This window comes from Mytilus californianus, unplaced genomic scaffold, assembly GCF_021869535.1.
Source record: "Mytilus californianus isolate M0D057914Y unplaced genomic scaffold, xbMytCali1.0.p SCAF_7, whole genome shotgun sequence".
NCBI lineage: Eukaryota > Metazoa > Mollusca > Bivalvia > Mytilida > Mytilidae > Mytilus > Mytilus californianus.
In genome coordinates this window covers 90,838,443-90,890,857 of record NW_026262723.1, presented here as the reverse complement: position 1 = coordinate 90,890,857, position 52,415 = coordinate 90,838,443, and the positions used below count along the sequence as shown (strand labels likewise).

General features: G+C 32.6%; 1 protein-coding gene across 1 annotated transcript; it reads right to left on the bottom strand.

The window, feature by feature from the left end:
* Window positions 1–373: 373 nt before the first annotated feature.
* On the bottom strand, window positions 374–37,837 carry LOC127708689 (5-phosphohydroxy-L-lysine phospho-lyase-like). The gene is made up of 12 exons (XM_052213804.1): window positions 37,656–37,837; window positions 33,431–33,549; window positions 30,924–31,083; window positions 29,473–29,547; window positions 28,705–28,795; window positions 23,710–23,826; window positions 22,104–22,186; window positions 18,733–18,827; window positions 16,077–16,189; window positions 15,273–15,427; window positions 14,240–14,329; window positions 374–6,479 (listed from the first exon to the last, which is right to left on the bottom strand). The coding sequence occupies exons 1-12, from the start codon at window positions 37,709–37,711 to the stop codon at window positions 6,173–6,175; spliced, it is 1,461 nt and encodes a 486-aa protein (XP_052069764.1). The 5' UTR covers window positions 37,712–37,837; the 3' UTR covers window positions 374–6,172.
* Window positions 37,838–52,415: the final 14,578 nt, after the last annotated feature.

Sequence of the window (52,415 nt, the reverse complement as noted above, 5' to 3'; positions counted from 1 at the left end):
GGCAAATAATTTCCATGTAAATGAGATGTGTCAATGCTTATACAACTGCAGACTAAATATCATTAACCTTCTACTAGTGATTCCCCTCAAACTGACCTAATCACAAACTAATAAATTTAAACTAGGCAAAAGTTTCAAAGTCACAAGACCATGACTGAGAGGGTAGAGCCAAATAGTATCCATGGAAATGAGATGTGTCAATGCTTATACAACTGCATACCAAATATCAATGACTTACCACTATTGGTTCTCCTTTAAGTGTCTTATCACAAACTAATACATTGTTGACACCCATGCTGCTGCCACTGCCAGAAACAGCCCACCAAAGTCACGCTTTCAACTTCATTGAGGCAAGACAATAATCAGTCAGAAGTAAATAATGATATAAACAATTTTATTTCAACAACAATTTGGTCTTTCTGTGGTGAGATATGTAACAATATGGAATTTAACAGACAACAACCATAGTACAGAGTGATATATAGATTTCTTTTTGTGGCAATTTTCATGGCTAGTGATGTAGAAATTACACAGTGATAAACATTCTTCCAGTAACTTTGATAGAAGCAAGCGAGTCAACCATGAAAGGTGTTAAACAATACTAAAGCATCTAACCATACAAATATGATTACCACAAAATCAAATGAATCCACTTTTTACAGTTCATTATATGTTTAAAAGATAGATCCTTGTATCATAGCGACTGGTGGTATAATTGCAAATGACATGACTATCAAGAAATGATCAAAGGATACCAAAATTTTTTATAACATTTCCACTGAAACTTATATTTTGCTTCTTAAGGTGTAAGTTCTGGCATGAAAGCTTGATATAAAAAAAGATGGTTTGTTGTATGAAGAATACTTCTTTGGCTATTGAATCCAAAATTCCTCATTTAAATATGATCATTCTGAAAAAAAAAATTAAAACTGTGCCAAAATTGGCCTTATCTCATCTTGCTTTTCATCTGTACCATCTTTCAATCTCTGGTTTTCATCAGATTCTCTAATTATTCTCAAATATCAAGTTCTTATAATACCGTTTAGATGTTTAACAGAACAGGAAGAAATAACAAAACAAATGACTTGATTTAAATTGCAAATTAGATTACTTAGGCTAATTCCAGTTAAAATATTCAAATGGTAAGCATAGTAATATATTTCCAATTTTTCATTCTCAAATAAATGCAATATAGAATAACTGCTAGTTGATGGATATAAACAAAACGCTGTTTTTTTCATAGAACAGTGATCTCTTTGAGGTAATAGTTGTATATAATGAAAATTACAAATATAAATACTATATTTAGACATAAAACATTTTACAACTCATTTTTACAAATTAAATGTACAACAAAAAATAAGAATATTACATGTATCTTGAAATTTGAAGTTAAAAGCATAAACCTGGCTTATTTGTTGTCTGTAAACCATGTAGACAATGTTCAAAAGAAGTTTTATTGAATTCTGATGGTCCTATAGTGAAAAACCAAAAAAATTCCCTGGAAATTTGTTTCTAAACAAATAATAAAACTGATCAACAATAAAAAGGAAATATCTGTAAGTATTATAAATATTTTATTTTCTGAAAAAAATTAATTGATTGATTGATTGGTTGGTGTTTTGGCTATTTCTTGGCGATCAGTTTTTATTGGTGGAGAAAGCTGAGAGAACCACCGACCTTCTACAGGATGACTGACAATCCTAGTCAATTAAGATTTGAGTCTGGGTTCAAACTCACAACCTCAGTGTTGACAGGCTAGTGATACAGTAGTTGAACTACTTAGACCACCAAGCCACCAAGGCCCCTGAAAGAATTTAAGGAAAATACTCTAAATAAAATGCTCCGCAGGGCGCAGCTTGATACGACCGCAGAGGTCGAACCCTGAATAGTTGGGGCAAGTATGGACACAACATTCAAGCTTGATACAGCTCTGAATTTGGATTGTGATTAAATATTTGACACAGCATAGGTTTCTGACACAGAATGAATCAATGTGGTCTAAGAACTTAAAAATTTTAAATTGGACATTCACCTATTATGGTCCAATATCCAAAATCTAAATACATGGTTAGATTCAGCATATCAAAGAACCCCAAGAATTCAATTTTTGATGAAATCAAACAAAGTTTAATTTTGGACTCTTTAGACCTCAATGTGGACAAAGTTGATAACGGGGCCCAAAAATCAAAAATCTAAATACATGGTTAGATTCAGCATATCAAAGAACCCCATATATTCAATTTTTGTTGAAATCAAACAAAGTTTAATTTTGGACCCCGATTTGGACCAACTTGAAAACTGGGCCCATAATCAAAAATCTAAATACATGTTTAGATTCAGCATATCAAAGAACCCTAAGATTTCAATTTTTGTTAAAATCAAACTTAGTTTAATTTTGGACCCTTTGGACCTTAATGTAGACCAATTTGAAAACAGAACCAAAAATTAAGAATCTAAATACACGGTTAGATTCGGCATATCAAAGAACCCCAATAATTCATTTTTTGATGAAATCAAACAAAGTTTAATTTTGGACCCTTTGGACCTCAATGTGGACCAATTTAAAAATGGGGCCCAAAATCCAAAAACTTAATACACGGTTAGATTCAGCATATTAAAGAACCCCAAGAATTCAAGAATAAAACCCCATTGAAATTGGCCAAGAAATAAGCAATTTATACGAAGTATCTTCTTTTGCACAATACTGTGCAATTGAATATTTCTTGCTATTGCGCAATACTGCACAATTGACAATTTCTTGCTATTGCGCAATATTGTGCTATTGGATATTTCTTGCTATTGCGCAATACTGTGCAATTGAAGATTTCTTGCTATTGCGCAATACTGTGCAATTGAAGATTTCTTTCTATTGTGCAATACTGTGCAATTGAAAATTTCTTGCTATTGCACAATACTTATTATATAATAATTTTCACATCCTGTTTGGTGTGTATCTCCTACCATATCATTATTCTTTGCTTTTAAATATAAATCAGAAATAACCAACTTAAAATGGAAAATTTTAAAAGAAAAAAAGAAAAAAAGGAAAAAAAAAAAAATCCCCCCCCAAATTTTTTGAACCCCCTTATGATTCATCACCCCCAAACTCAATCCCAGCCTTCCCTTTGTGGTATGGTACCTTGCAGTACAATTTCAGAGAGATCCATACACTTGAACACAAGTTATTGTCTGGAAACTAGAAAAATGCTTATTTTTGGCCCCTTTTTGGCCCCCAATTCCTAAACGTTTCGGGCAATTACCCCCAAACTCAATTCCAGCTTTCCCTTTGTGATATGGAACCTTGTAGTACAATTTCAGAAATATTCAAACACTTACACACAAGTTATTGTCATGAAACTAGAAAAATCCTTGTTTTTTGCCCCTAATTCCTAATATTTTGAGGCAATTACCCCCAAAATCAATCCCAGCATTCCCTTTGTGATATGGAACCTTGTGGTACAATGTCAGAGAGATCCATACACTAACACACAAGTTATGTCTGGAAGTTACAAAAATGCTTATTTTTGGCCCCTTTTTGGCCCCAAATTCCTTAACTGTTGGTACCATAACCCCCAAAATCAATCCCAACCATCCTTTTGTGGTATTGAACCTTATGGTAAAATTTCATAGAGATCCATTCACTTAAACTAAAGTTAGAGTGCGAAAACCAATGTGTCTTCGGACGACGCAGGACGACAACGCCAACGTCATACCAATATACGACCGCAAAAATTTTTGCGGTCGTATAAAAATTACTTGTTCTTATATTATAATCTAAAACTGTATTACCTTTAAGTTACAAATAAGTGTTTACAATATTTGATTGAAAGGGGATTGAAAATATAACACATTAACATTTTTAAAAAAGATACTGAAATGTCAAAAGGAAAGTATAATAAATTGTTGACACAGAGATCTGTCTGGCCTTTTGGCAGAAAATTTGATAAAAGACAATCTGATGGACAGCAACATTGCTAAGTCCCTGGACCATGACCTAGGATGCAGGGCCTCAAAATAGTTGTAAAACTGATATGTACTGATAGTAATGCAACTTTATAGAAAATATCATTGATCTATCACCAGAAGTTCCTATCAAACTGACAACCAGAAAACTTAACATTGAAAATTGCTTATTAATTCAAAGTCACTGGACCATGATCTAGGGGCAGGGCCTCAAAATAGTCGTCAAACTGATGTGTACTGATAGTTATGCAACTTTATTCAGAATATCATTGATCTATACACAAGCAGTTCCTATCAAACTAATTTAGCAGAAAACTTAACATTGAAAATTGCTAATTAATTCAAAGTCACTGGACCATGATCTAGGAGCAAGGCCTCGAAATAGTCGTCCAACTGATATGTACTGATAGTAATGCAACTTTACACAAAATATCATTGATCTATCGCAATATGTTCCTATCAAACTAACTTAAAACAATGATATAAAGGAACTTCAACTAAGCTTCAGAAAGTCTTACAAGACAAGATAACATACACATACAACAGCATTTATTAAAACACATGTGTGATGCATTGCACTAAGTAAATAATCATTTAAACAACTTCCTGAATATTCAGTATATAAACATTAAAACAGATTCTAAAATATAAAATGAGCTGAATCTGTGATTGTCAAATAAAACAGTTACTTTATCTAATAAACAATATAATAAAATCCATCTTAATGGAATGTTCTATTATATTAAAACTGTACTATCTTCTTACATGTAAAATAATATGAGTCAGGTGTTAATAAATGTGAAAGAGGACAAAATCCTTATAAATAACTATTTAAATACAGATTTTTGCAAAATTAAAATTACAGTAAAATGTACTAAAGCCATCAATTAATTTACATTTTACAAACTATGACATTAAAAAAATATGAAAAATCACTATTATTTAAAAACAATTGGTAACTTTTGAGATACCCTAATCATTGTCTCCACGAGTGAAAAATCAACAATAAATTATAACTCTTTACCAAATTGTATAAAAAAATGAATTCCCAGCATAATTACTGTTGAAACGGTAACTGATCTACGAAAAGGTATCCAATGTTGGTCCTGTTGTTAGGAATTTAATGTATGATCTCATTTTCATTGTAAACAAAGAAGCTTTTTCTTCAGGTTACGTTATTTTAATACTAAAGTATTTTATTTAATTAAAAATATAACAATTAATTCCTTAAATCAAGTCAATTTACTATTTATCTTTGTGTATCCATTAGGCAAAAATTTGTCTGAATGACAGTAAATTTCCAGAGATTATAACTCATTTTGTTTGCTATAAACTGTATGTTGAATAAGTACTAGGCTCATTTTATTTTATACCAGTCTGTAAAACTCATCTCATTATAAAAGTACAGTTGGACTCACAAACAGAATTCTCTAAGTATCAAATGATCCTACTTGTGGTTTTTTCTTGTTTACTTTTAACACAAAAATGTTTCTTGAATAAAACTTGATACAAAAACTTGTTTGCTTTATTGCACTAGATGCATGGAATATTACTTTAGACAGGTATTATAATTCCTCTTTTTAATGCAGTTTCAGTTTTATAAAGTGATATTTGAGATTTTTAATTTCAATAAATTATTTTCATAACTGTTAACCATAGCTGGAAAATACTATTATAAATTGAAGAGGCCGATAGGTGAATAACAAACTAATACTATAACCCAATGATTCTATTCAAATGCTTTTTAAAAATGAATTACAGGCATATCCCAAATGCAGCAACTTTTTTCACATGCAAAAACAGGTACCTTATCTTGCAAAAACACAATGTGTCTTCTGTCGAAATAATAATGTAACAAGCTGATCTGATGACAGTTTTCATGTTTTTGATACAGGCCCTGTTTCCTATAGAATACAAGCCCTGTTGCCCAGATGATTTCTTTAAAAATTTGTAAAAGTCAATGGTAAAAAATATCCTAAACATTTTGATGAATGTCATCTATTAGAATAGTAACTATTTCATGATCATCATTCAATAGTCAACAATACATAATATCAAAACAATATCATAAAATACATGTACTACAAGAGCATGAACACAATAATATACACTATAAATCACTGGGAAACGATAGACAATAAGGAATCACAGCTTTTAGATTTCTTGCTCTTTCAATGCCCATTTCTTTTCCATGAGACGCATATAATCAGTCCACTTCCTCATATCTTGCTCTCTTACTTGGGTGTTCAGAGTCAGAGTCTGACTCCTCTGAAGAGTATCCTGATGTTGATGGCATTGACAGTATATTTAACGGAATATCCATCCTATTCTCTCCCAAACTAGATTGATTTAATCCAGCCTCTGAGGCACCTTTCTCTATTTCTGCCAATGCTGAGTCAATTGCCTGTACGACATGTCTGGCATTATCACATGTAAAACACAGCGGTGGTGTAATCAACATCACATTCTTGTCCTGTCCTTCATTAGCAATAATTATCTTGTTCTCTTTTAACCTGAAAATAAAATGGTTTATAAAGCTTGTTAACTTGTTTGTTTGGTACCCATATCCACTTCTATGACCCTGTATTATTAATGGTTGAAACAACAGTGTCTTTTGGAGAAAGAACTGAAAAGCTTCTTTTTTTTTTATCCAAAAAGGAAACCATATATTGTTACAAATATTAAATCCAGAGAACTTTAAACAAAGTATTGAAGAGTATGTTTTTTTTTCAATTAAACATACAGCTGTATAGCACATCAATGTGTGCATGTAAATATCAAATACACTTGGATTCCAAGATACCTGCCAACTTAAAACCATTTAGATGTAAACTACGTGCATTTCAGTTCTGTGCTAAATACATGACGGGAATTGTGGACATAGCCCTAATACAAGGTTTAAAAAAACTAGAGGCTCTAAAGAGCCTGTGTCGCTCACCTTGGTCTATGTGCATATTAAACAAAGGACACAGATGGACTCATGACAAAATTGTGTTTTGGTGATGTTGATGTGTTTGTAGATCTTACTTTACTGAACATTCTTGCTGCTAACAATTATCTCTATCTAAAATGAACTTGGCCCAGTAGTTACAGTGGAAAATATTTTGTAAAAATTTACAAAAATTTACAAAATTTATGAAAATTATAAACTAGAGGCTCTCAAGAGCCTGTGTCGCTCACCTGTATTTACTGATGCTTTGGAAATCATGTAAAATAAGGTTAAAATCATAATTAATAGTATTAGATATTAGATATTATAATGATATCTAAGATAATAACAAAAAACTGCAAAATTTTGTAAAATTACTAACTCAGGGGCAGCAACCCAACAACGGGTTGTCGGATTTGTCTGAAAATTTCAGGGCAGATAAATCTAAATCTGATGAACATTATTGCCACCTGTCAGATTTGCTCTAAATGCTATAGTTTCAGAGATATAAGCCAAAAACTGCATTTTACCCCTATGTTCTATTTTTAACCAAGTCGGCCATGATGGTTGGAAGGCGGGGTCATCGGACAAATTTTTTAAACTAGATACCCTAATAATGATTATGGTCAAGTATGGTTAAATTTGTCTCAGTAGTTTCAGAGAAGAAGATTTTTGTAAAAGATAACAAAAATTTACAAAAAATTGTTAAAAATTGACTATTAAGGGCAATAACTCCTAAAGGGGTCGACTTACAATTTTGGTCATGACAACTTATTTGTAGATCTTACTTTGCTGAACATTATTGCTGTTTACAGTTTATCTCTATCTTTAATAATATTCAAGATAATAACCAATAAAATGCTCTGCAGGGCGCAGCTTGATACGACCGCAGAGGTCGAACCCTGAACAGTTGGGGCAAGTATGGACACAACATTCAAGCTTGATACAGCTCTGAATTTGGATTGTGATTAAATATTTGACACAGCATAGGTTTCTGACACAGAATGAATGTGGTCTAAGAACTTAAAAATTTTAAATTGGACATTCACCTATTATGGTCCAATATCCAAAATCTAAATACATGGTTAGATTCAGCATATCAAAGAACCCCAAGAATTCAATTTTTGATGAAATCAAACAAAGTTTAATTTTGGACCCTTTTGACCTCAATGTGGACAAAGTTGTTAACGGGGCCCAAAAATCAAAAATCTAAATACATGGTTAGATTCAGCATATCAAGAACCCCAAGAATTCAATTTTTGATGAAATCAAACAAAGTTTAATTTTGGACCCTTTTGACCTCAATGTGGACAAAGTCGATAACGGGGCCCAAAAATCAAAAATCTAAATACATGGTTAGATTCAGCATATCAAAGAACCCCATATATTCAATTTTTGTTGAAATCAAACAAAGTTTAATTTTGGACCCCGATTTGGACCAACTTGAAAACTGGGCCCATAATCAAAAATCTAAATACATGTTTAGATTCAGCATATCAAAGAACCCTAAAAATTCAATTTTTGTTAAAATCAAACTAAGTTTAATTTTGGACCCTTTAGACCTTAATGTAGACCAATTTGAAAACGGAACCAAAAATTAAGAATCTAAATACACGGTTAGATTCGGCATATCAAAGAACCCCAATAATTCAATTTTTGATGAAATCAAACACAGTTTAATTTTGGACCCTTTGGACCTCAATGTGGACCAATTTAAAAACGGGGCCCAAAATCCAAAAACTTAATACACGGTTAGATTCAGCATATTAAAGACCCCCAAGAATTCAAGAATAAAACCCCATTGAAATTGATCAAGAAATAAGCAATTTATACGAAGTATCTTCTTTTGCACAATACTGTGCAATTGAATATTTCTTGCTATTGCGCAATGCTGTACAATTGACAATTTCTTGCTATTGTGCAATATTGTGCTATTGGATATTTCTTGCTATTGCGCAATACTGTGCAATTGAAGATTTCTTGCTATTGCGCAATACTGTGCAATTGAAGATTTCTTGCTATTGTGCAATACTGTGCAATTGAAAATTTCTTGCTATTGCACAATACTTATTATATAATAATTTACACATCCTGTTTGGTGTGTATCTCCTACCATATCATTATTATTTGCTTTTAAATATTAATCAGAAATAACCAACTTAAAATGGAAAATTTTAAAAGAAAAAAAGAAAAAAAGGAAAAAAAAAAAAATCCCCCCCCAAATTTTTTGAACCCCCTTATGATTCATCACCCCCAAACTCAATCCCAGCCTTCCCTTTGTGGTATGGTACCTTGCAGTACAATTTCAGAGAGATCCATACACTTGAACACAAGTTATTGTCTGGAAACTAGAAAAATGCTTATTTTTGGCCCCTTTTTGGCCCCCAATTCCTAAACGTTTCGGGCAATTACCCCCAAACTCAATTCCAGCTTTCCCTTTGTGATATGGAACCTTGTAGTACAATTTCAGAAATATCCAAACACTTACACACAAGTTATTGTCATTAAACTAGAAAAATGCTTGTTTTTTGCCCCTTTTTTGGCCCCTAATTCCTAAAAATTTTGAGGCAATTACCCCCAAAATCAATTACAGCCTTCCCTTTGTGATATGGAACCTTGTGGTACAATGTCAGAGAGATCCATACACTTACACACAAGTTATTGTCTGGAAGTTACAAAAATGCTTATTTTTGACCCCTTTTTGGCCCCTTATTCCTTAACTGTTGGTACCATAACCCCCAAAATCAATCCCAACCTTCCTTTCGTGGTATTGAACCTTATGGTAAAATTTCATGGAGATCCATTCACTTAAACTAAAGTTAGAGTGCGAAAACCAATGTGTCTTCGGACGACGCTGGATGACGACGACGACGACGACGACGCCGCCAACGTCATACCAATATACGACCAAAAATTTTTTAATTTTTGAGGTCGTATAAAAACTGCAAAATTTTCTTAAAATTACCAATTCAGGGGCAGCAAGCCAACAACAGGTTGTCAGATTTGTCTGATAATTTCAGGGCAGATAGATCTTGACCTGATAATCAGTTTTACCCGATGTCAGATTTACCCTAAATGCTTTAGTTTCAGAGATATAAGCCAACATCTACATTTTACCCCAATGTTCTATTTTTAGCCATGGCAGCCATCTTGGTTGGTTGGCGGGGTCATCGGACACATTTTTTAAACTAGATACCCTAATGATGATTGTGGCCAAGTTTGGTTAAATTTGGCCCAGTGGTTTCAGAGGAGAAGATTTTTGTAAAAAGCTAACGACGAGGGACGACGACAGATGCCGGACGCCAAAAGATGAGAAAAGCTCACTTTGCCCTTCGGGCCAGGTGACTTCAAAATTGACTATAAAGGGCAATAACTCCTTAAGGGGTCAATTGACAATTTTGGTCATGTTGACTTATTTGTAGATCTTACTTTGCTGTGCATTATTGCTGTTTACAGTTTATCTCTATCTATAATAATATTCAAGATAATAACCAAAAGCTGCAAAATTTTCTTAAAATTAAAGAACCTTAGTGAGCGCGCTCACATACCCCACGTCCCCACATTGTCATTGGAGAAATAAAATAAGTGTAAGAAAAAAAAGTTGTATCAGAAAAAAAAATTGAATCATAATTTCCTGTCAATATGCACATCTACATAGTATGTCCTTATTATCTACACAGTTTCATGAAATTCTGTTGTGTGGTTTGAGAGGAGTTGCGATGACAAAAAGGTTGCAGTAGTATATTGGGCAAATAAGTTCAAAGTGGCGTAACTCCTGAAAAAAAAATTGAATCGTAATTTCCTGTCGATATGCACATCTACGTAGTATGTACTTATTATCTGAAAAGGTTTCATGAAATTCTGTTGTGTGGTTTGAGAGGAGTTGCGATGACAAAAGGTTGCAGTAGTATATTGGGCAAATAAGTTCAAAGGGGCATAACTCCTGGAAAAAAATTGAATCGTAATTTCCTGTCGATATGCACATCTACGTAGTATGTCCTTATCTGAAAAGGTTTCATGAAATTCTGTTGTGTGGTTTGAGAGGAGTTGCGATGACAAAAGGTTGCAGAAGTATATTGGGCAAATAAGTTCAAAGGGGCGTAACTCCTGGAAAAAAAATTGAATCGTAATTTCCTGTCGATATGCACATCTACGTAGTATGTCCTTATTATCTGAAAAGGTTTCATGAAATTCTGTTGTGTGGTTTGAGAGGAGTTGCGATGACAAACTGTTGCAGTAGTACATTAAAGTAAATAAGTTCAAAGGGGTGTAACTCCTAGAAAAAAGAATTGAATCGTAATTTCCTGTCGATATGCACATCTACGTAGTATGTACTTATTATCTGAAAAGGTGTCATGAAATTCTGTTGTGTGGTTTGAGAGGAGTTGCGATGACAAAAGGTTGCAGTAGTATATTGGGCAAATAAGTTCAAAGGGGCGTAACTCCTGGAAAAAAAATTGAATCGTAATTTCCTGTCAATATGCACATCTACGTAGTATGTCCTTATTATCTGAAAAGGTTTCATGAAATTCTGTTGTGTGGTTTGAGAGGAGTTGCGATGACAAAAGGTTGCAGTAGTATATTGGGCAAATAAGTTCAAAGTGGCATAACTCCTGGAAAAAAAATTGAATCGTAATTTCCTGTCGATATGCACATCTACGTAGTATGTCCTTACTATCTGAAAAGGTTTCATGAAATTCTGTTGTGTGGTTTGAGAGGAGTTGTGATGACAAAAGGTTGCAGTAGTATATTGGGCAAATAAGTTCAAAGGGGCGTAACTCCTGGAAAAAAAATTGAATCGTAATTTCCTGTCGATATGCACATCTACGTAGTATGTCCTTATTATCTGAAAAGGTTTCATGTAATTCTGTTGTGTGGTTTGAGAGGAGTTACGATGACAAACTGTTGCAGTAGTACATTAAAGTAAATAAGTTCAAAGGGGCGTAACTCCTAGAAAAAGAATTGAATCGTAATTTCCTGTCGATATGCACAACTACATAGTATGTCCTTATTATCTTAAAAGGTTTCGTGAAATTCTGTTGTGTGGTTTGAGAGGAGTTGCGATGACAAGAAACAGGACTGATGGACTGACGGATTGACGGACTGACCGACGGACGGATGGACGGATGGGTCAAAAACATTATACCCTCCGCAACTCGTTGCGTGGGGTATAATTATCAATTCAGGGGCAGCAACCCAACAACATGTTGCCTGATTGTTCTGAAAATTTCAGGGCAGATAGATCTTGACCTAATGAACAATTTTATCCTTGTCAGATTTGCTCTAAATGCTTCGGTTTCAGAGATATGAGCCAAAAACTGGATTTTACCCTATGTACTATTTTTAGCCATGTCGGCCATCTTGGTTCGCGGGCTGGGTCATCGGACACATTTTTTAAACTAGATACCCTAATGATGATTGTGGACAAGTTTGGTTAAATTTGTCTTAGTAGTTTCAGAGGAGAAGATTTTTGTAAAAGATTACAAAAATTTACGAAAAATGGTTAAAAATTGACTTTAAAAGGCAATAACTCCTTAAGGGGTCAACTGACCATTTTAGTCATGTTGACTTATTTGTAGATCTTACTTTGCTAAACATTATTGCTGTTTACAGTTTATCTCTATCTATAATAATATTAAAGATAATAACCAAAAACGGCAAAATTTCCTTAAAATTACCAATTCAGGGGCAGCAACCCAAAAACGGGTTGTCAGATTCATCTGAAATTTCAGGGCAGATAGATCTTGACCTGATAAACAATTTTATCCCATGTCAGATTTGCTCTAAATGCTTTGGTTTCAGAGATATAAGCCAAAATCTACATTTTACCCCTATGTTCTATTTTTAGTCATGCCGCCCATCTTGGTTGGTTGACCGGGTCACCGGACACATTTTTTAAACTATATACCCCAATGATGATTGTGGCCAAGTTTGGTCAAATTTGGCCCAGTAGTTTCAGAGGAGAAGATTTTTGTAAAAGTTTACGGACGACGGATGCAGGACGCAGGACGACGGACGCTAAGTGATGAGAAAAGCTCACTTGGCCCTTTGGGCCAGGTGAGCTAAAAAGGAAGTTTAACCCTGCCTTTTCTGAAAGTGCCTTTCCCAAGTTAGGAGCCTGTAATTAAGTAGTTGTCATTGGTTGATTAAGAAATAATTCATGGCAGCCGTAGATTTGTTTTCATTTAACCATGGGTTGGGCATTTATATTCGATTATTTTACCCTGAGCGTTAACGAGGGGTAAAATACGAATATAAATGCCAAACCCATGGTTAAATGAAAACAAATCTACGGCTGCCATGAATTATTTTGATTCTAATAGGACAAATTCAGTAATTTTGTTAACCCTGAAAGCCCTATACATACGATACTGTTTTGGCTGTTCCGTTTTACCCAATTTTGATAATATTAGTAATATTATATAATTCAATGATTATTTTTTTTTTAATCATATTTTTCACTTATAAATTTTCTTTCAATGTAATTTTATGCGTTCTGAGGCGTACAAGAAGCTTTAAAACGCCCGGTATTAACATTTAATTTTTTGTTTACGGAAACATATTTGTGACATCACCTTGTTTCATTGCCATGTCAAGACAATAACATCATTTCGCGGAATTTTCGTTTTATGAAATTTTACCATGAAAAATAAATTGAAATAGACTGATTTGTTTATTTTGCTGTAGAATAGATATAAATATATTGTATCTGAAGCTTGGCCTTCGTAAACTGGGGATTTTGATGTCGAAAATTGAGAATATCTGGCAGTATCAATAAGTTGGTCGTAATGCGGAACAGCTGTTTATGTGTATTACTGCGTTTGCGCTAAAGGTAGATATATTGTGATTATACTGGTTGACGATAATAGGTCGTCATATTAGAATGTCTGTTATATCTGCTTTTCATTTATTGTTTTGTCATAAATCAGGCCGGTAGTTTTTTTCATTCAAATTATTTCTCGTTTTGTCATGTCAGGGCCTTTTATAAGTGACTTTACAGTACAAGTTTTGCTCATTATTGAAGGCCATACAGTGACCTGTAATTGCTTTAATCCACCTCCTTTGGACTCTGTTGGATAGTTGTCTCATTGGCAATCTGACCATATCCCCTTTATTTATTTTTATTATATCTAAGTGTAACCCAAGGGAAAATTCTAACAGATCAATAGTATTTGTAAAAAAAAATATCATTACAGAGTTATTCTAATAATATCAATAGGTGTTCTATAGAAACAATTAAAATATTGTTAATATCGATATTGTGTAAATCCTGTCTTCATTAGAAAATTTACTGATTATTTTCCACGCATATCCACCTAAAATATTTATACAATATATACTTACTTATGAGCCAGTAAATCTGCAGCTTCTGGTGAAGGTTTTCTACTCTCCTTGTCTGTAACTATTTCTATGCCTACTATCATCCCTCGGCCTCTGTAAAATATATATACATACATACAGAAACAAATATGGCTGTGTGAAGCCTTTCTTTCTGTTGACCTCTATTTAATAATATGGTAAGAAATTATAGATCAGAAACATCTAAACAATTTACGTTATATTTTTCAAATTAACAAGCAAACTGTATTTGTAATAAGACATGTGAAGATCCAGGATTTAAGCTTAGTGAGGGCACAACCATATCAATCAATTTTGCTGAGTGGAGCTCTTTTATTACAATAAATATATTTTTCCCCGATATAAGAGGGCTGTGCAACAGGTGCACTCCTGCCTGAATCCACCCGTGGAATAATTGCTCTATTTACTTACACTTGTAAAAATTCACCATTTGCAAGAAGCATTTCTAAAAGATATAATTTCTGAACAAGTTTACTAAATCAGCCACTGCAAAATATAATAAACTTTAAAAGATTGAAAATACATAATGTTTTAATTGCAAAGACCTTGTGATGAAATATATTATTACAGTCCTCAAATTAAACTGATTGTTTAAATTGACTAACACTAATTCTTGACATTAAAACAACACTTGGTTAGAAATGTAAAGCTATCGCAGCACAAATATATCTAGAATACTTGGAACAGATACATTTATTTCTTAGGCAATATCTCAGGTTTACAATCAAGCTTTTGAAAAATGATAGAAATCTCGAAAAAAAAATCAGGAATTTTTCATACCTGTTCTTATATTTTTCACAACAGTAAACAACCATGTATAATTGCATCACCAACCACAATATTAAATGGTTAACACCTGCATTGACTTTAAACAACTCTAAAAACCTAGTATTAACAATAATGATATTACATTTTTTCACACCATAAATTACCATTAAAATTTCCATACTTTAATCACATCACCAATCAATCAAAAAACTATTCACATCCATATTTAAGCATGCACAACTCTACATACCTAACATCACCAATCATTGGATGATTAGGTGCAATAGCTTTAAGTCCATCTTTGAAACATTTGCCTACAGATTTTGCACTTGATTGTAACTTCTCATTCTGTATAACATCTAAAACTGCTAAACCAATGGAACAGGCAACTGGGTTTCCACCAAACTGAAAGTCAAATAAATTTTTTATAAATTCACCATTTTCTCCAAACTAAAAGAATGTAGTTTCATTATCATGTTAAGAACAACTTTCACTGGACCATTAAATTTACATTTAAGAATATTGCAATTATAGGCACATGATTAACATGTCCCAAAATGTTTAAAGCATGGTGGTAAGTGTGACATTCAACTGATTCTCCTTTTGTAACAGGTCATCATGTTATCTAAAGTTAAGTATTCTTAAGATATATACAAAATAATTTTACTGGCGTAATGATAACTTGTAATGACTTGTTATGAAACCCTAAACGTGGTTTGATGGCCACCTTGTATAGTATACAGGCACAATAGAAGTAACAGTTGGCACTGCCATCAATCCATTCATTTGTTATCAAAATTTGAAATGATAACAGAATGTCATACATTCTTGTAGACCTTTGGACAAGATGAGCTTAAAAGGTGTGAAAAAAAAATTAATTTTAAAATATACATTAGAGAAAATTTTACTGAAGAAGAATTTTAAGGGATTTTCTTTCCCATTTATCTATGACACTTTCTTACTCACAGTATTAGTATAATCACTGAGATTATCAGCTATTTCTTACTCACAGTATTAGTGTAATCACTGAGATTATCAGCTATTTCATACTCACAGTATTAGTGTATTCACTGAGATTATCAGCTATTTCTTTGGAAGTGATAACCATAGCCATTGGAAAACCATTGCCTAGAGGCTTCCCTACCACTAAAATGTCTGGAACTACATCTATAAATAGAAAAGAATAAAATTTCAATTAAAAATAACTGTGTCTGCAAGAGTCTAAATTCCACTTTAATTGAAAAATAAGCCAAAAACTAAATAAAAGAGTTGATATCAAACAAATATACAATTCTCACTTGTTATGTAACTATAATTACAAAACTCAGTTACTGTAATAAAAACCTGAGATATGTTATCATGTAAAACTTAACGTGAATCATTGAACCATGAAAAGTTAAGCCAAGGTGACCAATTTCAGAAGTCCATTAAAACTTAAGTTAAGATCAAATGAGACAAAACCCTGTGATCTATTGTTTGAAGAACTTAATTAATGAAAAAGAAAAATGATGCCAAGAAGGTCATATAAACCTACAACACTTCTATATATCAAATACAGTTGACCCTTTATTTTTGGCAACTTAGATACTCACCTCAATACCAACCCTTAATAGGAATCAATGAAACACCAAAAGGAGGTCTAGGTTAGATAAACCCTTCTAGATAGACAGACCTCACTATCTATCAAGAAAACTAAAACCTGTAATAGTTGAAAAATTTATCTGATCACAAAAAATTAAATGTGAACCACTGAACCATGAAATTTGGGTCCATATCAGGAACTCCTGTCTGACTGATATATTTACTGCATACTTAATTTAAAGACCTAATATAAATGACTTATAACCTATAATAACTGATTTTTATTGTATCTTATTAAAACTCAATGTGATTCATTGAACCATTAAAATGAAGTCAAGATTGGGCATCAATGCACTATTAGATAGGATTATATCACATAAAACAAAACTACAGACAAATGTAGTTGATTCATAACTTATACATGAGAAAATTACCTACCGGTAATCATGCAAACCTGTAAAGAATTTTGTCAAGAAAATATGTTGGCACTAGACAGAGTATGTATGATATGAAGCTAAAGTTTTGAATTAGCTAACTTCTTCCTTCTGACATGTCTGATGTATGAAACTTAATGCAACTTCTGAACTCCATCTTCCAAAAACTAGAATATATATCTCACCATCAGTTATAGTTGTTGCAGGAAAGAGAAACTAAAGGCTCTCAAGAGCCTGTGTCGCTCACCTGATTCTACTTTGTTTTTGGAAATCATGTAATAATAGATTAAAATCATAACAGATACAATGTACCCTAATAATGAGTGAGACCAAATTTGGTTTAATATTGGCCCTGTAATTTAATAAAAAATCCTGGTGGCCATCTTGAACAGTAAATAGGCAACAAAGTAGCAACACTTCATCAGCACCTCATAAGAAACATTTATGCCATGTTTGATTTCATTCCATTCAGTGCACCTCTAGAAGAAGCATTTGTATGTATTTCCCACAGGGTCTTATGCTAAAGGAAGTCCCCCGGCTGGTGGCCATCGTGGATGAAGGATAAGCTTTAAAGTAACAACACTTAGTCAGCACCTCATATGGAACATTCATGCCATGTTTGGTGTCAATCCATTCAGTGGTTCTCTAAAAGAAGACATTTGTATGTATTGTCCATAGGGTCCATTGTTAAACATTGTCCCCAGCTGGCGGCCATCTTGGATGATGGATCGGCTTCAAAGTAACAACACTTGGTCAACACTTTATAAGGAACATTCACGCCATGTTTGGTTTCATTCCATACAGTGGTTCTCTAAAAGAAGACATTTGTATGTATTTCCCATAGCGTCCTATGTTAAACTAAGTCCCCCGCTGGCGGCCATCTTGGATAATGGATCAGCTTCAAAGTAACAACACTTGGTCAGCACCTCAAAAGGAACATTCATGCCATGTTAGGTTTCATTCCATTCAGTGGTTCTTTAAAAGAAGACATTTGTATGTATTTCCCATAGGGTCCTATGTTAAACTAAGTCCCCTGTTGGCGGCCAACTTGGATTATGGATTGGCTTCAAAGTAACAACACTTGGTCAGCACCTCATAAGGAACATTCATGCCATGTTTGGTTTCATTCTATTCAGTGGTTCTCTAAAAGAAGACATTTGTAAATATTTCCAATAGGGTCCTATGTTAAACTAAGTCCCCTGCTGGTGGCCATCTTGGATGATGGATCGGCTTCAAAGTAACAACACTTGGTCAGCACTTCATAAGAAACATTCATGCCATGTTTGGTTTCATTCCATTCAGTGATTCTCTAGAAGAAGTTCAAAATGTAAAAAGTTAACGACGACAATGACGACGACGGACGCCAAGTGATGAGAAAAGATCACTTGGCCCTTCGGGCCAGGTGAGCTAAAAAGGTCAGAGTATATTAAACTGTTAAATCTGGTATGTGGTACCTGTTGTGATTGATTCATCAAAGATTCATGACATGGAGATTTTCTACATCAAATTAAAATGACAAACATGATATTGTACAAAGCAATTTTCAAGGGGGTTTTAAAAATAGTGACAAACAATATTCTTATAGATTTTTCTTACTGAAAATTTATTACTAGAATACATTTCATCTGTACAGAAGTTCAAAAGCTTTAACCATGATCTTATAATACATTTCACAAATCAAACTGTAATTTTTACCTTGAGATTGGAAAGCCCAGAAATGATCTCCAGTTCTTCCTAATCCTGTGTTAACCTCATCTATTATGCATAGTCCTCCTGCTTCATGTACAGCTCTGCAAATACATCAAAATAAATATTTTTTACCATTTTTATTACAGTATATAATGATAGATATCTTTCTTTATTTAATGATAGAATTTTTTTTTATTTACTAATGATAGGATATTTTTAGTTTATCTAATTTTGGAAAATAAGATTCATACCCATTTATAAAGCATATAATATATACAAAGTCAAAAAACAATAAAATGTCAAGTTGCATGCGGTATTGTAGTGATATTTAATATGAAAATAAACCAAATTACTGAGATTTCTATAAAAAAAGTAAAGCATCACTTTTAATTTAGTGTATACAAAGGACGAGGTGTGCCACTTGGCCTAGAAAACTGAAGTATCACACAAAGTTATTTTGGTGCAAAGATAATTGATAGGTATGTGCAAAGTTTAAACTGTAGGATCTTTGGAATATTACAAACATTCACAGAGATTTTGCATTCGAAAAAATACAGAATTTCAATTTTTCTACAAAAATTGAAAAACATCTGCATATTTTCACACATATTTTTAAGTATTTGCATGAAAGGTGTTGTTCATATAGAAAATCATTGTGTTAAATGATTTATTTGGTTCTTGCATATGATCTTTATTTGCGGCTCCAAAGACTATCTAATAATTGAACAAAATCTATGTATTTTTCACAAAAACGGGTAGAAGGGCCTGTTGTGACATTATTGATGGCAAGCTACCATTTTTTATTTTATATATTCCCTCAACTTTAAACAGACATAAATGATAAATAAAGAAAATGCTCCGCAGGGCGCAGCTTGATACGACCGCAGAGGTCGAACCCTGAACAGTTGGGGCAAGTATGGACACAACATTCAAGCTTGATACAGCTTTGCATTTGGATTGTGATTAAATATTTGACACAGCATAGGTTTCTGACACAGAATGAATGTGGTCTAAGAACTTAAAAATTTTAAATTGGACATTCACCTATTATGGTCCAATATCCAAAATCTAAATACATGGTTAGATTCAGCATATCAAAGAACCCCAAGAATTCAATTTTTGATGAAATCAAACAAAGTTTAATTTTGGACCCTTTTGACCTCAATGTGGACAAAGTTGATAACGGGGCCCAAAAATCTAAATACATGGTTAGATTCAGCATATCAAAGAACCCCATATATTCAATTTTTGTTGAAATCAAACAAAGTTTAATTTTGGACCCCGATTTGGACCAACTTGAAAACTGGGCCCATAATCAAAAATCTAAATACATGTTTAGATTCAGCATATCAAAGAACCCTAAGAATTCAATTTTTGTTAAAATCAAACTAAGTTTAATTTTGGACCCTTTGGACCTTAATGTAGACCAATTTGAAAACGGAACCAAAAATTAAGAATCTAAATACATGGTTAGATTCGGCATATCAAAGACCTCAATGTCGACCAATTTAAAAACGGGGCCCAAAATCCAAAAACTAAATACACGGTTAGATTCAGCATATTAAAGAACCCCAAGAATTCAAGAATAAAACCCCATTGAAATTGGTCAAGAAATAAGCAATTTATACGAAGTATCTTCTTTTGCACAATACTGTGCAATTAAATATTCTTGCTATTGCGCAATACTGTACAATTGACAAATTCTTGCTATTGCGCAATATTGTACTATTGGATATTTCTTGCTATTGCGCAATACTGTGCAACTGAAGATTTCTTGCTATTGCGCAATACTGTGCAATTGAAGATTCCTTGCTATTGTGCAATACTGTGCAATTGAAAATTTCTTGCTATTGCACAATACTTATTATATAATAATTTACACATCCTGTTTGGTGAGTATCTCCTACCATATCATTATTATTTGCTTTTAAATATAAATCAGAAATAACCAACTTAAAATGGAAAATTTTAAAAGAAAAAAAAAAGAAAAAAAAGAAAAAAAAGGAAAATAAAAAAAATCCCCCCCCCAAATTTTTTGAACCCCCTTATGATTCATCACCCCCAAACTCAATCCCAGCCTTCTCTTTGTGGTATGGTACCTTGCAGTACAATTTCAGAGAGATCCATACACTTGAACACAAGTTATTGTCTGGAAACTAGAAAAATGTGTTTTTTGGCCCCTTTTTGGCCCCAAATCCCTAAACGTTTACGGCAATTACCCCCAAACTCAAACCCAGCTTTCCCTTTGTGATATGGAACCTTGTAGTACAATTTCAGAAAGATCCATACACTTACACACAAGTTATTGTCCTGAAACTAGAAAAATGCTTGTTTTTTGCCCCTTTTTGGCCCCTAATTCCTAAAATATTGAGGCAATTACCCCCATCATCAATCCCAGCCTTCCCTTTGTGGAATGGTACCTTGCAGCACAATTACAGAGAGATCCATACACTTGAACACAAGTTATTGTCTGGAAACTAGAAAAATGCTTATTTTTGGCCCCTTTTTGGCCCCAAATTCCCAAACGTTTCGGCAATTACCCCCAAACTCAATTCCAGCTTTCCCTTTGTGATATGGAACCTTGTAGTACAATTTCAGAAAGATCCATACACTTACACACAAGTTATTGTCCTGAAACTAGAAAAATGCTTGTTTTTTGCCCCTTTTTGGCCCCTAATTCCTAAAATATTGAGGCAATTACCCCCATCATCAATCCCAGCCTTCCCTTTGTGGAATGGTACCTTGCAGCACAATTACAGAGAGATCCATACACTTGAACACAAGTTATTGTCTGGAAACTAGAAAAATGCTTATTTTTGGCCCCTTTTTGGCCCCAAATTCCCAAACGTTTCGGCAATTACCCCCAAACTCAATTCCAGCTTTCCCTTTGTGATATGGAACCTTGTAGTACAATTTCAGAAAGATCCATACACTTACACACAAGTTATTGTCATGAAACTAGAAAAATGCTTGTTTTTTGCCCCTTTTTTGGCCCCTAATTCCTAAAATTGTAAGGCAATTACCCCCAAAATCAATCCCAGCATTCCTTTTATGATATGGAACCTTGTGGTACAATGTCAGAGAGATCCATACACTAACACACAAGTTATGTCTGGAAGTTACAAAAATGCTTATTTTTGGCCCCTAATTCCTTTACTGTAAGTACCATAACCCCCAAAATCAATCCCAACCTTCCTTTTGTGGTATTGAACCTTGTGGTAAAATTTCATAGAGATCCATTCACTTAAACTAAAGTTAGAGTGCGAAAACCAATGTGTCTTCGGACGACGACGACGACGACTACGACGACGACGACACCAACGTCATACCAATATACGACCACAAAAATTTTTTTGCGGTCGTATAAAAACACTTACCTGAAAGTTTGACTTAGAAAGTGAGGAGGATATTCAACAACTCCAGCTGTTACCATCATAGGTTCACACAAAAAAGCGGCTATCTATGAATAAGAAAAGGAATAAGACAATGATGAATTGGTGTGCAAACATTACATGCATATCAGGTCAAAACATATTAATATTACATTGCTTTGTACTAAACCGACACACTGAGATGGATTTTTAACATGCTTGATTACAAGGAACCAGTCAACAGAAAGACATGTCAACCTTAAGAGAGAAGTAGGAAATACCAATTTTCAAGTCAAGGACCAGAACTCCGGAATACAAAATGAAAATGGTCAACATTGAACTTGACATTCATGCATTCAGCCATGAGAAAGAACATATAAAAATTTGAAAAGGATCAGTTGAAAGGTTTTCAATTGCATCCAATAGCTTAGAGCTGCACTCCAGCCAATCAGCCATACTCCCCCAAATTGATAACCATTTTTTTCCATCAGAGAACCTAGTTAAAATGCTTTTGTATCAAGTGAATTGTCTTTAAATTTAAAATGGGTGTTGTTTTGATAGATACATAAATTTCTGTATTTTTCATTTAAACCTTACATAAAAAAGAAAAATAAACTGTTAACACAGAGATATGTCTCGCCTATTTATTATTTTGATAATGCAAATGTTGAAAATAAAATAGCAATACTTTAACATGTAAGTTATGCAAATATTCAAAGTCAATGAACCATGACTGAAGGTACAGGGCTAAACAATCTCCATGGAAATGAGATGTGCCAATGCTAATACAACTGCAAACCAAATACCATTGACTTTTCATAAGTCATTCCCTTTAAACAAACCTAAACACAAACATTAACTTGTAAACTATGTAAAAGTTTCAAAGTCAATGAACCATAATTAGGGGGTGGGGTTATATAATCTCCATGGAAATGAAACTTGCAAATGCCAATACATTTGCATACCGAATATCATTGACTTTACATTATTGGTTCATCTTAAAATGACCTAATAACAAACTGATACATGTGAACTTAGCAAAAGTTTCAAAGTCAATAGACCATGACTGAGGGGGCGAGGCCAAATATTCTCCATGGAAATGAGATGTGCTAATGCTTATACAACTACATACCAATTATCATAGACCTACCACTAATGGTTCCCCTTAAACTGACCTAATCACAAACTAATACATGAAAACTAAGCAAAAGTTTCAAAGTCAATAGACCATGAATGAGGGGGAGAGGCCAAATAATCTCCATGGTTATGAGATGTGCCAATGCTATTACAACTGCATACCAAATATCATTGACCTACCACTAGTGGTTCACCATGAACTAGACCTAATCACAAACGAATACATAGTTCACGCCACCGCAGCCGCCGCTGGAAACAGCATACCTATGTCTCGCTTTTTGACTCCGTCGAGGCGAGACAAAAATTAAGCAGATAACTGTTGCTTATACAGATAGTAAGTTGAGTGACTGATCCTATTTTGATATCTATGTTTTTAGTACTTGATCCAAAACAAGTACACAAAGTACTATTAGATTTGATATCAAATAATATAAAATTTGTTTATTTGATTTACTCAAACATTTATTATGCTTACTTTTCTTTTTTTTTCATGTGCAGATTGTATGATATTTCTGGCTTCATTAGCATACAACAAACCAGGATTGATGGAGTCCTCTCTGTATTTACCTCTGTATGTATCAGGAAATGGTACCTGTCAAAATATATATTCAAATAACACATTTACGCAAGATTTTTGTACCATAAAACACACAAAGACTGAAAAAATAGAGACTAGAAGTCTGAATTTCAAACTTGGATTTAAATTGCCTACAGTGACCAAATGCCTTATTGCAATCATAAATAGCTAAATTATGTCATTAGTAGCTAGATAGGTCTTAAAGAAGATACTACATTCATAACTGCTCTCAAGTTTGGATTTCATCAAACAATTTTCCCATAGCTTTATTATTAAATTGTTGGTATAATTTGTGTACTTATAGTAGAGAAGTGGCTACATATTGTTTTAAAAAGCAGTCATGTTGGTCAATTGTAAGCAAATCTGACATAATTTTCAACATCAATACATGTACCTTCAGGATGAATGTGGCAGGGTTTAGAAATGCTATATTATTCTCCAAATTTCTGGTGGCCAAATTGGGGACATGTTACAGGGGTCAATAGTTATATTTCTGATAGTGCACTATTTGAAGTGAATTTAACCCAAAACTTTTTGTAAGCCCATAAAAAAATATATGTCTGTTTAAAGTTACATCATAAAAAAAAATAGGGTAGGTAGGTCTGTCTTGTCTTGACTTGGTCCAAGTTGTCCCATGGCCAATTTTCCAGTATTTTTAATGATTAGATAATTTCCCTTGGTTATTGGTTGGAAACAAAATGGAAGCAAAGTTTTCAATTTATCTCATGTGTCACAAGTTTCCTTAAAACAGCTATTATATTCACGATTCAGAACATTGGAATGTATCAGGCAATTGATTAAATTTATTTGCAACTCTAACTTCGCTTTTAACTCGAGTTCAGTTAATTTTTCACTATACGAAAAAAATAAAATGGCTTAGGGGCATACGATACAGTAGCAGGGGCAGATAATAACGTTTTCAAAACTTTTCGATTTGTTTTCGCGACGTTGTTAATCAGAACGTTGTTATTTCGCGATGTTTCTAATAAGAACGATTACATTTCGCGACGTCGGAAATCCACTGACGTCATAATCCCAATTGCGCGAATTTGAAAAAAGTACCTGCAATGAAAATCGGCCAAATCACAAGAATTGTTATATTTATTCATAATAAGGAAGTCAACAATATTAACTTCGAATGGGAAAAAAATCAAATCCACATTCTTAATTTTGTATGTCTGTTATTTCATATAGGAAATGAATAAGAGATATGAAAAACATAAGACGTCGATGAGAGAGAAACCCAACTACACAAAAAAAAAAAACCAAAACAATAAGTAATTTATATAATAACTTCACCATTTGGCTCACAAAAAAAACGTAATAAATAATGACAGCGCATCTTTCTGTTCCTGACTTTGAAAAGGTACAATAAAGAGTTTAACGACATTTTTAGAATTTAACCCGTGGAATATATATGTGTATGAAGAAGAACTCTCAGTTAAAATGACACAGTTATAAGCCCCGTATTATAGCCCAAAAACAAAAACACACCCGTTGATGTGCTAAGCATATCCTCTATGTACATATTGAGAGAGAAAAATCGGCACACAGGAATTAGTTATTTGATAGACCAGAGTTGCAACTCATTGATGTTAAGTTACTGAACAATACGAAGTCTTTTTGTAAAGAAGTTTCTCAGATAAGAAACAAAATATTTGTTGGACCGGACAAATAATGTGGTTGCACTCACTCCTAGATTGAAGGTATAATACAGACAAGTAATACAATGATTATATGTACCGTAATAAAAAAAAAAATACCCTGAAGACAAGCTTAGGTAACTTATCTATTGGTACGTATACAGAATCATTAAATTTCATGCTCTTATATCGACTGCTGTATGAAATGTTATACTACACTGTAATGGACTAAGCTGACCCGATTTAATGTGGGTATGATTTTGTGTTCATGTAATGCCTATAGAGTAGGTCGTTAGTTTTCTTGTTTGAATTATTTCACATTTTCATGTCGGGGCTTTTTAAAGCTGACTATACGGTGTGGCTTTTTTTTTCTTTTTTTTTTTGTGTTGAAGGCCGTAGGGTTACCTTTAATAGCGTTTATCTTCGTCATTTGAACTATGGTTGATAGTTGTCTCTTTTGCAATCATACCAAATGTCCTTATTTTTATATCATCCCCCTTATTTTATAACTGTTGCACATTTTGTCATGTCGGGGCCTTTTGAATAATTAAAACTATGTGCAAGCTGTGTTGTCTACATGAATTGTATGACTAATGTCGGACATGCAGAGATGCAAATTAATTTTTTTATTATATATATCTGTTTTGTTTCCGAACATTTCTTTTCTAAAAGTAATTTACTAGAATACTTTTTCTATCCAAGTTTCGTAACAATTCATAAAGGTTTGGCAAATATGATGCTATTTACGAGGAGCAAGCTTTATTAATTTTCATGATTAATATCATTGGTTTAGAAAAAAACACCTTGGCTCTACCACTGAAATTGACAACGTAGTAGTGAACGGCGGGAAAGATTTCACGACGTTGTTGCGAACAAAAAACTTATTCCAACGTAGTTTGGCGCCTTATTGGCAAACGTCCCGTTTGCCAATAAAAATTAAGGTTTATTGCTTTTATTGAAAAAACAAGCACATGGACCCCCAGTTTTTTCTTTTGCAATCAATCAAGTTCTGTTTCAAGAACGCTCCGCCAAAAATTTTAAGAAAAAATCAACGATAGAATTTTTTCTTCACTTCTGTGTAGACGCAAAAATATTTTCAACTTCTTTATTTCACTTGTATTAAAAGAATTTAGGATATAATTATTTATTTCAACCGTTAACTTGTTACAACATGCTGATGCCATGGATCAAGGGAACATTTTACAAAAAACCTGGTTAAATTATGACTGTTGGTTCAAAAGTATTGGTACTTTCCTAAAAAGTCCTTATTTATGAAATTTCAGGGTTTTTCCTTCAAATATGCAAATTTCGAACCAAATTATCCAAAAAAGTAAGTCATGAAGGTATATTTTACTTTGCATATTTCAAAAGTACACATCGAAATTGACCTTCTATCAAAATTTCAAGAAAAAATCAACGAGGGATCTCTACTGTATCGTATGCCCTTAGGGTCAACGCTCAAATTAGGGTCTGTCAGATATTTTTTTGGCATAATTGGATCAGTTTTTTTAAAAGAGCTTTTCACAGAATTTTCAATTTTTCAAATTGCACTTCTTCAAAACTGTTTCATCAACATGTCATTCATTTAAATTGCATGACTTCATACTAACTGATGCCAATGACCCCTTACTTATACTTATAGAATCCATCCATTAATGAATGAACAAGCTTAAACAACATGTTAGGTAGTTTTGGCACCCTTTATTGGGTAAATAAACAATGTTTTAAAAGGCAATAAGTCTACTTTTACAGCACAAAAAAAAAGACTGCTTATAGTGCAACCATATTAAAAGTTGGAGATTTTTTTTATCCTAAGTGGGAGATTTGACCTTCCTGTCCCAAGACTGGTCCTCAGAGGAAGATTTCCATTTATTGAAATATTTGGATCTAGTTCATACCTATGATCCTATGTAGTCTTGATCTAGTTGTATAGTAAGATCTTTTTACTTCATCACTGAAGATCTTTCTGTTAAGATGAAGATTATTTTATATATATAACATATATGTATCTCTTTTGGGCTGTTTATTAAAGTACCTCTGCAGAATGTAAGAAATGGGAATCTTATTGTTTCACAGAATTTGAGGCAGGTGTTGCATGTGAAAGAGGATGATTCTGTAAAAGTATTTAAAATAGTAATTTTAAATTTAAAAGGATTTTAATTTCTTGCTTGACAAATGTTTGATCAGTATGCAAGATTATATTTCCTCAAATTATTGGAATTCCCATGGGTACTATCTACACATAGTAACAGATACTAAACTATAGACTTTTGTAAAATTTAATTGTTATCAGCATCTTATCAAATTTCTAGTAAAAAAGATTTTGTAGTGTTTCTCATCCTACCTTTTATTGTTATGTTGTAGACAGAACTAAAACATTGATAAATTATATAATTAAACTTTGGAAATTTTTTTCATCTTTCAACACCAAGGGCTTCAGGTCCGATATCCTAATTCAATATATTAAAATCTTCTGGCGGTCTGATGTTTTAAAAAATTTACTGGCCTCTCATAAATACTGATGATTTAAATAAAATTTTATGATGAGACTTATTGAATCATGTACAGAGTGTTGTTTCTCATTTCTTTGTATTTTTAGTGTCAGTTTTCAACCAAAAGCTGTGGCTGGATTAGCTGGCTACCTGTAGTAGCAAGCACGTTTTGACCCTGCCTTCCAAATTATGTGCCGTCTTTATTTCCTTATTCAATTTAGTGGTTACCCTGTTGGTAGCTGCACTCTGCAAGTTTTCTATTGTGTGCTTTACTTTTACAACATACTGGCTGGATAGGCAAAGAAACAGGTTTGTTTGCACATTAAACTGGGGTAACCCCACCACATTTTGTGTCTGTACCAAGTCAGACTATCTAGACCATAAGTTGTTCATTTTTATTGTATGTCTATTTTTTCGGAGGAATCAGGTGTTAGTACTAGTGGTTGTTCTGTCTAATTCTTTAAGTAATTCCTGTTATCCTTTTTATTTTCTACTTAATTTTTCAAATAAAAATAAAATATGTTTGAACCTTATAACTAAATATTTTTACATGCTGTAATGACATTACTAAATAGATCATTTAAAAATAATAGGTTATATCGAAAGGATTAAAAACTCATTCTAAGCAACTTGTGTGATTTAAAGGTGATGCAATCCTTAAAAATCTGCCAAGGCACGAGGGACAATCTCTAAAGTAGACAGAAAATAACTTTGAGTGATTTAATATTTAGCATTTTATGTTAAGTCTTTATACATACCACATGTACCCAATCTTTCTTCTCCATCCCTAATTTCTGCCATTTAAATGGACTGAGATCAGCAATCACAGAGACATTACCATGGAAGGCACTAAAAAATAATTCTTATTGTGAACATACTTTGTAACATGAATTTTCCGGTCATTATAGTCATTCTACTCCATTAAGCAATAGAGGCCATTATAAGTTATATGGATAATGGCTTGCAGTAGCATAATGTATAGCGAAGATATAGCACATGGGACTTTTACTGTCAAGTTTTGAATAATTATTATATCATATTAAACAATGAAACAATTTAACAATAATAGTAGACGTGACGTCCTGATAACCCTATGAAATCTTCTGACCCACATCTCATCCATAGGGGTCACGGCTTTAAACCAATCACATTGTCAATAATTTACCCGAGGTGCGATAATGACTGATAGACAGAGTAAATTGAAATTCAATTTATATACTTAGTAATTGTCTCATTGAAGTTTACTCCATCACCTTATATTCATACATATGCTTCGGATGCAAAAAAAATATGAAGTTTTATTTTTATTGTCATGCATAATACATGTACTTCATACAGAAAATACAAGGCATTATAGAATTCAGTTGGTTAATTATAAATTTCACAGTTAGTGATAAAATTATGGACTGAAAAAACAGATTGTAACATGTATCTGGCAGGTGTATAGTTCTTTACTACTTTCCATCTGTTTTAATTCAAATGCTACTTAAAAATTCCTCCTAAGATGTCTGCCAGATCATACTTACTGATCAATAACCATTACATCGTGATGTCCAGTATAGGATCGACACAGCCGAACTGCTAAATCATTGGCCTCAGATCTAAAACATAAATCATACTATACCAACTATACAGTAATCTTTAACATGCTGGTATGTTGGGGGGGGGGGGTCTAATGGGTTCAAATTTCAAAATTACATACCCTTAAGGGCATAGTACGATACAGAAAAGATCTTTCGTTGATAGTCCTTAAAATTTTGACATGAAGTCAATTTTGATATGCACTATAGAAATATGCAAAGAAGCATATATACCTCCATGACTTTTTTTCAGTTTTAAATTTGCAAGTTTCATGTTAAAACACAAAATATCATTTTTTAATACTTATCAGGAAAAAAAAATTTCTGCAAATTTGGAGAGCTTATTTTTAGCAACCTTGCGAAAACAAAATTTGGATGCATTTTAATTTGTGCTTGCTACTGTATCATATGCCTTTAAAATAATAGTTGCCTATCAATTGTCTCAAAAGACATCATATGATAGAAAGATGATGGTTGCAAAGTGATGCCAAAAGATTTTGAAAAAGTATAAGATGGTGAACAAACAATGGTCACCAAGTGATCATGATGGCCTTTTGGTCAAGGTGAACTATAAAAATTATTTTTCTACAGTAACACTTTTTTTTCTATAAAAAAAGAAGTGATATTTAAAGGTCTGAAATAATGATTGAGGAACTTACATCTAAGTGAAATATTGTCAATAGAAATTGGAACCTCTGTTTGATTAATCATAATAAAAGAATTATTACATGTACATCAAAATATACAGTGTGACATTTATCCTCAGATTAAGAAGCTTAGCTGTCACCATAGTTATTATTCAGACATAATACTGTGATATTATTGATTTTAGAAAGTTATTACATCATTATGTTGTTTACCACAAGTTCTCACAAGAAACTGTGAAATATATTTGAAAAGAATGTTACCAAGGAAACACGATCAGATTATCATTGAAATTTGATCTCACTCATTATTACTATGATCTAAAACATACATGTATTTTTTTCTGTGATTATTAAAACAAGATTGCTTCATTGAGACCAGATATTAACCATCCCTGCATTTTCCTTACATTTGTATATTAACCTTTCATGTTCACTTATAAAGTAATAGCTCTAAACCAGAGGCTTCTAAGAGCCTGTATCAGTCCTGTTACACAGTAATCACATGAAGACATCATTTTAACATACAATGTTGATGTCTATTAGTTGTTTGTGTTGTTGGGTTGCTGTGTCACTGATGTATTCACAACATCTTCTTTGATTCATATGTATTTGTATATCAAATAAAATTTTTAATATTTGAATTGTGTATATTGAAGGAGTTATAATAATAACATTTCACCACAATGTTTTTAAATTATATCACTTACAACATTAAGCAGTGGTATAAAGAAAATATCATTTATAACTTACCCAGAGTTTACCATGAAACAAACACATAATTTTTCTGGTAATGTTTCAATCATTCTCTTGGCATATTCAACCGATTTTTCATTTAGGAAACCGGTAGAAGCAACCAGTGTGCCTAACTGGTCCTGGCCAGCCCTTGTCACATGTGGATGACAATGACCTACTGTAAGAGAGAACAAAAGAGTAAATAGTTATTGAATAAAACTGTATCTATATAAATATATAGTAACAACATTATAAATAAACTGTTGACACAAAGACATGTCTTGCCTGTCTGCAAAAAACTCAGAAAAAGACAATCTAATGGAAAGCAACATTGCTAATTAATTTAAAGTTGCTTGGCCATGACCTAGGGGGCAAGGCCTCGAAATAGTCATCAAACTGATATGTACTGATAGTAATGCAACTTTATAGAAAATATCATTGATCTATCAAAAGTAATTCCTATCAAACTGACTTGGTTTTTCCGTTTGAATGGTTTTACACTAGTAGTTTTTGGGGCCCTTTATAGCTTGCTGTTCGGTGTGAGCCAAGGCTCCGTGTTGAAGACCGTACTTTGACCTATAATGGTTTACTTTTATAAATTTTGACTTGGATGGAGAGTTGTCTCATTGGCACTCATACCACATCTTCTTATATCTATTAAAAGCAGAAAACGTAACATTGAAAATTTCTTATTAATTCAAAGTCACTGGACCATGACATTGAAATAGTCGTCAAACTGATAAGTACTGATAGTAATGCAACTTTATGGAAAATATCATTAATCTATCACAAGTAGGTCCATATCAAACTGTCTTAAGCAGACAACGTAACATTGAATATTGCTTATTGATTGAAAGTTGCTAGACTATAACCTAGGGGACAGGGCCTCAAAATAGTCGTCAAACTGATATGTACTGATAGTAATGAAACTTTATTAAAAATATCATTGATCTATCACAAGTAATTCCTATCAAACTGTCTAAAGCAGAAAACTTGACAATTGTTGACGGTACCACTGCTGGAAAAGCAACACCTATGTCTAGCCTTCCGTGACAGGCGAGACAAAAAAACACACATTGTTAACCTAAATTTGTAAATGATCAGCCCTCAAAAGCCTCTACAGGTTCTACATTAACTTTTTTAACAACTTGCCCATCGTGCAAGTCACCATGATATACTACTTGTCTGAAAGAGATAACCACTAGTCCAAATTCTGTATTTTCTTAAGAAATTTTAAACTGCCATTTATGGACATAAAATCAGGTAAATGCAAATAAAAAGGAATGAAATGTAGTAGATTACTGAAAGTGCTGTACCAAGCCAATTGAACCACACAAGTTCGCCGAGCCAGTGACCTTAGATCAAACTCAAAGCAAAATATATATGGTTTAAGTCATAACATATAATTTTGTAGTTTTCTGTTTTTATTTTTTAAAGTCTAATTTTTGAGAACTTATTTGTCTGTCCTAAACAATATTTCTATACAAATTATCCAATCTACACCATCTCCAATACCCTTAAAATGTGTTTCCAGGATTCAATAAATCTCATTCATCTTTTTAACATTTTTATTTTTTTGGGGTCATCAGTCATCTTTCTGTTTTTTATTGTATTTCGCTGAAAAACTCATCCTTGCCACCTTAAATCACAGGGGCTTGGGAATGTTATTTTTAGAACTTTATTGTCTCTCTATCCAATGAAACCCATGGTGAAGAATATAAACAATTTTCCTGGGCCCCTGAGCTTAATCTGGGATCCCACAGAAATCCTTTCCTGAAATAAAACACTGCTGAACGTTGAGAAAGCTCATAAATAAATATCATAGCTGAATACATTTATATATACATGTATATTCTAATCTTCTTTTATTTCACTTTTGTTCAAGGTTTTAAAAATTGACAATATCAAGGAGATTTAGAATTGTTATCATTAATTATTATGTCTCGGGTGGTTTAACTAAAATAGATAGGTTCATCAAAGAATGCATCAAAAACTGAATCGTACTTTATCAAATATTTTAACATTTTTATAGTTAGAAACGCAAAATTTGTTGATATTGTTGGGGCTGATTGACATTATGATGTATTGATTAAAAGAGAATTAATAAAGACTACATTGTAGATTCGGTATTTTTCAGCTTTTTAACTTTTAATTTTTACTTGCCATTCGTACAAGAACACTTCAGCTTTTAGTTGCCTGATGATGACTTTCACTTGTCCCGGGCAATCAGACAGCCGTTAATGTCAGACCCTGCTCTATTATAATGCTTTATCATATGACATTTCTACCATGAGAAAAACTGCTTTTTACATAGTACTGGTATACATGTAAATTTTCTGTGTAATATTATCTGGCATTTGAGTGGATGGACTTACCATAAGAAATACTACCATTACATTATAATACTTTCCATAAGAAATACTGCCATTACGTCATAATACTGGTACAAGTTTTCTATGTTGTCTAACATTTACCATGAGAAATACCACAGATATACATTTAGTACTGCCTATGTTATAGCTTACCATGGGAAATATTACCAATACAATCAAGATACTCATTGCCAGTGTCATCATACATGTACTGTCTGGAAGCTTGAACAATCTTCAAAGGGGAACTTTCAAAATGTAGTTTACATGCTCTTCTGCAATAGATTACCAGGATTATAATGAATATAAGAAGAAGTGGGTTGGGTATCAAATGATGAATCAAATAATCGTAAAATCAAAAAGTCAATGTAAGTTAACCAACATATAGATCTAGAGGATTTATGATCAATATTTCAACTTTAAAAATAGAATGAAAAAGTAAAACTGTGAGCTACTGCTCACTTAAGATGCCCCGGCTTTAAAAATTCATAAACAGGAAGTTGATGAACAATTTAATCTGAAAACAAATCACATGATAAAGCATGTTTACATGAAGCCTGACAACAAATTTCAGAAAGCTCTTATTTGTACATGTAGTTCTTCTTAAAATGTGATGAATATTTCATACATGATCATTAAGTGTTAGAAAGAAAATACAAGTATGCGGTTAACAGGAAGTTGATCTGATTAGCCATAAATCACATGGTAAAGCATGTTCCCATAAATAAGACTGATAATAAATTTCAAGAAGCTCTTATTTGTAGTTCCTAATTAGAAAAATGCAATGAAAATTTCATACATGGCCATTATCATCCATTAAATACCACTGGTAAATACAGCCCAACCTTGCCATTATGTGTTAGAATATATAAGTAATTAATAAAGAGGAAGATGGAGGAATTTGAAAATGCATCACACAATAAAGCATGTTCATTACTGAATAACAAATTTCAGGAAGCGATTATTTGTAGCTAGAAAAATATAATGCAAATTTATATATATATAAGTAATCTGTAAACCGGATGTTGAAGAGCCATGAATCTGAAAATGCATAAAACAGTATAGCATGCTCACATGAAGTCTGATAACAAATTTCAGATCTACACCAACCACCAAAACCCAACTCCTTATAAATAATAAATGTACAAACAAAGATAAACAAAACAAACAACACATGCAATTGGTCTATTTATTTTTTTTACAGAATTTTTGTCAATTTTTAGATCTTAAGTAACAGCGACAACCATCCTTGCCAAATTCTTTGGTGGTTGATTAGGTCACCATCTATTAATTTCATAGTGGATCATTAATCTTTATACCAAAGTTTGGTAGCAATTAGTTTTTGTCGGCCAAATTTTACAATTTTAGTAACAGTGTAGGCAATGATGCAATGTTCAAGGCTGATTTGGTCAACACGTTATTTCTGAAAGAAGATCACAAATATGTATCATTTAACCAAAGTTTGCTAGAAATTGTTTACATGTATTTACAAATTACATGTACATGCTTTTTCAGAGATTAGTTTTATTCAAGGTTTTTAGGCAAATTTCTTTTTTTAGTAATATTAATGGTGTGAATGTCATGCTTGAAAGCAAAGGGATCATCAAAATCAATTCCTTGAGAAGATCATATAATATCATAACTTTATATAGGTTTAGAATTGAAATCACAAAATGTATATAGTTCTATTTTTATCTTCTTCTGATGAATACGAGAGTAGACTCCTAGGTAGGAGTGTAAAACTTCCTGGAACTTGTGTGCTATGTACATGTACATATGGACTTAATTAAAATTAATATAATAAAGAAAAATAGTTTACAATAACGTATATTCATTATGGACAGTGGCTTGGTAGTTTAATAAGTTGTTGTGGGTCCTTCAAATGTTAGAGTGGATATGCCACTTTTGAAGGATTCCAGGGTGTCAGACATACCTATTGCTTCAGGTGGTGAATTCCAATCAGAAATAGTGTGAGGGTAGAATGAAAATTTGCAGAAATCTTTATTGGTTGCTATTTGCCTAAATTTATGTTTCCCCCTAGTACGTCTATCAGATTTTGTTAAATTGTCCTTTGGAACTTCAACTAACCCCCAATTAATTTATATAGCATAGTTAATCTAGCCTGTTTTCTTCTAATTTGTAAACTTTCCCATTCCAAAGAATTTATCAAGTTGGAGACTGCTCCAGCAATGTCAAGGTGTTCTGTCTTTATATTCATTAAAGACAAATCTGGCTGCCATAAGCTGTATCTGCTCGGTATCCGGTCGTTCTGTCCCCAAGTCAATCCGGCCCAAAGTCGATCCGTCCCCAGTCGATCAGGCCCACGTCGATCTGTCCCTACGTTGATCAGGCCCCATAATAAAATATGAATAAACTATATTGACTTTGGAGGATTTTGTGGCAAATTTTAACAGTATAAATGGAATTTGTAAAAAGTATCGTTGATGGATGACAACAGGTAAGTCAGTGAAATATTGGAGTACCAGTCAAAGAATTATTTTACATCGATACGAAAATGAGTGTGATTGTGTCTGTTTGTACAGCAGCTTCAACATATTAATATGAAGTTATTTTCCATGATAACTTTGAATGTCATGGCGATTTTTATTTTATTTAATTCACACACAGAATAGCTAAATAAATATTTACAGTCCAATGGAACCTATAAAATTCAACTCATCATAATGACTTGTTTAATCAAATCATTAGTCTATAATTGGTTTGTTTATTCAACATGTTCAACAATTGTCTAATGATTGTGAACTAAGGTAATGCCACTCGTAATCACTTAATTCAATCAAATCATGATTGATTAAAGTTACGTAATCAACAAGGTCTTTATAGTTTGATCTTTTGTTTGGTCAGTATGTGTTATAATAACTAATTGTATTTTTTTTCAGGTAACATCAGAGGCTTCTATAACACATGTTTTTTTTTGTAATATCGAATAAAGTCAATATATGTACCGTTGTGTATGTAACTATTTGTTATTACACAGGATGAAAGACTTGTAAAGATCACAGTCAATTGAAAGAAAATGCTAATTACTGCTGATTAATGTTGATGTCTGTTGATTGTACTAAATTCTGTTATATACGTTTTTATTATAATAATACCCAATAATCTTGAAAACTTGTAATGAAAACATAATCAACATAGTTGTTTTAAACTCATCCAGGCTAAAGAAAATATTTGTCAAAGGCCAATTTTTTTTTACCATACACCTTTTACATTATAATAAAATTCATAAACATTTATGAATTACAATTAATATATATCTTTATTTTTATTCCTTATAAATATATTTTTTTATTGGGCCAGATCGACTTTAAATATGGGCTGGATCAACGTTGGGCCGGATCGACGTGGGACGGATCGACTTGCGCCGAATCGACTTGGGGCCGGATCGACATGAAAGCATCTGCTCAACCTGAGTGATGTGTTGCTTTTTGTATGGATCCCAGACAGGGAAGAGTATTTGACGACTGGAAGGACAAGTGATGTGTACGTAAGGTTTTTAACCTTACATGTGCAGTTTTTTAAGTTTCTACGAAAAAAAACCTAAGGTTTTATTTGCCTTACAGGTAAGACGACTGGAAGGACAAGTGATGTGTACGTAAGGTTTTTAACCTTACATGTGCAGTTTTTTAAGTTTCTACGAAGAAAAACCAAAGGTTTTATTTGCCTTACAGTTAATATTGTTTATGTGTGTTCCCCAGTCAAGATCATGGCTTATGGTTACGCCTAAATATTTACTGTCTTTTACTGATTCTAAAACATGACTGTGTAATGTATAATCAAAAGCAGAAAGGTTAATTTTTTTTAGAGATATATGTATTATGTAACACTTTTCAGGATTAAAATAAATTTGCCAGTCCTCTTCCCATTGTACTCTTCGCTAGCCAAGGGTTAGAGGAGGGAAGTGGATCGTAACCCTTGGCTAGCGAAGATGCATTGTACTAAACTAGATAAATCTTTTTGAAGTAATTGTGCATCAGAATTATTATTTACATTTCTATACAATAAGCATTCATCTGCAAAAAGTCTTGCATTGCAAGTTACATGTTCTGGTAAGTCATTAATAAATAGCAAAAATATATGATAGTTTATGGAAGATTCAGGTTGTTTAGACTATCATAGATTGTATTAATAGACAATAGACAATATTTATACCATTAAATACCATTAAAATTATGCTTGAGAAGAGGAGATTTAAGGGTTTGTATTTCATTGAAACAAATATCTGTGCCCACGAAACTTCAACAAGTGACGATATAATTTTATCATTACAAGATTTAGAATTCCAATGTACAGGTATATATATATATAGATCAAATCCATTATTTATGTAAGTCACATGTAAGAAACATGTATCACTTACCCCATGTAATTTCTTTTCATTTGAAGAGTTTGTTTGAAAGTCTGTTTTTCCGGCATTTTGAAGAGATACACAATCAAATGCAGTTGCTAATTAATGGCCATTTCGGCAAGATAACCGTTACGGACAAAGACACAGTCAGGATTTTCGTTTGTAAACAAATTAACTGTTCCTGATGTTGTGAAGAATTGTGAACCGGTAACCAGTCTACTGACGTTTCTTTCTAGAAAGAAAAGCAATCGTGAACCTGATTACCTTTTGAATTATGCACAGGTGAATGACCTCAAAAAGAAAGATCAAGAAACGATTCTGAATATCAGATTGTTGTTTAATGATTAAGAGACGCATTGCAAGGTTGTATAAATTATCAGTTAATTTGAAAGGGACTGAACCCGTAACCAGTCTATTAACGTTTCTTTTTGAGCTATGTAAAGGCAGAGACAATTGCATTATATATGTCTCTGGTAAAGGTGAATGACCTCATTCTTTAAATAAAAGATCAAGAAACAAAGAAATGATTATTAATGTAAATGCTGTTTAATGAATGCAGGTTATCACTTAATTTGAAACGGGGTCGGAAGATACCCAAAGAGAGACTAACAAAATCATAATTAATCATGGCAAAAAACAAAAACGACGAAACTTGAGACAAACAAGATAAAACGCTACATAAAAAACTAAAGACAGAGCAACACGAACCCTTATTAAAACAGGGAGTATACCAGGTGCCCCAGAAGGCCGGGTGGCGGCAGATCCGGTTCAAAACACAGGTTTTTTTAGAATGAAGATACCTGAATCTAATGTATGTTTTCTTCTATTGAATGCATATGTGCTTATTCAATATTTAAGACTGTATTGTGTATTCTATTTGTTTGTATTTTTTCAATTTGTATCAATTGCGTTTGAAGGCCTCAATGAAGACATGGACTTTTAAACATTTAAACAATTTTGAAGGCCTCAATGAAGACATGGACTTTTAAACATTTAAACTAAGTCCCAGAGGAAGATTAACATGTTATTGTTAAATGATTTACCTTCGTTAAATTAAGAATTTTATTAGTCCCCTACCATCTGTCTGTCTGTCTGTCTGTCTGTCCGTCCGGCAAATCAGTTTTCTTCGTACTTGAAGATATTGATTAGATATAATTAGTATATAGTTTTATCATGACAAGTTACAGATCAATTTCGAATTTTGTTCCGGTCTGATGATTTTGTGCAGAGTTATGGTCCTTGGACTTAGAAAATTCACTTAAATAATCAATTTTCCACACTTTTTTCGTCATGCTTGAATATATTGACTTGACATTTGTTATATAGTTGATAGGGCGCCGACAAAGGCAACATATGAGTGCAGACATTTGTCTTTGACGGCCAGGAGTTTGAATTCGCCTTTCTAGATCCCTTTCCCCAGCGCTTTTTGCTGAAGCTGGTCAATTGCTTGGTTGGAATATTTCCCATAGACGTTCAGGCGACCACAATTTAATGAACCCGACTTGAGCGGAAGGTTGTTTAACAACATCGTCTTACTGCAGTTCTACTTTCAGATACGCAGACATATGAACGATCATGTAGTAGGAGAAATATATTTCACCTGTTTAATGTTGATCTTCAAGTTGCACAGATTTCTTCAACGGTTATACCATGAAAGGCAAATGAAAATCTATTTCGTGAAATGAAAGAGACGAAGAACCTGAAACTGCTAGTTTTCGCACCCATACTACAAACAAGACAAAAGACGACGAAGAAAGATGTGAAAGTATACCAACTACGGTTCGAAGTCTCTAATAATATGTAATACATTTTTTTTTATTGTAAAAAGTAAAGAAATTTTAGAGTTATCCCTCTTTATATAAGATAGGTGAGTTGACTCTTCTTCCCTATCTAAAAAAGTTTATGTAATTAGGTTATTGGTTCTGATGAATCATTTCTAATCAGTATGAAAGTTGTGTGAAAGGAAAGTAGCTATATCGCAAGGATTTGTATGTCTTTGGGCCTTGTGGTTAGATTTATAAAATAATTTGAAATTGAATTATCTGTGAATACTACCGGACGGTGGTAATTTCTTGAACAAACCGAATGACAGCTTACCAGTAAAGATGCATCTTCTGGAGCACAGCTTTTGTGACCACGGACCTATCTGCAAAAATGTCTGAATACACACGAAACTCCTATAAACGTTCGATAACTGTCAACAAAGTCAATCAGGCCGCATATTTCCGCTATATCTTCCATGCTCAATACAATATTCATAGATCTCGTTTGTGACAATAACATGTTTAACGAATTTGCCAACCTCAACAACCCAACGACGAGATGGAACTAACAATAGCGTCAAAAACTTCAAAAAGCCCATACTCGATAGTTTTAAAATCCTATGCATTACTTGTCGTACTATTATAAAAGGCCAGTACAAAGCACTCAATTCATATCATATAATATTTCTTGCTATTAAAACATACCTGGAGACCATAAATTGGCGTCTCAGCGGAAATCCTAGGGTTCCCTGGATATTTTTTTGCTGTTCTCAAAAAATCAATTATAGCTAGTATTTGATTTCTGTGGAAAACTTTTCTATATCATGAAAGGACCAACAAATGGAGTATGAAACAAGAAAAAAGCCATACCATATCTAACAGTATCTGATCTCTGGCGAAAACTTTCTTTAAACCGTAAAAAATGGCTGAAACTAGGAATAAAACCACATTTTTTAAAAGGAATGTCCCATTTTCGATCTGCCCAATCTCGACAGATTTTTGTTATGATTTTATCAATACCTATTGAAAAATACTTCATTCGGATTATATCAGATTTATTTGACACATTTTTTTCCAAACTTATTGACGTTTTCTCCTCTTTAATATACCAGTGTGGATATCCTATGGATAGAATATATAGAATTATGTAAATAGCACATTATAAATTTGGTGTGTCTGAAAGTGCATTTCTGAATTTACCTTCATCAGGAACGCTCAACCCAAAAATCTGAAGGAAGTCAAGGATGTATAACTACTTGAATAATTGAGGAGCTATAAATATAGACATATGTAGTAGAAACATGTATGTACATGCATCGTTATCGTAATCAACTGAAGGTGTAGATTGAAATCACAGTAACTCACTATCATAATTATAAACTATTGTCTAGAACAATTTTTATGCATATAAACATACCCCATATAACTTCTTTTCATCTGCAGAGTTTGCCTGAAAGTCCGTTTTTCCGGCATTTTGAATAAATTCGCTAGAGAATTTGGTGAACTTATGTACTAATTGCCTGCTTTCGCAGTCACGTTTTTGTTATGTAAACTGTTGTTAATTAGACAGAGTTATTTTCCTTTGTCCATACATGTTAGTTCAGGTAAAGGCTGATGAATGTTGGAACCAAATATGTTTTAGCAATATATTGTTGTATTTTAATGTCATTATTATTACTTTTATCTTCTGGCAATTTCTAGATTTTGAAACACCATCTTACTGAAGAGAAATGTTGTTTTCATTGTACAAGTTAATTCAAATATAAAATGAGAACCCTGTATCATTTCTCTGCAATTTTAGTATTTCAAATATTTAAAATGAAAAAGTATGAAATAGATGTAGTATATATCAATCGAATGTTTTTACTTATGGAATATTGATTTAATGATATACCTACGAATTACATGCATCATTTATGTGTAGCAAGTTGAAAACTTTGAAAAGAAGAAAAATGCCTTCTTTAAAATGTGACTTTAATTGCGAAACTTATAAATGACAAAGAAAAAGCAACACAAACGATATTATTGCTCGGACAATATATTGAATTATGTCAGGAACTGGCTTTCGTTGACTATGTCATATCTAATATAATTTTTTTTCTTCATTTTTTTTAAGTACAAATGCAATTCCCACATTCGAGAATAAGACAGAAACGGTAGAAATATCAACACAAACGAGTTATCGAAACACTATCATTTTAGTTTAAGCAGTATTTATTATTGAAAATCATAACAGCATAAGAGTACAATTTTTAGTTTTAAAAAACTTTTATAAATCCGCCTCCCGTATTATTGCTATAATTTTGTCGTTGATACATTATTCAAAATAAGAACTCGTATTAATTATCGACTTCTGTCAGGTTTACGACATTCGTAGAATCTTCTTTGACTTCCACGTATGACATCTGTGTTGATAATGTTACTCCTTTGTGGCACATATAGCGCCTTTTTGCTACCAATGTGGTTAATTTTACCCATATATGGCTCATATGAAGCATAAATGTCGCTAGTGTAGACCCTGTAAGTGAATAGGGACTGAATTGACTAGTGTTTGGCTCATTTAATGCCTTATGGCGGAGAACCATCGTTGTAGGTACCGGACAAAAGTCTCGCAGTAAGTAATTGTTAGCCCTTTTGTAGCCTAGGTTGTGGATGTTATCAAGAATAAGACTGTAGAATTAGATGAAAGGCGTGTCATGTGCACGGCGTAATGAATTTATGTGTAGTCTATGCACCGCACACTATCAAATATACATGTAGATAGCGTTTTGTTTGGTGTCTTCCCGATTGTCCTACTTTTTGAAATTACAGGTAAAAAAGTAATGAAATTTTGTGGGACAATCGGGAAGATGTGTGTGGGACAATTGGGAAGTTTAAATGTGGGACAATTGGGAATTGTTTTGATAGTGATTAATTTGGTTTTAAAGTGAAAGCGGGTAATTACAGGTAATAAATCAATATAACCCATTATATTTGAAATAAACATGTAGAAAAGAAGGTATTTACATATTAAATTTTTGGTGATATTTTGTTAAACTACTGTTTAAATAAAGAACAATGATATAAAACAAAATATAGATATATTTTAACTTCATATAAGGTTAAATAGACTCTTATATTGTAGATTTAACACATAGTACAAAATTGTTAAATTTAGAAGTATCAAGGATAAAATAAGATTAAATTAAAAGATGTGCTTAAGAGAAATACAAAGAGATAAGAATCATTTTACATTTTACAAAGTTTCAGGGATTTGTTCTAGGCTGATAATAAATATATTCATAAAACAAAGAAATAAATCATATTCCATATAATAAGTCTGATAATAAAATTGTTCAAGTAAGCATTAAATTCAAGCGAACAAAAATGGGGAAAGTTTTTTTTTAATATTAATAAGAAAATCCTTGAATTAGAAAATCATAAACATAAAACGACATTATGGACGAAATCTGGTCTAACTTTACACAATAAAAAGAAATTGCCCCCCCCCCCTCCCCCCTGGCCGGGTCAAACCAAATAATAAAAAAGTAGGAATTTGCTGCTTCTCCTCAGTCAAAGCACGTTGCATTTTCGACTAAAAACACAGCCCTTACTCAGAATAATATGTCTGTGTAGGTGACCAGTCTTCCTGCAGACTGTTATCTTGTGAACTAGCATGTTAAAAATCCGGCTTGATGACTGTGTCGGTCTAGTTCTTTTCAGAAGGTTTCATATTCATCTAACACCAACATGTTCTCGTCCTGCTTATGCATTCAACTTGCCACTGGACTTTTAACAGCAATTAGTTCATCTTTTTAAAAAAAAAATTCAGATGACACTGATGACATTACTGTGCCACATTTATCTCTTTTCCCCAAATGAAAGTATATGTTGGGACCTTGCACTCTATTTTTATTAATTTGATGATGTCAATTCTAATAATTAGGTAACAAAATAGGCTATGCTTATGTAACATTGTCATTGTAAATGGGTTTTTTTTTTAATCAGTCTCTAGACCCTTTAGTCTTAGCGCTCATAAATATAAAAAGAAGACAAAATTGCGTCCCTGTGTATAAAATTAAATAACAACATTAAAATAAAAAAAATATTGATATTTGATTTATAAATAACCTAACATTATAGATATCGTTTATTACATATATGTTATATTGTTTAATCAAAAACGCATTTTAATGATGGTTTATTCAACAATTCATATTTACATTTATAAAATTGATATCAACTACTAATATGCTCATGCAATAATTTATTTTAATTTGATATTGCAAAACAAACAACAATAACATTGTTTATTTAAGAAGATTTAAAATATAAAAATAATGTGGGACAATCAGAACTTTTCATGTGGGACAATCAGAACTCTAAAATTTTAATAAGTGGGACAATCGGGAATAAACCGTTTTGTTTAGAGTGTTTTAATAACTGATGATTGAATACTTTTGTTTTTACGAGTTTTATCAACACAATTCGTTTTTAAGTTACTAAAATAGGAGGATGGCGTTAAATTTATTTTGTAAACATATCACTAAGATACATATATCTATTTGCAAGCATAATAAATGGTCTTTCCTATCGCAGATTTGTCGGTATTCTATTCTTTATGTATTAAGGTCAATATCCATCAAATCAACTCAAAATGACAAAGGAGAATTTATGATAGGGTCAATGTTTTGCCTTTTGAATTCAAGGATCTTCAACGATTTTAGCTAATTTTATATCTATTTTTTTAATACAGCTGCCAATATGTATATTTCCGTTACTGGCTTCATGCGTTTCTGGTGTAATGTATTAGATATTTTATTTCCAATTATGGGCCCCAAAGGGCATAAACATTACAACATCAATAATTGTTCATAATACAATACAAACAATGAGATAAAAAAAAAAAGTTAAACGAGAACTATTTAAGTTCTTAAAGAATACGTAGATAAAGAATCATAGTATGTTTTTTTTTAATACTAATGCATTTTATTGCAAGTGTGGTTGATATAGATAACAAACAAGCAGCCCAAAAAGAAAAAAAGAAAAATAGATATCTACATATGTATAGTACACAAAAAGTTGGATCAATTAGTTGGATCAAAAAGTTGGATGTATTGATTAATTGTATGAATTGAATTTCATTGTGTATGAATTGTTTGACTAAAGGAGATGTTGACTTAAAGAAGATGTTGAGTATAAGTTAAAAATAGACAGCAAAGACACAAAAAAACAACTACTTATGCTATTCAATATTTTCAAAGTATTTCATATTGAAAAGAATCACTTATATGGACTTGATTTCAGCGTAATTTTCTAACCAAAATTCCACTCTTTTTTCTTTGTACTTCGAGGGATATGTCAGGTTTCGGTCTGTATGAAGAACATATTCTCTTCACTGTATTGTGGCCACAAGGTTGCATTTTTATAATTAGGATTTCTGAAATGAAAACCCAATGTTAGAGGTCAGTGGTTTTTAAAAAGAGTTACTGCTCTTTACATATCTAGTATGTTTATTTATATTGCAATTCAAGCTCTAACGGAACTCATGATTATACAGATATCTTATGCATGCAGTGAAAGGAGAAGCATTCCTTTCTCTTACTGAAATTATCAACCCGTGTTGATTCTTTTTGATGGATTAGGTTCATTAAATGCATTAAGTTTTTCGGTTAGAAATTAGTTATGAAAGTTTTGGTTAAATTTTGAAAGCGTATAGTCCATTCCTGAATCGCTTAAATCCCTGCATGTTTTATCATTATTACAGTGTAATCATAATTTGCTTTAAACGTTATGGCAAATATGACAAGAATTATTTATTTAAGTTTTTCAAAACTTGTTTCCGAATCCTATATTTGTTCTATTCCATTGTTATTTTCAATAAGAAATATTGTTTAAACTAACAAGAACCTCTAATAATTACTGCTTACCCCGTTTTCGCAAAGTTTATCCAAAATTCTTTCATTCTTTTAGCTAAATCTAATTGGTAAGGTATGAACGGTGTGATCGTAGTGTAAATCATCTATTCCAAACAAGAAAGGAACGTCTGATGCATGTCCAGATCCTCTTTACCATGAAGGTCTGGTACGACCGTATGGAACAAGTCCTTTCTGTGAAAAGATGTATTGATATGTTTTACTAGCTCGTGGTGTTATTTGACGAATGATGGAGCAATGAAGAATAGATCTGTGACCATTTCAAAAACTTGACGACTCTGTGCTGCAATATCATTTTGACGCCATATTCATTACAAATAACATCAGATACTTTACTGTTGAAGTAAGTTTTTGTTAATGATGGCACAAGATGTTCACACAGGAACTTGTTCGGTATACCAGTCATCAAATAAAAATTATACCTTTTTTTGTACACTTGGTTTTATCATCATAAGATACAGTGAACCTTCCATGTCACAATTACCGATAATCAATCAACTGAATGGGATGAAGCGTATTCGACTGACGATTTATCAGAGAGTAGTTTGGAATAAGTGGAACGGTACTTGTTGAATAATTCACCGTCGACAACTGGGGTTAATGGCATACTAACACGTACAGAAAAGTCTCCAACAATATTGGATATTGACATAACCATATTTTGTATTTCTTCAGCAGACTTTGATGGCAAGCAGTTCAAAACACTTTCATAGTTGTTCGAAAAAGGATTATAAAAACATCCAACAGTTACACCTACTCCTAAAGAAATAGGTTTAACGTTTTTTGAAAGAGCAAAGAATGAATTCGACATATCGCTTTGAGCAATTACACGTGTAAATAACCCTTTTTACTATTTAAAATTAGAGCCAACATTGAAAGACAACTAGACAATGGCAAAAAAAAAACATAAGTCAAAAAGAAAGACAGATAGACAATGGCAAAAAGAAAAAAAAGATAAGTCAAAGAAAGAAAGATAGCTAGACAATGGCAAAAAGAAAGAAAAAACATAAACCAAAGAAAGACAGCTAGACAATGACAAAAAGAAAAAAAAACATTAGTCAAAGAAAAACAGCACGACCACGGCAAAAAGAAAAGAAACCCGTCTAGGCCAAAATAGTATTTGAAAGCTCAGTCGTATAATTTATCAACGAAAAACTTCCCCAAATAATTGACTTTTTAATATCTGTGTTATTGGTCGTTTGGTCACTGTAGTTGCATAAGGGAACACGTGAAAACTAATTTATGTAAGTTTATAAAATGCATAGAAACCAAAGGATTCATTATGAGATATGAGTTCTTGACCAGCACTTGAATTTCATAAGGGTTAAATGAGGATTTTGACTTACACTTAAGTGATTTAGAAGAGGCATATTATGCCCCCTCGTTTATTTAAAACTAAATTTAACTCTTAAAAAGAGAACTATACAAATCTGCATAATTTACTAATTACTTTAAAATGACGTTGGCAATTCTTCAATTACAGTACTGTTTTCCTTAAATTAATACTCGGTTCGGTTTTTAACTCCCTTACATGGCTGCTCACATAGCACAGAAGCTCTAGATAATGATATCACAGTTGCTATTTTTGCCAAAATTCAGCACCATTCATGGCACCTCGCAAGCAAGCCGACAATGCAACAAGAAGCCATCGTGATTTATTTTGTGAAATAAAAGAAAGTATCAAACAATAAATACATAAAAACAAATAAAGTGGTTGTGATAGAAAAAAAATTATAATAATGTTCTCAACATTTTGTTATCGTGAAATTATGTCCTTTATTGTCAAATTTCGTGTGCATGCATTTATTGAGAAGTAATGCTTATGAGTAATATCATGAATGTCATACCTAACTTTATAGTTTATTGTATGACACAAAGGTATTTTCAACAATAAGGTGGTTAGTTTGTTTGTAAAAGAAAGGCAAAATATACCAGATGAACATAAGTCGAAAACAAAATGACAACGCCATGGCTAAAAAAGAAAAAAAATACCAACAGAGAAACAATAGTACACACAACACAACATAGAAATTTGAAGACTGAGCAACACGAACCCCACCGAAAGCTGGGGGTGATCTCAGGTGCTCCGGAAGGGTAAGCAGAAAGTTTGTTACACGGCCAATTCTATAATATATACACTTGTAGAAATTAAATTGGGTGTAGTTTTATTTGTTTATTATGAATACTTTGAGCAGTTTTGACAAACAAATTATTGATTTAAAGTTTTAAATGCACGAGATAAACTTCGTTACAAATCTGCCTAACAATTCTTTTGAAGATCAAAACTTATCGAAGCCTTATCTTCGTCTATGTTGTGTTGCTCTTGTGAAAATTAGCACAATTACTTTCATGTTTTTCTCCGGTTAAGTTGAGGTTGATTTTCCACCAATATGATTAAAATACAGATCCTATGTCCATATTTTGATTACAAGGATCTAAGAACAATCCGTTCTACTCCAAAAAGGTCTTTAAAACAGAAAGTAGAACGGAGTGTTGTCAGATCCTTATATAAGCGTGGACACATGATCTCTATTTCAGTCTGCTATTTACTTTTGTAAGCACATAATAGTTGCTTTAATTGCATGTTTCCCGTGTCAAACATCCATTTCAGTTAACATTTTTCAGTCAGTAATCACGTATCATAGAATTTATAACGTCCCAATCGTGGTTCAAAAAAGAAAAACGAATATGTTTTATTTGTGCGATTGAGGTTTGTATTCAATTTTGAGAAATCCTGGCACATGCAAAACATTAAAATAAAAACCAGTGCATCGGTACTATAGTATGATAAAGTATGTAATTTTACTATAACTAACGTTGAAGCTTCCTCGTACAAAATCGACATGGTATGTTTTAATCTGTTCAGTTAAGGTGTGTTGGCTACTTTATTGTATTTAACTTTTTATATAATTGGATATCGAATTTTTTCGAATGAGTAAAAATTATAAATAAAGAATATTTCAGAAACACATGCCGTGTACATTGTTTTTATCAGTTTTTATTTTTACGACTGCTGGTTAACTATCAGTACCCTAATGTACCATCCACCCAGTAGTCAGTGTGCTTCGGTATTGGCTTGAGTTTTATGATATATTTTGTCTGTTAATTTCAAGTTAATATAGCAATTATGTCATGGCCCTATGATTACTACCAGAAGTCCATTACTAGTCTAGTAATGGACTTCTGTTACTAACAAAAGCATACGTTCTACCTGTTTTACACGCTCGTCGAAGACGGGACGTATTATGATATACCTATGTCCGTCCATCTGTCCGTCCCTTAACTCTCAAATCCACTTTAACCAATTCTCATATAACTTTAACACAACATTAGAATTGACTAAAACATCCCTTTCGATTTTTTTTTCATTTCAAGTTGGCTTTGTCAGTCCAAAGTTACGGAACTTTGACACTTAGATTGAAGGCAGTTCTTCATAAATCGCGCACTAACTCCAGTATTCCTGAATTGATTTCCTCCAAACTTTACATTATTATAGGGATTGATGAAAGAAAGCCCCTTAAGGTTTTTTTTATTTTCCGATTTGTCAATCCAGAGTTACGGAACTTTAATTGTTCCGTTAAAGGCAATTTTTCACAAATTGTGCACTCATTCCGGTATTCTTGAATTGGTTTCCTCCAAACTTTACGTTATGGTAGGGATTGATGAAAAAAAGCTTCCTCTTGGTTTTTTTTGATTTTCCGGTTTGTCGCTAAGGAGTTAATTTTTCACATATTGTACCATAACTTGAGTTTGCTTGGATTGATTTAGTGGAAACTATACATAATTGTTGAAATTGGTGAACATAATAAGCCAATATCTTCAGGCATGTTTTTCTACAGAGCCATTTTAATTGCTTATGATTAAATGCCTTCGAAATATCCTTTTTTATTCTTGGAATAACTTCAATATGCAAAATAAGGGCGTAGCATGCGCTCTTGGCGCAGTTGTTCATTTATATTCTGATAAGGTCCTTTTTGTTTTTATGATCCCAAAACATTTTATATAATTTTGAGTTTTCCAAATGATTGGTTAAATGTTGTTTTATTTACTCTTGGTGGGCACCACTTATTATCCATTTCCGAGGATACATCTGTCCAGTAGGAAGTGCTTTTGTAATGACCAATAATCAAAGGATAAATTTGAATTGTAAATTCCAGTTCATGATTTGAGAAATTGTACTAAATAAAATTGACCTTCGTTTTGGTTATGTTTTGTCTTTTGAGCTTTCAAACGCATGCTTTTGGCTGTTAAAACGGTCGAGTGTACATGATGAAAGCTATTACAGAAACACGTATCGTTAGCGTGTAAATCGGTATCTTACGCTTTTTTTTACAACTGTCGGAGTAGTATCTATACGGTGTTTGTATTTGAGCGAAGGTGCTATCCGCCAAGAAACTGGTAGGAATTTAATGATAATTTGTGTCCGCAAAATTTTTAATTTCCTTAATTATGTAGTTGTACCCCGTCAAACAAATTTGGTCGCTTTTAAATGTTCTGTTCAGATCCTTTTAGTTTTATGCTACATAACATAATATATTTTAACGCTTTTTATCTCTAGCGTAACGGATGAAAGATGTTTCTAAAGAAATTGTAGGAAAATCGTTACCATACATTGGTAACTACCACTGGGTCGGCTGCACTGATTTAGTAGAAAGTCAGTCCCAGATATTAACTTCCAACTAGTAGCCCATTCTAAGGTACTGGCATCAGTCCATTGTCTTCATTGATCACATTTACAGTTGATAACTGAGGACGTCTTACGTTCAGTAGCCAGTGCCTAAAAAAAGGCGAAAGAAACCAAAAGGGACATACATTCAAACTGATAAGTTTAAGCATTGAAATAATTAAAATGCAATATTTTATCTGTGAATTTCAAATTTATAAAAGACATGTAATACAATTATACTAAAACTTAGGTTTCACTTTTAAGTGTTTTTGATGTTCCTTAATATACAAATAAGGAGATGAGGTATGATTGCCAATGAGACAACTATAAGTTCAAATAAAGTGGATGTAAGCAATTATAGCCAACCGTACGGCCTTCAAAAATGAGAAAAACACGTATAGTCGGCTATAAATGGCCCCGACATGGAAAATATGAAACAATTCAATTGAGAAAACTAACGGCCTAATTTATAACAAACAATTAACGAAAAACAAATATGACAGACATGAACCAACGACAACCACTGAACTACAGGCTCCTGACTTGGGACAGGCACATAAAGAATGTGGCGGGGTTAAACATGTTTGTGAGCGCCCAACCCTCCCCCTAACCTGGAACAGTGGTGTAACAGCACAACATAAGAACAAACTATAAAAATCACTTGAAAAAGGCTTAACTCATCAGATCGATACAAAGCAGAAAAAACATCAAACATAAACACAGACTGGACTGGCAGGGTATTATTCCATCCCTCATCCCTAACAACAAAAAGGACACTGAAAAGGTACAGATCTGAGAGTACTCGCAGTTACTGACAGCTAGTTCAAAGCCAATAACAACTTATAAAAAAAAATTATGCACTAAGACTAAAATATCAATCAGTACACATCCAACATCCAATGGATTTAGTGTAAAGACGTCATTAGCAGTCAGAGAAAAACATGACCTTGTGCATTGCCAAAATAAAGGTATCAACAGATTGTAGTATATCGTTAAAGTGCATATGTGTATAACAAAATTATTTAGTATGATTTTAATGTACTGATAACAAAATCATTATTTATACCAATAAAACAATATTCAAAGATCTAATTACAGTGTTGAATTGGTAACCTTTTAGAATAAGTTTCTTTAAAGGATTGTCTTCTGTCTCTAAAACTTGATTTCTAGGTTAAAACTATGTCTAAACTTGTTTATCAATTTATCATACGGTCAATAACCTATTTAATACCACCCGCAAAATGAAATTTCATGTAATTCATTTATTTTGACCTTGTCTTGAAACAATTTCATTAGAATCAATCTTTATTTTCCGTTTGTTTTTAAACAATTTCATAAGAATCAGTCAGGCAATATTGTCAACATCTAAGATAATTATTATATCCGGCACTTTACGTGACAAAATTTCACGCTGGTAAACAACACAATAAAATTTGTCTGGACATAACTAAATACGATTCAAATTGTGGATAGAATATAATAACAGATAGATAAGTAATTCTATGATATTAAATCGCGAAATATTGTCCAGCCGACTTTTTTCAAAGGAGACGATTTACAAGTACAGATTTTATCCATTTTTTTTATCACAGTGGTCTGCAACATATTAAAAGTAATAATTTGTGTAATAAAAGTATTTAAATGTTCGAAAGCATTTACTACGCCATATTGGCAGTAAACCCGTCAAATGATTTTTATTTGTGTTCTCCGATTATCCTCAAACTTCATGATGTTTTCTGTAGTTTTTTAGTTTACGCTTAACCATATTAGCCACAGATCACTGTGTTTACCATTTGATTAGAACTATTTACAAGAAATTCTAATAAACGATGTCTGACATTTAACTTGAAACTCATTGAAGGTTTGTTATGCAATGAAGCATTAGGTAAATTTATTAGGCATAATCAGAAACATTGATTTATTCAGATGTATGCGGGAGATTTGAAATATGATTAAATGTTCTGACATTTCTCTGCATTGAAATGTTACCACATCTAGTTTGGTAATCTAGATTCTCATTCCGAACACGTCAATATTTACAGAGTAATAATTACATTGGTTTTAAATCGTTTAAAACACAACTTGAAATAAACACATGGTCTGATTGTGACCCCTTTTCTTCAATATCTGTAATTTCTAAGCGATTGAATCAAACGAAAACAAAATTGAATTATTGATATTTTGACGTAGTTATGGAAGTAAGTATTAAGAAGATACGGGATAATCGTAATCAGCTGTAATCAATTGCAGCTTTTTTTCATGCAATTCCATTACATCGAAATAGCACGTCATTCTTTCTGTCTCTAATTAACCTGTAATTTGTTCCCGTCACTTTATTTAAAATCTTACCAAAATCAAGTAAGATGCCAGTCTTACAAAAGACAAAAGAAACGCGAAAGATACCAAATGGATATTCAAACTCATATGT

Excerpts from the sequence above, each read along its gene's own strand:
- LOC127708689 (XM_052213804.1), bottom strand. The coding sequence starts at position 37,711 with ATGCCGGAAAAACAGACTTTCAAACAAACTCTTCAAATGAAAAGAAAT. Across the intron at positions 33,550-37,655 it reads ATGAAAAGAAATTACATGGG|AAGAGCATGTAAACTACATT; the intron begins GTAAGTGATACA and ends AATCTATTGCAG. Across the intron at positions 23,827-28,704 it reads AGAAAGATTGGGTACATGTG|GTACCATTTCCTGATACATA; the intron begins GTATGTATAAAG and ends ATATTTTGACAG.